The following is a 70,959-nucleotide window of genomic DNA, read 5'->3' as shown; positions in this document are numbered from 1 at the left end:
GAATCTTGAATCTTGAATTGAAGGGAAAATGGATGCTGCCAAGTACACCCAAATTCTTGAGGACAACCTGCGTCCCTCTGCTAGACAGCTGAAGATGGGCAGGTCATTCACCTTCCAACACGACAACGATCCTAAACATGCCGCCAAAAGAACAACGCAGTGGCTTCAGGATAGAAAGGTGAATGTCCTTGAGTGGCCAAGTCAGAGCCCTGACTTAAATCCGATACAAAATCTGCAGATGGACTTGAAGAGAGCAGTCCATCGCCGCTCACCACAGAATTTGACTGAACTCGAACAATTCTGCAAGGAAGAATAGGCAAATATCCTCCAATCTAGGTGTGCAAAGCTAGTAGAGACATATCCAAACAGATTGATGGCTGTCATTGCAGCAAAAGGTGGCTCTACAAAGTATTAAATCAGGGGACTGATGACTTTTCCAACCCTGTTATTCTTGTTTTATACATTTTCAGAACTGTCGCCTTTTTTTTCATTCGTTTGATGTTGTATGGCTAAATTTGTACATAAAGCTGGAAAAATGTGTTTTTTTTTTTAATGGGTTTTGATTTCAGGCTGTACGACAAATATAGTAACTATTTCAAAGGGGTATGATGACTTTCTGTAGGCACTGTACATATTCCCCCTATTTCAGGGAACCAGTAGTATTGGAAAATTGTCTTGACAGGTGTGTTCCTTCACATCATTTGTACAGGCATAAGAGTGATGTCAATGTCTAGTACTGATTCTAGCCTTTACTTTTTCCTTTGGTTTTGCTCTCAATCTCATTGGACGGCACTTCATAATACAGCAAGACAATGACCCCAAAAATACTGTCATAGCAACTCGGGAGTTTTTCAGGGCCAAAAAGTGGAAGGTTCTAGTGACCAAGTCAATCTCCAGATTTATATCCAATTGAACATGCATTTCACTTCCTGATAGGATTTTAGGCAAAAAGACAGGCCTGGCAGAGCATCACCAGTGAATATACCTAGCGTCTGGTGGGGGTCAATGGGTCGCAGACTTCAGGCAGTTATTGCATGCAAAGGATTGTCGACCAAATATTAAACATGAGTACTTCTTGGTCTTTTTTTCCCAATACTAGAAGATGGCGGGGGGTTAAAATGTGATTACCTTCCCACACATTGCAAAACGTTTGTTCTCAAAAGAATGGGACATTTGAAGATCACAAGATACAGATGAACATCATACATGGCCAGACATGGTTACTGTACAGTGGAAACTACTGGGATTTATTGAAGTATCTGGAGTAAAACCTGATCAAAGTTCAACTCTGATGGGTGAGTTGAGGAGGCCATTGACTCTGTGGCAAGTGCCAGAGTTGGATAATCCAGCTAGTCATGGTTGAATAAATTAATCATTTTCATCATCCAATCAAAGAAGTAGTGATATACTTATAAATGCCAGATGTTGAGAGACAAAAGAAAATGAGACCCTTTCAGTTGATATGGAGGTTTACATGCCATCACCTACCGATCTGTGGTTGGGGTGTCCAGTCACTGGAACTTGCGTGAGTGGATCTGTCATCATCCTCATTGACAGTTGGGGGTAGCGAACCCATTGGGGTGTAGCTCCTCAACCTGACCAAGACACTCTGGAATAAGAGGACAACGTTTAGATTAAATATTTTCAACTCATTGATGATAAGAACCCGATGATTGATCAGTATGTCAATCACTTTAGCTTGCTAAGGCAAATGGTAAAATCATATTTTTTTCACATGCAATAATGCCATTATTAATGGGGCTAACTAGCCGTGTTTCAAATTAGCCTGTCCTGTACTTGGCTGAAGCATATTTGATGGTGGTGGATAAAATTGTTCATGCCACTGTATCAGATGAACAAGAGTGAGCGCGTTCCAAACAGCTTAGACACGGTGCCAGGTTTTTGGTCTTGAGCTTGACTATAAAAAGTGTAGGTCGAGCAGGTTAGCGAGCAAATAAATTCGCCAGTCATTATCCATGCATGAAACAATCCAGCCAGACATGTAACGCTGGAATCCACCAAAAAACATGGCTAGGTAGTTAGCTAAGTTGGCTAGTAAAGTCCAGCAGCGTACCTGCAAGTTTCGCAGCTGGTCCACGTAAGAGCGCCTTGTCTAGTTTAACAAGACTTTCTTGAGGCTCCAAGACGAGCAACCCATTGTCTCCGCCTAGTAGTGCCTCTGCTTGGGCCTGTTCCATCGGCTCCGGCTCCACCTCCTCCTTCTCCGGCCGCGCAGAGATCGCTGCCGCCCGACTCTCTGGCCCGCACGCAACTTGCTCTGTCTGAACGATTTTAAGGCCACATTCTATGGCCATACTCATTTTCGCCTTTTTGGAAACAGGTTCTTCCATGTTCGAGGTGCTGGAACTTGCTCCAACAAGGACATTTTCCCCGTCTGCCATCTTCAGCTCAAAGCCGCTGTGGTGGTAGAAATTCTTCCGCGGTCGACAACTGGGTTATTTAAATGTCGCCTGTGATATGTGTTCTCTGAGCTCTAATAATCTCCATATAGCTCCAATAAGACTTCCGGCTTCAATGTTCTCCGTTTTCGCGACTTCAAAATAAAAGTGCGAGTTAAGACATGAATGGAAAGTGATGGGATCACAATCATGTTATTTCTGCTGAAATAAGGACATATTACCCAACAGAAAGTAGATACAATTTCGAAAAAGTAATTTTGATCTTTACATATTACTGCAATTACATGTAATTGTACACATGCCTATTGTATTTGTATAAACTTGACTGTACAGACATATTTTTCAACCATTTAAATTAAACTCTGGTACCACTCTACTTAGCAACACGTCTGGAATGCAGATCAGGTGAGTTTGAGTCTGAAGCTATGTCGAAACGGGGCCGGCTCTACGCAGGGGCAAGAGGGGGCAACGCCCCCTCAAACAAATGGCCTGCCCCCTCAAATCAAAAATGTAGAAGTGAAAAATCCGCCGAAAAAAGCACAAGTTAAATGCTTCCCCTCATCTCTCATCTCCGTGCAGCGTGTCTTCACACAGCCTGCAGTCAGCAGAGATCGCCCCTCTCCCCTGCCCCCTCAGCCCTCCGTAAACATCCAATCACTCTTAGTATGCAAATGAGCCAAGAGCAGCCTGACTGTGGTGTCAGGTTTCCAGACAGAGCGGTTAAGACTTTGAGGAAGCAGCTAAAACTCCACTAAACTCGTCGTAGCGACCCGTGAGATAACTAATAATTAACAACAACTAAAACAAAAGTTAATATAACATCCATATATATTTGTGCAGTCAACTGGGGAATAGTCTGCTGTTTTTTCCCCAGTGGGAGTGTTTCTCAAGTCACACAAGCACAGACTAGACACTGTCCGCTGCATGTAACAGACTGAGGACTAGAGATGGGTCGTTCGCGAACGAATGGCTCTTTTTGAACGGCTCTCTTTGGTGAACGTAGGGAACCGATTCTTTTTGGTGAACGATCCATTTGGTTTGGCTCTTTTCCCCCCCGTTAGCTAACATTATGTGACCAGACAGACAGTGGCGTTGTGAGCGCTGCGGTTGCTACAATAATGTTAAAATGCACAAGCACAACTCTTTAACAGGTTCAATGGTTGAGTGAACTAAGTAAAAAACAATAAAACGAGTGTTTTGTTACTCAGCTCGCCTCGTATGTGCCTACGTTTGAACCAGTCTCAACGCGTTAATTTGCTGATACACTCTATGGAAACTCAACGTCATACGACACTTCAGTCTTGAAACTGACAGCTGACAAGACATTATTTTCATATGTAAATCATATGCGAATATTCTGTAAAGAATAAAATAAAAAAGTACCAAATAATAGCGTATTTCTTGTGTTTTTTTTGTTTTTTTTTCACTGTCTATTCTATATCGTTCTATGCCGGCTGGATTAGCTATATAAAATGTTATATAATAACGGTGTAGAATTTATTTATTTGTGTAATGCTATTGTTTTGTAAGCACACTTAAATTTGTCATGATCTGTCACTTACATGAGCTGTGCAATTAGGCTAGTATTACATATATTGCAGTAGGCTATAATAAGTGCTAAACAAATTCCTGTAAAGCCAAATAAAGTATTACGTTCAAGTCCATGTCCGATGAACAAATCAGAACTAAGGGCCATGAGTGTCGAATTACACATAGGATACCCCTTTGGCGAGATTTGTCCATGAGTATCGAATTACAGGTTACCCCTAGATTTGAATTAAGTCACCTTAATTTGCATATTCTCCGAGATGCACGTGAAGCAAAGACGCTAAGAAGAAGATAACATGAGTGACAATAGAAAACGAAGTATCATTTGGACCTTTTTCACCTGTAAAGATGCATCAACTGCAGTATGCAATATGTGCAAGGGGAGCATTTCCATTAAAGCATTTCCATTTTTATATCACATTAGTATCATAGTTGAAGGATGAAGTGATCTAGTCGTATTTAATTAAACTGTGGGTAATTAATAACTAATATAACACATTAATCAATAAACATAGGCCTATACATTACACTAAATAAAACCATAGAAATGTCACGGACACCGTGGCAGCACTGTCGTATGCGTCCGACACTCACAGTACGTAAGTGGAAAATCAAACTGCATTTTTTTCGAAAAACCGGAACTATAAGTGAACGAAGAGCCAAATGAACGGCTCTTTTTAGTGAACGGAGCCAAAAGATCCGGCTCCTCGAAAAGACTCGGAATGCCCATCACTACTGAGGACAATGAGCTGTGTCTGCCAGACCCCTACGTGAAGCCCCGCCCCAGCCTCTGGCTCTGCACAGTTTTGTTTCAGACTGCTAAGGGATATAATTACTGCGGTTTTCTCAAAACTTACTCACTTTGCACTCCAGCTTCCAGCAGCTCACAAAGAGAGAGTTAATGCTGCGAGATGCATCCTTTTTTCAGAGCGTTCAAAACAAGTGTTGCTCCTGCATGTACTAAAAGCAGTAGCAGTGATACTGCTGCTAGTACCAGTGCATCAGAAGCAGCAGCTAGCATAAATCCACCTGTACCATCAGCAAGCACTGCTTCTCCTGTTCCTCCTCCCTCAACATGTGCTGCCCCAAAACCCCTTGCTCAGCTACCTAGTGACTTAAATGTCAATGCACCATCCCAGCCAATACTGGGTAGCTACCCAAAGCGTGCATTTGGTGCTACATTAAGATCATTCAATCCTGCCTGGTACCGCACACGACCATGGCTGGAGTACTCTGTTGTGCGAGACGCATGCTTCTGTTTCCCCTGTCGCAAATATGGCAGCACTGCTAATGAGAGGGATGTTGTTTTCACCCTAACTGGTTTTAACAACTGGAAAGCAGCACTTGAACGAGACAAGGGGCTACATAGGCATATGTCCAGCCACAACCATGTGCACTCTTCCACCACCTGGACTCAGCACAAAAGCAGAGAGGCTACAGGGGGGACTGTTGACTCCCTGTTGGTTGGTAAAACCCAACTTGAAAAAAATCATTATTATGTCAAGAGTGTGGGCAGTGCTGTTAAGTTTCTCTGTGTGAATGAGTTGGGGCTCCGTGGGACTGCAGAAACTTTGAGACATGATGCAGCTGGTGATGATGTTGCTTCAGGTCTTTTTCTGAAACTCATGGAGTATACACTAGAGAAGGATGAGAAGCTAGCAAGCATTGTTAAGGGTATCCCAAAGAATGCAAAATACACATCTAAGGATATCCAAAACGAAATGATTCAAACACTGGCAGACATGGTGCTTGGAGAGGTCAGGAAAAAATATGAAAATGCTGATTCTGCAGGGTTTTGCCTCAAAAGTGATGGGACCAGGGACAGGTGCAATGTGGAAAATGTGTCTGTGATGATTCGATTTGTCAGCAATTCCATGCCAGAGGAGCATCTTATTGGGTTGCTTGACTTGCATCAACTTGATGCAGAGTACATCACGTCTGAGATACTGACATACCTTTCTGATGCTGGCTACAGTGCTGACAACATACTTAGCCAGTGTTATGATGGAGCTTCTGTGATGAGTGGGATAAGAGGTGGTGTACAAGCTCTGCTCCAAAATAAGCTTTCTAGGTATATCCCATACATCCACTGCTACAACCACCAGCTGCACTTAGTGGTTGTGCATGCCATCCAGAGTGAACCATGTGCAAAGAGATTTTTCGACCTCTCAAGTTCACTGTACAAGTTTTTTCAGCACCACTATGTGTCTGAGAAATATAATGCACCTAACCTTAAAAGGCTGCTTGAAATCCGATGGACAAGCCACTATGAGGTGACATGGTGCATTGTTGACAATCAAGACCATATTCTCAGTATCCTATCTGAGATGACAGAGGATGATGGTGCTGCTGTTGACCTGTGCACCGAGGCATCAGGCCTGCTATGTCAAATTAAGAGGCATCACTTCTTTGAGACTGGAAAGTTTCTAGTGCGGGTGCTTGGTGTCTTGAAACCAGCAAATGCAATTCTACAGTCTCAGTCTGTGGATATGTGCAGTGCTTCTGAGGTTGTTGGTGCAGCACTGGAGTCCTTAAAAAGCATCCGTGAAGATGAGAATTGGGGAGAGTCATCTCAGTCAGCTGCTGGGGATGATTCACAGCCTCCAAAGAGAAGGAGGACAATGAGCAAACGCCTTGGTCAAAGTGTTGTGCTCTCAACTGTGGGCCATACAGACTCGGATGATCCTACCATTTCCCCCCCTCAGTCTCTGAAAAGATCTCTGCTCAACATCCTTGACAGGGCCATTTCAGAAATGGAGAATAGATTTTCTCAGAAGAACGTTGAGCTGATGAAAGCCATATCTAGTCTTGCACCCAAATCCAGCGCATTTCTAGATTCAACCCTGTTGCATCCTCTGGCTGTGCTGGCTGGCACTGTGGCAGATGATCTAAAAAATGAAATTCTTGTGGCAAAACAGATGTTGCTCAAGAAATGTCCAAATGAAACAGACCTATCCACTGTCTGTAAACACCTGCAGGAGTACAAGGAAGCCTTTCCCGAGTTACATAAATTGTATGTAACAGCCATGGTAATTGGTGTGTCTTCGGCATCGTGTGAGAGTTCCTTCTCCACATTGTCACGGGTCCTAACCCCCTATCGTCGCACCATGCTACACAAGCGAAAGAGAAATTTGGTGATCTTGGCCCATGAGAAGTCCATAACAAGTAACTTGGATATGGATGAATTTGTGAGAGTTTTTGCAAAGGGAAACAGGAGACTGGTGTTGTAGAGTAGAGTGGAGTTGTAGAGTGGAGTGGAGAGAAAAAATAGTGAGATGGAGAGAAAGGAGGAGATTTTAGTTATTAAGTTGCTAATAAATAAATAAAAACCCCAAAAAAGAAGAAAAAAAGAAAAAAGTTATGTGTGTTATATGTTCTGCTCTGTATCTGTTGTGTTGGACAAATTAGTTTGAGAACTTGTGATGCTTGATTATTTTATTTTTTTCATAAGACTACCTTTCAGTTTTGTAAATATTGATTATAGTGAAAAGTCTTTCCTTTAGGTTCAAATGTATTTGAGAATTAGACCATCCAGTTAAGATAAATGTTATGTTGTTGGTTGTTAAAATCTGGATGAAGGATATTTTATTTTACTTTTTATTTTTCAGTTTTCCCCCTGAGGGATTGCCACCTTATTGTGGTCAGGGGGTTTGTGTGCCTCAGTGACCCTAAGAGCTATACCAGCAGGAGCTTTAGTCTTCAGGTGGGACACCCAAGTTGGACAGGTCTTAGGGTAGAGGCCTGACAGAGTGCAATCCACTTCTCCAGGTTGAGGGCTGGACACACAGCTAACAGCCCATGCCGTGAAGAAAACACTGTTATAAAAAAAAAAGTGCTGGCACATGATGTGTACGCATAATGCCCCCTTCACATTTCTGACTGCCCCCTCATATGTGCATTCCTAGAACCGGCCCTGTGTCGAAAGAGATTTAATTTAAATTCCTGAAAAATATTTCTGTACAGTCCAAAATATGTGTACGATGCAGTGCAGATATAGTAGGGCACTTTGAGCTGTATGGCCGGAGTAAAGAGCCAGCAACATTTGCTCAGACATTGCTAGAGACTCAAACTCACCTGATCTGCATTCTAGAAGTGTTGCCAACTAGAATGGTACCAGAGATGACTTGAAACGATTGAAAAATATTTCTCAATGTTTACTTGCTACATTTGCAAAGGTGAACACCTACTGCAATTGTGCATATTTAGCAGACGCTTTTATCCAAAGTACATTTGTCGAAAGTAAATGAATCATCTATACATCAGTCATTATTATTTTAAAAAAAAAATGTTTGTAGGGGAACTGTACTGGGTGGTGAAGAGGTCTTTAGGAGGGACAATCAAGATGTAGCCCGAAGACATGGGTCTTCAGTCTACGGCGGAAAACAGGTAGTGACACTGCAGTCCTGACAGCAGTGGGACGCTCATTCCACCACCGGGGTGCCAAGACAGTGAAAAGCTGTGACCGAATAGCGCGACCGCTGCATCCTTGTAGAGGCGGCCAGCCGAGGTGGAAGAACGGAGTGATCAGCTGGAGTTTGGGGGCTGACCATTCCTTGCATATAGCGAGGGGCTGTTCCCTTTGCCGCCCTGGTAGGCGAGCACCAGGGTATTGAATCTGATGCGAGCTGCTACCGGGAGCCAGTGAAGAGTACGAAGGAGGGGGGTGACCTGGGAGAATTTGTGGAGATTGAATACCAGACGGGCAGCAGCATTCTGGATGAGCTGCAGAGGTCTGATGGCGGAGGCAGGGAGCCCGGCCAAGAGTGCGTTGCAGTAGTCAAGGCGGGAGATCACAAGTGTCTGGACCAAGAGTTGTGCTGCTTCTCTGGTGAGGAATGGACGTATCCTTCTGATGTTGTAGAGCAGTGGTATTCAATTAAAACTGCAAGAGGTCCAGTTACTAAAATTTCCTCCCAGCAAAGGTCCGGACCTCTAATTTGCGTCCATAGCCTACCTCTATTTCTATCAAATAACATCAACAACGTACATTTCCACATCATTTCAACAATATTTAATTGTCAATTTTCAAAATTAGATACTTTTAATATACAGACACATTGAACTTGTTTGGCACTTGGATGGATAACAAATGGATAACAAATAGCTGTCTTTACCATGAATAAAATGAGTCCCAGCATAATGAACTTGAGGCCTATATTTCAAGTACAAAAAACAAACAGGACCATATTTCTTCTGAAGAAAATAAACTTAAATAAAAAGTGTCTCTTTGTAACAAAGTCCGATGGTACACAGAGGCAGACGCAGTGGTGTGGTGAGGGAAAGGTCCCGTTTATTCATAAAAGTTCTCACAAATGTTCGTCTCTGGCTTTTCAGCCCTCTCAAACACTCGGCAACTTTCCAGTTGCCGTTTCTCTCCAATATCTCCTGCTCCGCCGTTCCCAGCTCACCTCTCCTACTGAAATGGCAGAAGCACACACATCTTAAACATTCGCCGGCGAGACTTAATTCGCAGCAGGTGTGCAACAAAAGTCTCGCCGACACAACCCCGGCCACGGTCCTGTAGCTCCCTCTACAGGCCGAACGCTGCATGTCCCCCCACATACCCCCACCGCCCGACACAGGCCGACGACCCGACGGCCGACGACCTACTCCCCCCCCCCTGCACGGGAGAGGAAGTCTGCCACGACCATCTGCGCCCCCGGTCTGTGCACGACGGAAAAGTTGAAGGGCTGCAACGCGAGGTACCACCGGGTGATCCTCGCGTTTACATCCTTCATGCGGTGGAGCCACTGGAGGGGGGCATGGTCGGAGTAGAGGGTGAAGGCGCGACCCAGCAGGTAGTAGCGGAGGGTGCCGACCGCCCACTTGATGGCCAGGCACTCCTTCTCCACGGTGCTGTACCGGCCCTCCCTCTCCGACAGCTTACGGCTCAGGTACAGCACCGGCCGGTCGGCCCCCTCCACGCGCTGGGTCAGCACTGCTCCCAGCCCTCTATCCGACGCGTCCGTCTGTAGGGAGAAAGGGAGGTTAAAATCAGGCGCATACAGGACCGTTTCTCCACAAAGAGCCCCCTTAAGGGCCTCGAACGACCCCTGGCACTGGCCCGACCATTGGACTGGATCCGGGGCACCCTTCCGGGTGAGGTCCGTCAAGGGACTGGCCAGCTCTGAAAACCCAGGTACGAACTGGCGGTAATATCCCGCCAGCCCCAGGAAGGCCCTCACCTCCTTCTTTGTCTTGGGCCGGGGAGAGGCGGCGATGGCCGCAGTCTTTTCAATCTGCGGTCGCACCTCCCCCCGTCCCAAGTGGTACCCCAGATACCGGATCTCCCTCCGCCCGATCACGCACTTTTTCGGGTTGGCCGTTAGCCCCGCCTGCCTCAGGGACCGCAGAACAGCAGCCACACTCCGCACATGCTGCGGCCAGGTGTCACTGTGGATGACAATGTCGTCTAGGTAGGCCGCAGCATAGGCGGCGTGCGGCCGCAGAATACGGTCCATGAGGCGCTGAAAAGTGGCTGGGGCTCCGAACAACCCGAAAGGGAGCACGGTGAACTGGAATAACCCGAGCGGAGTGGAGAATGCCGTTTTCTCCCGGGACACCGGCGAGAGTGGAATCTGCCAGTATCCCTTCGTGCAATCCAATGTCGTGAAGTACCTGGCCGTACCAAGCCGGTCCAAGAGCTCGTCGACCCGGGGCATCGGATATGCATCGAACTTGGAGACCGCATTAACCCGTCTATAATCCACACAGAACCGTATAGTCCCATCTGGCTTGTTGACAAGCACGATGGGGCTACACCAATCACTGCGGGACTCCTCGACCACACCCAGCTCCAGCATGGCTTCCAACTCCCGGCACACAACGTCTCGTTTGTGCACCGGCAACCAATAGGGACGCGTGCGCACCGTTAAACCCGGCTGCGTTTCTATATGGTGGTCGATGAGAGTAGTCCGACCGGGCAGGGGAGAGAACACGTCGGCGAACTTAAGCTGCAAATCTGCAACGTCCGCGGCCTGGCTAGCAGAGAGATGGTTATCAATATCGACCGGAGTGCTACCTTTCGATTTTGGGACTTCCGGACCGAACTCCTCTCTCTCTGGAACTATCGTAGCCAGAGCAACAGTGACCACGTCGTTCCATTTTTTTAGGAGATTGACGTGATACACCTGCAAGCTGTCCCCCCGGTCCGAGCGTATAACCTCATAATCCACGTCCCCCATGCGACGTGTGACCACAAACGGCCCTTGCCACTTCGCGAGTAATTTCGTGCTGGAGGTGGGTAACAGTACGAGCACCTTGTCTCCCGGTGTAAACTCTCGTAGGGTAGTCCCCCTGTCATACAGGCGTTTCTGACGCTCCTGGGCTTGCAGCAAATGCTCACGTGAGATAGCCCCTAGGGCGTGGAGCTTTGTGCGCAAGTCGAGGACGTACTGGATCTCACTCTTACTGTCGCTAGACCCTTCCTCCCAATTTTCTTTAAACAGGTCTAGGACACCCCGGGGCTTACGCCCGTAGAGTAATTCAAACGGGGAAAACCCGGTGGAAGCTTGGGGAACTTCCCGCACCGCAAACAACAGGGGATCTAGCCATTTATGCCAATTCCGACTATCCTCGTGGACAAACTTCCGGATCATTGACTTCAAGGTCCGATTGAACCGCTCACAAAGGCCGTCAGTGGCCGGGTGGTAAACACTGGTTCGAATCGCCTTGATGTTCAACAAGCCATACAGTTCCTTGAGGGTGCGTGACATAAAATTAGTGCCCTGATCGGTGAGAATCTCTTTCGGGATTCCCACGCGGGAGATGACTTGAAACAATGCTTGCGCTACACTCCTGGCAGAGATATTGCGCAGAGGTATTGCCTCGGGGTATCGGGTGGCGTAATCTATCAAGACCAACACAAATCGATAACCCTGTGTGCTCCGCTCAAATGGCCCGATAATATCCATCGCAATGCGGTCGAATGGGTTCTCGACCAATGGTAAGGGCCGCAAGGGGGCCCGTGGAATGGCCGGGGGATTTACTAACTGACATTCCCGACAGGATGCGCACCACCTACGCACCTCTGCCCGAATCCCCGGCCAATAAAATCGAGCCATTATACGGTGCAGTGTTTTGTCATACCCTAGATGGCCCGCCATGGGGTTGAAATGAGCCGCCTGGAAGACCATTTCGCGGCGGCTGCGGGGAACCAGCAACTGGGTTACTTCCTCCTGACTATGTGAGTCACGACTTACTCGATATAACCTGTCGCTGATAATCGCAAAATAGGGGTGGGCGCGCACCGTGTCTGGCCGTATCAAAGTACCATCAATTGCTATCACTTGGTCAAAGGCTGATCTGAGGGTCTCATCACGAGACTGCTCGAGGGGGAAGTCGCCTAGCAGCGGATAGTTCGGCGAGGAAGTCTCGGGGTGAGGCGCCCCCGCCGGCTCCGGCTCCCCGGCAGTGTCGCGAGGCGCCGCCTCGGCACAGAGCACATTACACGCCACACACCTCCCTAGCTGTTGTGCACGCATCCCGGTAGCCCTCTTTACCGCTTGAGGAAACCCTTCCCAATCTACACCTAGAATCAGGGGATGCGTGAGGCGTGGGCTAACCGCCGCCTGTACACTATGTTTTTTTCCCTCATAATGAATTTCGATAGCGACCACAGGATATTCGTGAATGTCCCCATGCACACACTTCATCAACACCTTCGACGCCTTCAACAATGCCCCCGGTCGAACCAGGCGCTCCTGGATCATGGATTGCATGCAGCCCGAATCCAAGAACGCCTGGTGCGTATCATGCTGTATCCTTACCGGAACACGATTCGCCGCTCCTGGATCGGGGGAGGGCCCGGTATGTCGCCGATGCGGACGACCTGCCCCACCTCCATCACCGGGCACTCGGCCTGCACATGGCCCGGCCGTCCGCATCGCCAACACACCCCCCCTGTCGCTCGGGGTGCTATCTGTGGGGCCAGGGCTGGCTCCGGATGGGTGCGCCCCTGCCATCTCGTCCTCGGGGCGGGCGCCGGCCTTTCCCCTTCCGGTCCCTTGGCTCCTCCCGGGCGCCAGCCCCCCGCCCCCTGGCGCGGGGCCGGGGTTGGTCGTCGCAGATCCCGCGGTGGGAGGGAGAGATGGTCCTCTGCTAATCCCACGGCGGCCGCGAGATCCTGGGGTCGGTGGTACTGGACCCAGGCGGCGGTTCGGGCCGGGAGCCCCGTGAGAAACTGTTCTAGAACTACCCGGTCCCCGACCTCCTCCGCCGAGCTGTTCCTTGGGTCCAGCCACCGCCACGGGCTGTCCCGCAGCCGCTGGGCGTAGGCGAAGGGCCGGCTCCCCTCCTCCATAGTCAGGGCCCGGAACCGGCGACGGTGCTCCTCCGGTGTGAGGCCCAGGCGGTTCCGAATTGCCCGGGCCAGGGAGGGGTAGTCCCGTTGGGCAGCCGCTGGTAGGCTGTGGGCCGCGAGCTGCGCCTCCCCTGACAGGAGGGGCAGCAGATGGTAGGCCCACTCTCCGTCCGGCCACCCCGAGATCCTCGCCGTCCCCTCAAACACCGCGAGGAACGCCTCCGGGTCGTCCAGGTCCCCCATTTTCTGGAGGTGGATCTTGGGGGGGCCTTGTGCCGACCCGGCCGCCGGCCCCGCCTTGATGGCCCCGGCGAGGTCCTGGAGGAGGGCACGGTCCTCAGCCCTCGCCGCCGTCATCTCTCCCACCGCGACCTGCTTGTTCTGCTGCAGGACAGCCTGCTGCTCCAAGATCAGGGTCATCCTCGCTATGGCCGTCGTCAGCGTCTCCATTTCTGTGTCCCAGGTTGGGCGCCAATGTAACAAAGTCTGTTGTACACAGAGGCAGACGCAGTATCTTTAGTGAGGGATTTTTAGTCCCGTTTATTATGACACAGTCTCTGGCTTTTCAGCTCTTAGTAGTGGACCCACAACTTTTCAGCCGTCGTATCTCCTCTCGCCCCTTTTCCGCTGTTCCCAGCCGACCTACTGAAAAAGCAGAGGCACCCACATCTTAAGCACTAGTCAATGAGGCTTTATTTGCAACAGGTGTGCAACGAAGCCTCGCCGACACAACCCTGGCCACGGTCCTGTAGCTCCCTCTACAGGCCGAACGCTGCATGTCCCCCCACAAGAGCTCTCTTTCCTAGTGAGAGAAATGTGCCAGAGACTGCCCTGCCAGTAGTTTGACTGGAATGGAGTTAGTGCCATTCACATGCACATGTGCAGGTGCTCATTGGTGAGCCTGGAACGGTACTTGTTTTTAATGATGTTCATAGTCAAGAAAGCTGATTCACAGCTGTAAGTCGATCCAAACATGGTCAAGGTGTGTAGTGCTACTTTGGTTAGACCAGGGAAAACAGTCTCAGACACAGTCTGAAGCCAGAAAGCAGCAGGGTCAGTTTCTTCAAAATGCTGTTTTAGCACAACATTTGCTTGCAGATCAGTGAGCTCTAGCTGTAGAGATCCAGCATGCGCCCACTTGTAGGTCTGTGTCACCTCCTTAGAAAATTCTCTGATTTCTCTGATGTGGAATGGATTCTGGATTAGCAGGAGGAGTTTCTAATCAGCTTGTCTATGAAGACAACATATGGAGAAACGTCTTGCTCACCCCGAATCGGCTCCTGCACTTTTGGGAAGTGTGCACACTCTCCTTGAATATCAGCTTTGAAAATGTCCAGCTTCCTCTGGAAAGAGCGGACAGCTGTCATCAAATCAGAAACTGAAGTTTTCTGACCCTGCATCTTTAAATTGAGCTCATTAAGTTGTGCTGTGATGTCAACTAAAAAAGCAACCATATCCATCTTGTGCTCATCTTGCAAAAATATTGAGAACTCTGTTGCTTTCTGACTCTTGAGCTGCTGTAAGTAATCTGCTATTTCGTTTCGAATGGACCAGAAGCGTCCCAATGCATTCCCTTTGCTCAGCCATCGTACATTATTGTACAGTAGTAGGTCATTTGCATTTGCCCCAACTTCTTTCAGAAATTCTCTCAGCAGACAGTGCTGATGGGATGAGGATGCCCTAAGAAAGTTGATGAGTTTCATCATTGTATTCATTTCTTCAGCAATCTCTTCAGACAGACTGGCACACAGAACAGTCTGATGGATGATACAGTGGTAAGCTATGAGATCAGGGTTGTCTTGTTTCATCCGTGCCACAGCCCCCTTCTCTCTTCCTACTATGGCAGGGGCGCCATCTGTGGTGACTGAGACCACTTGTTTCAGATCAATCTTCCTCTTTTTCAGCATCTCCTTTATCGCCTCATATATGTCCTCTCCTCTTGTGTGTGTCTCAAGTGGTGTCACACACAGCAAGTCCTCACACATCTCTTCCTTCTCTTTTTGAAAAAATCGCACATACACCAAAAGCTGGGCATTATCTGTTACATCTGTAGACTCATCAATGGCTAAAGATATGCATACTGCACTCTGAATAGCTGCATCAAGCTGTGCCAGTGCATCATCTGCTAATATTTCAGATTTTCTGGTTGTGGTTGTAGCTGACATTGGGATTTGCTTTATTTTCTCACACATTTCATCTTTTTGTTTAACGTTATCCTCAAGTAACGTTTCGGCAACGGCGTTCAAACACTCCTTCACAACTGTCGCGTCACTAAATGTTTTTTTATGTTGCCCCAAAATCATTCATTTGCACGTTGCTGGGCTGTAAATGAAGTTGTTAGTTCGGTGATTTTGTGTGCCCTCACCTCGGACTGCTGAGGATACATCTCCTCAAATGAGCATATGAGACACATGTGAGACACATGTGAGACACATGGGTTTGGAACTGGCTGTAGGAAGAATGAACATATATTTCTCCGTCCATTCATCCTTAAAAGATCGGTTTTCTGTATCTACTTTTCTTACTTTCGAGCAAGCCATCCTGTCGTCTCCTTCACTACCACATCTCAGTCTACCACACAGTGTTGCCAACTCCTCAGTAAGGAAAGTAGCTATTGGCTGTCCTAAAAGTCGCTAGAAGTCGCTAAATGACGTCATCGCCTAATTTGCATAATATCTCATTTGCATGTAATTGTAATGGACGTCGTGGGAGAGACAAAAAGTGAGTAAAAAACACCCTAAATATGTTTAGAACTACAAATGAACTTTCTTCTGTTGATTCTTGGTTTTCATTTTGCCATTGAAATCACTTCTCAAAATAACTTCATGACTTTAATGCTTTGTCTAGACCCACATTACATAAAACAATTTTGTCCTGTATTGTTAAATGTTAGAATATCAAATTTAATCAAAATACTGTTATGTGGGGTGGAATTGCTAGCTCTACGTCCAACCCTCCTCCTTTATCCGGGCTTGGGACCGGCAAAGTGACCCAAAAGAGACACTAAGCTGCAGAGAGTGACACACACAGCGAATAAGAACCAGATCTTTGAGGCCATACTCCTCCTTCAGCACTTTATGGACCCCATTGTTAATCCCCGTCATAACGGAGGCATTGTCAGTCCCTATCCCCAGGAGTTTCTCTTTTTTAAGACAACACTTCTCCAGGAAAGCGACAACAGCTCGGGCTATAGAAATGGCATCTCCTCCCTCCAACTCAACAAGCCCCAGAAATGTTGAGACAATTGTGTGTTTGGTGTCACTAAAGTACCTTATCACAACCCCCAGGTACTTAGAAACACTTATATCTGTGGACTCATCGAGGAGGAGGCTGAAACTCTGGTCACCCACATCTGCGACCAACTTTTTTAGAAAGTATGGTGCTAGAACACCATTAATCATTTCCGTGCACTTTGTCCTATGCATTTTGAAGTGAGTAGCAGCAGTGGAGTCTGAGAAAGCAGCTTTACATGCTTCCCCAATGTGATCACATGCTAGCATGGAACAGTGTTCAGCAATAGCTAATGCCATGGTGGCTTCAGCCTTTTTTGCAGAGTCAATTTTTTTTACTCATTAATGGCAGCTTGCTTTGGGTGGAACTGTTATAAGGCTTTGCCTTTTGAATATGTTTTTGAGTTGTCATGTGTTTTTTTATATCACAAAGTTTGGCGTAGAAATCAGCCTTACAATACATGCAGTATGCCCGTGTATCATCTCCAATAAACGGCTTCAACCAGCCTTTGAATTCAGGGTTTGATCCCCACTCCTTTCTGTACTTTTGAGCGTACAGTTTAGACATGATGAGCTAGCTAGCTAGATGTTTAAGCTTATGTCACAGAGAGGCACACACGCAGTGGACGAGGTGAGTAAGTGACTGAGGCTGTGTGAGTCAAATGCAGTAATTTATTTTAGTGTGACAGTGAAGAAACATTTACATTTATATCCCGCTCTGTAAGCCAGGGCGGGATCAGCGGCGTCTTTGCGCACGCGCGATTCATTTGCAGTGTGGACGCGGAGTGGTGTTGGTCTCCTCTCTGCTCTGACTGCAGCTGGGACTGCTGCGCGAGGCTACTATGAGACTGACCGCCTGTGAGTGCTTTGGGACGGGGGAGGGGCTCACGGCAACACCCGCTGCACGTTGAGGACAGTAACTGCAGAGCGATACGTGCTTTCACGTCAGTCTCCAAAACACCAGAAAAGTCTCCAATAACACCAGAGAAAGTCGCTAGATTTGTCGCTAGTCGCTTTTGACAAAAAAAGTCGCTAAGAGGATTTGGAAAGTCGCCAAGTTGGCAACACTGCTACCACATCTCTTTTCCCGTGCGATCGGAAAACAATCCATTTGATTGGCTCATTTGAGGGACGCTATTGCCGTAATGACTGTATTAGCTGTGCCTGCGGTCTGTAGCTTGCGACCATCGGAAAAAACATACAATACATTTTTTTTATTGTAATTTATTTATCAGAAATTCGTCACGGGTCCGGACAGAACCGTCACTGGGTCCGGATCCGGCCCGCGGTCCGCCATTTGGTGATGCCCGACGAGCACCTTCTTATGTATTGGGTGAATACATTCGGCTGACAAAAAAAAAACTGCCAAAGCACCTTCCATTCTTCTGGGTTTTGCTTTTCTATATCTACAAATGCTTTATCAAAGGGGCATTATTTCACCAAAAGGGCAATTTTACAATGACATTGTCACAACTTGGGAAAGCAGGCAGTGGTTATGAACGACCTGTGCGTAATTGTAATTATCATTCCATCCAGCCTATTGTGCTCAACCACTGCAATCAGGTGCCAAAATGTCACGTCTGTAGGCTATTACTTATTCACTGCAATCAGGCAAGTAGGAAGGGGGGCTGCGGGGGTGTTCATTATTATTATTATTATTATTATTATTAATAATAATAATAATAATAATAATTAATAATACTTAATGTGTGTGGCAATATGTGGAAATCTATGGGTGTCGTCTTGGCTTATGTTTACATTGTGACTGCTGTTGGATTCTACGCTTTTCACACTTAACTAACTTTTCTCGCACTAACCACTGTTATCCTGTCAAAAAACTATTTTTGTTCCCCCCCAGACACTACACATACACACACACACACAAACAGTTTTTTAATTTACAAAATATATAAGTTATGATTATATCCCAAATGTCACCCGAATTGCGGTGGTGGAGGGGGGGGGGGAGACACTACACGTCTCAATGTTATAGAGTTATGCTCGCCTTGGACTCACAGGCAAGCAATGATAATGATATAATATTGAATCTGGTTGACCGGACATAATACTTTCGTAATACTTGGCTCGGTGACAGCACGGCTTGCCCTTGAGTGAAGCTTGTGGAAAAGCTAGCTTTGCATTTGGCCAATTAAAGTGTTGTGGGCGAGCCCCACATTGGAAGCTCGTACCGCCCTTCACCAGCATAGGAAATACGAAAACAGAATTAAGTCTATTTTCTTATCTTTCTATTGTTGTTATTTTATTTTGCAAAACTGAACAAAACAAAGAAAAACAAGCCATTCTTCGTTTTTGGGGTGCAGATTGAAAACATGAAAATTACCATTGTTTTTTTTACTCTTTTTTTCCACAACTGATATTTGATTCCCCAACAGGCAGAAATTGGAAAATGAGCCAATTCTCGTTTTCTAACTCCACAAACGAAAAACGAGATTTGAGTGGATTTCCGTTTTGAACACGCAAATCGGATGGCCGCGAGGTACACGGACCTTCAACCTATTTATGTTGTTTTGTCCAGTTCTTCTTTTAATTTGATCGATACAGACTTGTCGATCTCGCTAGCTTGATATACTTATTCTGGTTGCTTTTGCAATTGTCTAGTCAACGTTCGCTAGATCCGAAGAAGTTGTTGCTCAGCGGAACAACAGGCTAGTTCTTGCCTGTCCCGGAAAATCTAGGTACACCCTAGAGTTTTGGTTGATGAAAGAGGCATACATAGAATTGATTTATTACCGATAACTGGTTATCTGTCATTGTGTCCCTCGGACAAATGGACGGTGAAGACGAGGATTGTTTCACTAGGAACCATTCTGGTAAGAACTGCTAGATTCTGCTTACTAAACAAACTGTTAGCTAGGCTACTGTTACAGCAATTAGTAGGACTATATTATGGAGTTAGATAGCTGCCCAAAAGGTTGAACAAATGTAAATATTGCAAATAATTCTACACACAACATGAAGCGCAAACTTTAAATCAGCACTCTAAACCGGCATAGGCGACATTCGCGGGTACGGTTACCCAGACACCACACACACGGTTTTTGAATTGACAAAATATATAAGTAATGAGAATATGCTGTACATGCAAAGGAAAAACTCAATGGCTTGGACTACATGAGGCCTTTTCACACTGGCTTAGCCTATGGCTAACGCAGATAGCAAGCATAGGTCGTGCCAACGCATGCGTCGGAGTTGGCAAGACGATGGCAAACGCGGGCCAGCGCGCCGTTGGCGTGCCAGCGAATTTGACGTGGGCACAGGTTGGCATGACGATACCTTGCCAACCAATTCTGTTGGCTTGACGCTGGCTTATACCAATTGCCAACGTCTGAATTTTAATAGGCTACAGCAATTAGTGATCAGACAATACAATAAAAAAGTCATTTTAGGGTAGGTTTATTTACCTTGAACGCATTCACACATTGCACTCGAACATTGCCTCTCGTAAAACCTTCCAACGAGCCCCCCAGCAAACATCAACGTTTCTCTGCGTTTGAGGAGGGGGGGGGGGGGGGGTCGGTTTGAGCACTGCGCAGATTCGCAAATCTTGATCACATAATTGATAGTCGTTTTCTATCAACAGATTGTTTGTAGATCTTTGATTGTGCGCAGCGCCATGCTCAGACCGGTCCCCTCGAACGCGGAGTTTCAAGCACATTATTAGCAGCCCTCTTCAATGTATGTTTTACCGCTACAAAGATGACTGATCCCCGTCGAATTGCTAGATCTGCAGCCCGTGAGTTAAATAATCTATTATGCATTTTGTCAGCAGAAACTGATATCGTTTTACTCCTTTTGTAATTTGCTATACTTTGTTATAGTGCAGACTTTCAAAAATGATGGATACAACATGTATCTAGAAAGCTTCGAGACTGCTGTCAAAATCTACTATACCAACGCCAGCCTTTTTAATACCAGTGAGGTGACCAACATTGAACGTTTTACAGTTTCCCAAATGCATTCACTTCATTAAAGTTTAACAAACATTACAAAACAATGCAAAATAGCAATTCTACAGAGCACATGAATGAGCATATCTCAATTGTAAGCAGCATGAGCATTTGTCAGAAGTCTGTCTTCACAAATAAAACAAACAAACAAAAAATAGCTCAGTTCAATAATTCCACCTGCTTGCAATTGATCACATCAAGACAATTGAAAAATGCCTGTGCTGATGAACCTGCCTGATCTTGGTTCTTCTTTCAGCTCCTCATAGGTTTCTGCAGGTAAAAGTTGGCGAAGTGTAAAGTGATTGTAATGATGTCTGATATAGAAACCTACATGGATTGTTGTAGTCATTCTTTGCATCAGTCCCACAAAATATCTGATCCCACGGTCTTCTTAGACTGAGTCAGACATTTTTCACAGTTTAGGAGTTCTGTCATTCAAACTAAACCATTCGTAGAGTAAACATTTTAGTGTGAGTTGAGTGAGAACCCTGGTTTTTGTGCATCTCTCACCTCTGCATGATGGGTCATGGTGCTGAATTCCACTTCCCCCCACCTGTACTGGTTCCTTCCTGGCGTCAGCCTAATCACAACGACAGAGCACCACAGCCAATGAGAGAAGAGACAGAGAGAGTACATGTAAGAGGGCACAGGGATGAGAAAAAAAATAATGGCTGAAAATTGAAGAATTGGGTTGACTGACCTGGTCTAAATTATTATTATTATTATTTATTTTTTTAAATCAAATACTGTAATTCCTTGACTGTCCTCCTTCAATTGGGCACAGTGCTCAGCCACTGCTCCCCCTCTCTCTAACTACACCAAAACAAGCAAGAAGACAATGTTGATCTGCAAGAGGTCTCAAATCTGAACTGGCCAGCCCATCCATCTGGCTAGAAAGCTGTGTTTAGTGAGCTCGCTTGTAGCTACCTACATTCAATTTGACGGTGTGTATCTATAGCTAACTACAAGGTTACTGTGACAGCTTACAGTTAACAAGTTGGTTAGCAAGCTGGTTAAGAAGTGAGAATTTAACAAATTTAAAACATAAGATATTTACCTGCTTACCATCTTCTACATAGATTAGCTAGCCTACTAGCTAGCATATCTGGTTATTCTGTTGCCATCCAACAATGGTTTCTCAATGCTGCAGTCATTACCAAATTACACAGAAGTGTAGCATATAAACTGTTTTTACCGGATAATCTTTCCATCGTTTTTATTTGTCATTACTCTCAGGTTGGGTTTTTAGGAAGTGGATGGATGCCGGAGATGTTAACTAACTAACGGTCATAATAGAATGCAGTCACTGACTGCGCACGAGGTGTGCCCCTCTGAAATTCACTTCTGCTCCAGAACTCCTCCGGCACAATAAATCTACGGAATAATATTATAAGGGACTAAAATATAAACTAAAGTTTTTTTTCTGTGGAACTGTATGTTTCATACAGAGATATCAACCAAATAATATACATTGCCAACGTTGGCAAGACTCATGCTTGCTACCTGGGAAGAGCTCCCTTAATCCCTACCACCGACTTTAGCCCAGGGCCAGCTGGTTCTGCTCTGGAGCAGGGTTAGCCCTGACCTTTCGGGGTTAGCCCCATAAATCTCCCAAACTCTGTGCCGAAACTAGCCAGTGTGAAACGGGGTCAGGGTTAACTACAATGGGATGCTATCATCCAATCAGCTGGACCGTTACCAATAATTTGTTGTAATGTTTAGCTGCCAGCGAACAGTTCACTAGTTGTTACAAGGAAGCTTAAATATCCAATACATTTTATGTCTCCTTGTCCCTCATTTCGCTCAGTATATGTTTCCTTTTGTCTATAATTTGGTTTCGGTCCAGACGGTGTGCTAACATCGTTGCATGTTGCTATGGTTATTTCAGTTAACCCCGGGCTTCGGTGCACAAGTGTGAATCGTTAAACCCAGGGTTAACAAATGCGTGTGAGAATCGAGGGTAAGATGGCTCTGGGCTTGTGAAACCAATTTGAAAAAAGAAACATTGAATTAAAGTTCAGAATCTCTGCTTTAACCTCATCATAATTGTTTGATTTCTAATCCAAAGTGTTGGAGCATAGAGCTAAAAGAAGACAATGCTTCCTCTTTCCAATACTTATGGAGGGCACTGTATATACAGTGCATTCGCGAAGTATTCAGACCCCTTCAGTATTTTATTTTTCAATAAATTAGCAAACATTTCTAAAAACCAGTTTTGGCTTTGTCATTATGGGGTATTGTGATTGATGAGGCAAACGATTCATTTAATCCATTTTAGATTAAAGGCTGTAACTTAACAAAATGTGGAAAAAGTTAAGGGGCCTGAATACTTTCCGAATGCACTGTATGTTCAGCACGAAAATGTACTCCTGCTTATCAAAATAACAACACCCCTGGCATTAGATGTGAAACATGGAAAAAAATAAAATAAAGTATGGCCCTGCCACTGACACCCTAGTTTGTTATGCTCTGCATCAGTTCGATGGGATTCCTGCAGTAGGGCTATCGCCAATTTTTTGTTTTCTTAAATACAAGTACCTTTAGTACCTTTTTGTGTTGAATTAGAATTAATGAATTAGTTGAGGCCATTAACATTCCATGTTCGCTAACTACAGTGCCCTCCCTAAGTATTGGAAAGATTTCGCCGCCTGGGGGAGCTGAGTGGTGTAGCATACTAATGCGCTTACCACGTAATCGCAAGGTTCCTGGTTCGATTCCGACCCTCGACCTGTCTTGCATGTCATCCCTCCTCTCTCTCCCATCCTCCCTGTCAATCTCTACTGTCTCTCCCAATTAAGCAGAAATGCCCTAAAAACATATTTTAAAAAGAAAGAAAGATTTCACCGCCTTTTGAGCTCTATACTCCAACAGTTTTGGTTTTAAATCAAACAATTACTATGAGGTTAAAATAGAGATTCTCAGCTTTACTTCGATGTTGATTTTCTTTTTAATTTGGTTTCACCATTTAGAAAGTACACCATTTTTTAAACCTACTCTCCCTATTTCAGGGCTCCAAGAGTCTTGGAAAAATTCAGCTAATGTCCAAATAAAGCACTCATTTAGTATTTGGTCGACAATCCTTTGAATGCAATAACTACCTGAAGTTTGCGACCCATTGACCCCACCAGATGCTGGGTATCTTCTCTGGTGATGCTCTGCCAGGCCTGTACTGCAGCCATCTTCAGTTGTTTGTTTTGAGGTCTTTTTGCCTTAAGTGTTCCCTCTTCAGCAAATGAAATGCATGTTCAATTGGATTTAAATCTGGCGATTGACTTGGCCACTCTAGAGTTGTTCAGGGCCAAAAAGTGGAAAGTTCTAGTTGCTATGCCAGTATGTTTGCGTTCTTTGTCTTGCTGTATGATGAAGTGACGTCCAATGAGATTGGAAGCATTTGCTTGTACTTCAGCAGACAAGATGTTTCTGTACACTTTGTCGTGGAATTTAAATAATGGTATTTTGAAATAACATACCGTTAACCAGAGCTGTTGATTCATTCAAAGACTTTATTCACAGAGAATACAAAGCCGTTCAAATTTGCAAAGTTGACCCCGAGTTTTCGTCTGTCACCTGTCTTTATAGACTTTTACACAGGTCAACGCCTTCTATTCAACGTACCTCTGTTCCTGTCTACTTACACCAATAACATTCAAGAATTACATTTAGTCACCCAGGGAGCTACTCCCACCTGACCTGGCGCCGGTCAGTCTGTTGAAAGATTGATTGGCCCAGGCTGTTTACAAAAGCTATCAGTTCTGGCTGTTTACAACTGTGTTTATTACTCATTTATATTGTCTCTTGATCACTATATCCTGTTTCTGCAGCTTTGATCCATTGTATTCATACCCTCTAGTCAACCCTCACTTGAACCTCACCCCTCCTTTATTGCATTCTCCAAATATTCTAAGACCATCTGTTGTCCTTTTATCTCTTCTCTGGGTGTGGGGTTGCTAACCCTGATATTGTCTTTAAATTTACCATAACTTCAGAATTCATTCTGCTACTGCTGTCAGCACGAACCGTAGCCTGTGGTTGCTGGTGAGTGGTGCGGCCGTTCGATTTCAATGGGCTCTTCATCTTGAATGCCAAGGATTTTTGGCAACCATTAATGTAGGAAAGCGATGCTGTCCTTCCCCTCCACTCCCTCAGGGAAGCCGACCAGCCGCAGATTCTTGCACCTCAAAAGATCCTCAAGGTCGTCGATTTTCTCTGTCAGTTCGGTGATTTTTGCTTATCGTCAGCCACGTCTTTGGGCAGATCAGCGATAACAGTCTCATATTCAGTATGTTTTGTCTCCAGATGTTTCATCCTGATGCCCATAGCTTGGTGGTTGGTTATGTGTTGATCAACAGGGTTGGTTCTGCTAATACGAATGTCGATCATGTCTTGGATTCTTATGAATCCTTTGTCCATCTCTGAGAGAAACCACAGTGACGAGTCAAGATTTGAACATGGCGTCTCACCCCAACATAGCGGTTTGGATTGCTGTTTGGGTTTCTCGTCTTTTGCAGGCCCTTTGTTCTTTTTTTTAAGGCATTTCCCTTCAATAATGCATTCAATCAATAACTTTTGTCTGTTTTTTGCAGCTTTTAAAAGTAATTTAACAAGCTAAATATTCAAAGTCTACCTCCTATGCCGCTTTATTTACCAGAACTGAGGCCGAAATACTGTATATGGACATAACTGGCAAAGGTTTGTGCGTTGAAAAACGATACACAAACCTGTCAAGGGAGACAAAGAAAGAGTTGAAGGTGTAAATGTTAATCCGTAATTGTAACAGAGGGGTTGTAGTTACAGAAATTGGATTACAGTTTTTACGTTTACAGTGCTGATTTTACATTTGCGGTGTGAAATTACAATGTGGAATTATCTACGATCTTAACATTTGTTTAGCAGTTATCTAACTCCATACTATATCCTCTTTGGTTACACAGTCCATTCAATGCAGTTCAACAGTTGTGAATTATTCCAGAAATACACAGAATATACAATAACTGTCATCAATACAGTTATTGATAGCATTATTTCCATGATGCATTGTCATAACAATTCAAAAGAACAAAATTGTGAGAACAAAATTACCATGAATGAATGTTTGTGAATATTTTGTATAGCAAATGTGTTGGTTATGGTCTTTGTACCCAGTGCACTTACTGTGTTCATAAGGTATCTTGTGCCCGTGATCAGATAATGGTGGTGGTACCCCAGTTCAGGATGAACATGTTTCTGGATCTGACAGAGAAGAAGAGATGAGGAGTGAGCAGCACCATTCTGAGGTGAATTAATCTTCTCTCAAGAAGCAATTCACATTATTGCCTCCCGATATTCACTGTAAATTAGGTTCTGTTTCAGATTAATGTTAAGGTGACTTTAGATTAAAAAGGAAAGTTGATCCACAGTTAAAGCAACATTTCATTTTGTTACACAGGATGAGGGTAGTGAGGGCAAGGGAGCTATTCACAGCATGGAGATGAACGGCTTGGCCAGCGGGTGTGACAATGAGGGAAACAGAGAGGTGGCGGATAGTGAGTCTGAGGGGGAGTCCCCTGCACACAACAGTGACTCAGAGCCAAAGGCCCTTAGGCCTGCAGACAGCAGCAACAAGGAGTCACCAGTCAAGCGCAGAGGCACCTCAGACATCGAGGAAGCAGGGAGCGACTCTGAGAATGGGGACCAGCCCCCATCCCAGAGCCGACAGTCAAATGCAGGCAGTGACTCTGACACAGAAGTGCCCAAACACAAGAGACAGATTGAGTCTGTCTGTGAAGAGGCTGAGAAATGTGAGGAGGGCAAAAGCAAGTGGAAGGCAGTAATACACTCGGACAGTGAGCATGAGGAGGATGGTCGTGCAAAGGCTGCAGGCTATGACCAGGAACCGGAGGAGAATCGCACACAACGGGCATTGGAGGACAGTGAGGAGGATGATGATGATAAGCCAGGTACCATCTACCATATAGAGACATGTAAGGGATCTGAAATTTGTCTGTAGTGTCTTTGTTGGTACTCTGGAGTTGTATCCATCCATTATTTTTTCACTCAAGTCACTTTCACATTCTGCAAATAAAAATAATTTCATTTCAGTAAAGAGGAAGAAGGCCATCCTTTCAGACAGTGAAGATGAGGTGAATGCAGACAAGCCAGGTAAGATGGCAGTTCTGTTGTAGCACACCATGGTGATCTGACTGAAGATAAGAATGCTTTGATACTAAGGATGACAATGGTGTCCTCTTTCTCAGCAGTGAAGAGGAGCCATGCCATGTCAGATGATGCGAACTCTGACAGCAATGCTGGCTCTGAGGCACCTGACAAAAGAATGGCTGCCAAACTGAAGGAGCTGGGTTCAGACAGTGAAGATGAGGAGGATAGACCGAAAGATGAAGGAGAGAAAAAGGATGAGAGAACACTTTTTGGCAGTGATAGTGAGTCAGACAATGAGGAAGAGTAAGTTTGACTGCCCTTCCTCTCTCTTGCTTATTTCTCTTTGATATTTCTTTGGGATATTGTGTCTTTAATGATGCCTTTGTTGATCTGTAAAAGTCATATGAGACTCATTAGTCTCTATTGCATAGAAAAATGATTGCAGACATCTTCGGTGAATCTGGCGATGAGGAGGAGGAAGAGTTTACGGTGAGTGTGGCTTGTTTTATCCAATTCTCCTCTTGCTCTCCCTGCTTCCGCTCTCAGAGCATAATATGATTTTAATCCCCAGTCCTTTGCGCTAGATATAAAATGGGATCAAAATGGGACTGGGTGTGTTGTGACTCTTGACCCTAGTGGCTGACAGTGTTATTTCTGTTTCAATAGGGTTTCAATCAGGATGATCTGGAAGGTGAAAAGAATCAATCTCAGGCCTCAGCAAAGAAAGCAGTGGATGATGACTCAGACTCTGATGAGGGTGTGGACAGGAGTGGCAAAGAGTGAGTATCTCTAATATCTTTGAGTATAACAAAAAAAAAAAAAACTCCCCTAAATTACTCTCCGTTTCCCCAGTACCAGCTTCATGTCAGACTTTGATGTGATGCTGGCTCGTAAGAAGGCCCAGAGTGGAAAGCGCCGAAAGAACCGGGATGGTGGAACATTCATCAGTGATGCTGATGATGTGGTCAGTGCCATGATTACCAAGATGACAGAGGCTGCAGAGGTTAGTCATTGAATGGCTTTTCATTGTGTGCGCACACACGCCTGTGCCATACTAACTGTGTATGATTTTTTTTTACAGGAGGACAGAACACTTAATAGCCAGAAGAAACCAGCCCTCAAAAAGCTGACCCTCCTCCCTACAGTAGTCATGCACCTGAAAAAGTAAGGCCATTTCCTCAATAAATCCATCTCCTTTTTTTTTCTTCCTAATCCTAACTGATGGCCTTTGTTTGCGGCGGTATGGCTTGGTGTATGAAATGGACTGATCACTGACTACCAGAGTATTGAAATGTCACATTTGCATGTAAAGTATGTGGTCTGATGTCATCTTATGTCTGTGTTCAGGCAGGATCTCAAGGAGACGTTCATTGACAGTGGTGTGATGTCGGCCATTAAGGAGTGGATTGGCCCCCTGCCAGACAAGAGTCTCCCTGCTCTCAAAATCAGAGAGGAACTCCTCAGGATTCTACAGGAAGTAAGTGCTGGAGGCCATGAGGGTCAGAATAGGGAATCATGCTGCTATACACCTGTACACCTTCTCATGGTGGAGGTGGTGTAATGGTGTGGGGAATGTTTTCTTGGCACACTTTGGGCCTGTTAAACCAATCAATCATCGCTTGAATGCCACAGCCTATTTGAGTATTGTTGCTGACCATGTGCATCCCTTCATGGCCACAATTTACCCATCTTCTAATGGCTACTACCAGCATGATAATGCACCATGTCACAAAGCAAAAGTCGTCTCAAACTGGTTTCATGAACATGACAATGAGTTCAGTGTTCTTCAGTGGCCTTCCCAGTCACCGGATCTGAATCCAATAAAACACCTTTGGGATGTGGGAGAACGGGAGATTCACAGCTTGAAAGTGCACCTGAAAAATCTGCAGGAATTGTGTGATGTCATCATGGACCAGAATCTCAAAGGAATGTTTCCAACATCTTGTGGAATCAATGAATCAGAATCAGAATTATTTTATTTGGCCAAGTATATTTGCACATACAGGTAATTGACTTGGTGAGGTTGGTGCATGGGACATAAAAAACAATAGCAAATATTGACAAAAAATTGACAAAATAGCGAGGCTAAGTGACAATGAGGCTAGAGGCTGTGAAATGGGTATGGGGTATGTGCACTATGAATTAGAATAATTATAAATTACACTGTCAGTGCATTTTGTGTGTGTGACAGGGTGGGGTGGGGGGGGTGGAAGTCCCAGAGTCAGTGAGAGGCAGGGAGCTTGTTTGTGAGCCCCACTGCCATGGGAAAGAAACTGTTCAGGTGGCGCAAGGTTTTGGTCTTGATTGACCGGAACCTTTTGCCGGAAGTCTATGGAAGAGGTGGTGACCAGGATGGGAAGGATCAGCTATGATCTTTCCTGCTCTCTTACTGGTCCTGGAGTGGAACAGGTCCAGGAGAGATGGCATGTTGCAGCCGATGACCTTCTCGGCTGACCGAATGGTCCGCTGCAGTCTGCCTTTGTCCTTGGCAGTGGAGGCAGCGAACCAGATGGTGATCGATGAGCTGAGGATGGATTCAATGATGGCCGTGAAGAATTCGACCATCACTTTCTGCGGCATGTTGAATTTCTTCAGCTGCCGCAGGAAGAACATCCTCTGCTGGGCCTTCTTGATGGTGGAGGTGATGTTCTCCGTCCACCTGAGGTCCTGTGAAATGATTGTCCCCAGGAATCTGAATGACTCCACAGTGTTAACTGTTAAGGGGGGCGGTTGGGGCTGGGCTTCTCCTGAAGTCTACTAGCATCTCTACAGTTTTTAGGGCGTTCAGCTTGAAGTTGTTCTGGCTGCACCAGGAAGCCAGGCTGTCAACTTCCTCTCTGTAGGTGGACTCATCCCCATTGGAGATTAATCCAATGAGGGTTGTGTCATCCGCAAACTTCAGGAGTTTGACAGAAGGGTGGCTAGAGGTGTAGAGGGAGAAGAGTAGAGGAGAGAGCACACAGCCTTGTGGGGCTCCAGTGCTGATGGTCCGGGGCTCCGATACAAGCTTGCCCAGCCGCATGTGCTGCTTCCTGTCTGTCAGGAAGTCAGTGATCCACCTGCGGGGGGAGGGGGGGGCTGTCTTGGGTCCATTGTTTAGGGGGGGGGGGGGGTGTCTGTGTCCAGGCTGGGAAGAAGAGATGTGATAGCTATGGAGGGGGGTTGATTGTGTGGGTCAGTCATTGTCTGTCGAATCTACAGTAGAAGTCATTCAGGTTGTTTGCAAGTCTGAGGTCATCCATAGAGTGGGGGGATTTAATTTTGCAGTCTGTGATCACTCGAAGGCCTTTCCAGACTGACGAGGAGTCGTTGGCTGCAAATTGTTGTTCCAGCTTCGAGTACTGTCGTCTGGCCTCCTTTATCTCCTTGTCTAACATGTACTTAGCCAGTCTAAACCTTTCCTTGTCTCCACTCCTGAAAGTCCTCTCCTCCTCCAAACGAAGCTGTTTGAGTCTTGCTGTGAACCAGGGCTTGTCATTGTTGTAACTCACCCAGATGTTGGAATACTGCTGATGGTGCTGTAACAATGATCCAAAATCTTCTCCTCCCTGGTCGGGCATTTGATTAGCTGTTTATATTTAGGGAGTTTGTGAGTTAAGTTGCCCTTGTTAAAGTCCCCAAGGACAATAACTGGGGAATACGTGTTCTCTCTTTCTCTCCACTCCTAATATTTGGTCGGCAAGTTGGCGTTAAGCCACTTTCACATCAGCTTGCGGAGGGATGTAAACGCCAGCCAATATAAAAGAAGTGAATTCACGTGGAGAGTAAAACGGTCTGCAGGTGGTGATAAATGATTCCAGGTCAGGAGAGCAAGTTTGCAAAATCACTTTCACGTCGTTGCACCAGTGTTGATTTATATAGAAACAGATCCCTCCATCTTTCGTTTTGCGTGAAAGTATCGGGTTGCGATCCGCACGTAACAGCTGGAAGCCGGGCAGCTGTACAGCGGAGTCCGGTGTAGATTCAATCAGCCACGATTCCGTGAAACACAGAACAGAAGAGAGAGAAAAGTCTCTATTTGTCCTGATAAGAAGACGCAATTCGTCCATTTTGTTGCATAGTGAGCGGACATTTGAGAGGAGTATTCCCAGTAGAGGTAAGCGTAATCCTCTCCGTCTCCGCCTCTCTGCTTGGCCAAAGGCCAAAGCACCTTTGACCAGAATGTCCAGTAAATCCACAGATGAGGCGAGAAAGTTGGGACATAAATCAGATGGTGTTGAGTCCCTGATGTTAAGTATCTCGTCCCTCGTGAAAATAATCTGAGTGGAATCATAATTAACGAAATTAAAGACTAAAAACAAACAAGTGTGCAAATAGAAATGCAATATACACCCGCCAAACACTTTATTAGGAACAAGATGGCGCCTCCTACTTTATTAGGAACAAGATGGCGCCTCCTACGGCTGCCACGTGGCAGCCGTAGAAGGCGCCATCTTGATGTGCCACGAACAATTGAGGCTGTTTTGAGAGCAAAGGGAGGCCCTACCCAGTATTAGTATAGTGTTCCTAATAAAGTGTTTGGTGGGTGTATATTGCATTTCTATTTGCAACATTCTGAACCTCACTGAATACACCCCTGGTCTCATGCTAGGCCTGTTTTCCTCTCCCAGCTTCCCAGTGTGAGTCAGGAGACCCTCAAGCACAGTGGGATTGGCAGAGCGGTAATGTTCCTTTATAAACATCCCAAAGAGTCACGCCCCAACAAGGACGTTGCCCTCAAACTCATCAGTAAGTGCCTGTTCATACAAAAGCATACACAGCTTGCATCCAGTGCTGAGCATTTGTTCTAAATGGGTTACCTGACACACATTTGAGCCAATCATTAAAAGGATATTTATAATTGAATTCATAGAGCCAAGGTGTGCTGCAGCTTGAAAAATGACATTATATTCATTAAAAACGCTATGCTTTTTGTGCAAACCTACTTTTGTTTTCTAATATTACCACATAGGAATATGGAAACTGCTTTGGCCACAAATAAGTTTAACTTACCTTTACCGTTTTGCGATCAACAGCATTTAAAAAACATTTTTTTTAATTCAGTATAAACTATGACTAACTATGATGAAACTGACTAACCCAACCTCCAAAGGGGCGGGGCGGCAGGTGGCCTAGAGGTTAGAGAGGCCGGCCACAATCGGGAGGTTCGATGGCTGGTTCGATCCCCACCCTAGGAGGGAGCTGGATCTGAGCTGGTAACTGGAAGGTTACTGGCGTCATATCTAAGGCTCCTACCACTGCCGTTGTGCCCTTGAGCAAGGCACTTCACCCCTAACTTCTCCAGCAGCGCTGAATATGGCTGCCCTGTGCCCAGAGCTCTGTTCTCCCTTGGGGGTGTGGTGTGTGCAGTGTGTGTGTGTGTTGTCTCGGGAGGGGTGTGCACGTGTCAAATTCCTACAATTGATGAGAATTGATTGCATGGCCAAATAAAGAGTCGTCTTCTTCTTCTGCCATGATTTCTCTGTAGATGAGTGGTCACGGCCCATCTTCGGCTTGACGTCCAACTACAAGGGCATGACCAGAGAAGAGAGACAACAGAGAGACCTCGACCAGCGGATGCCTCAACGCAGACGCCTCAGGCACGCTCGAACATGCTTGTTATTCATATTTGCCTCACACTATCGACATGATTATGGTTTGCTTATTCCCCTTTTTAATTCCCCTCCTTTTCAGGCTGTTCCATTTGTTCTTCCTACCCCCGATTCATCCAATATTAATTTCTCAGACTCCACCTTTTACTGTGTCAATCTGCTCCTCTTTATCAAACCTCTCTCTATGACATCTGTCCACTCTACCTGCCCTAAAGTCAGCCACAGAAAGTGGAGAGGAACCGGATGTCTTCTCCCCACCCCTCAGGTTCAGTGTGATTGCATGATTGCACTGCCAGATCTGCTTCCTGAATCACTTGGGCCTCAATGAGTGCATGCAGGTTCTCACTCTTAGTAATGTTTGCTCAGGGATGCATTCTTAGAGGCAAGTCAGTTGAGTCTTGCTTGACAGACCTACTGTATCTGCATCAATTTTACTGAAGTTTGAGACTTTACGGTGTCCTTCATGCTCTTTCCCTGTCATTGAGTGTCAACGCATTCCCTGTCAACACGAACAAGAAGAGGAGATCTGCTCCTCAATCAGCAGAGTGGCTGACCCTTTGGCCTTGACCATTTAATCATACCCTCTGTCTTTCCAACACGGTCTTGTTGCGTAACGCAAAAACGAAAGTACAAAGGCCACCATAACGTGCACGTTACTATCAATGAATGGACACATTTAAGTCTGACGTCACCAAATTCACTTCAATAGTTGTAGCTTATGTCGCTACTCCGCTAACGAAATGCGTACATCTTCGTCACCATTTTGTCTGTCCGTCCACTGAACGTGCTCAGTATTTGCTCTCGTCTAGAACAACGCAAGAAGAACGCGTGAGCAAAAGGCGACCCCTGGGCAGCCACGTGGAATCGACTTAACCATTGGACCATTGGAATTACATTGGCAATTGTAGTCCTGCCCAAAAAGACAAGTGAAAATTACAATGGTACCACGAGTGGCCACTAGGTTTTGCGGCGTGCCCTCTAGACGGCCGATTGATCCCCTGGTTACTATAGCGTGAAATCTGCACGCTTCCACTAAGGACTACGTAAATATATTTTAAAAAAAAACACTACGTTAGCAACGCAACTACATGGCAGTTAGGCAGTATTAGGCATTCACTACTAGTGGTTACGGCATGGGTAAATTGTCAGGGGAAGGCATTAGAAAAGTCACTGGGTTTTAAGTCTTGGTTTTAAGACTTCCCCCACCCTACCTCCTAGCAAAGCAGTTTTCCTTTTGTAGCTTCCTGAGAGTTGTCATTGCCTGATACCTGCATGCACACAGGTTTAGCCGGTACCTACTATCACGTGCAGGTGCCCGTATCCTATAATTGACTGGCGTGTGTTTCATACCTTCTCCTAATTCCATCTCTCTCGGCATGGGAATGAGACTGTAAGCATGTGTTTTGTTTTAATTATACACACAAATCCTCCCGTCGATGGAATTGTATGTTGTATTATTTGGTTTCAGTGTGGATTGTGAGGTATTTCAAGTTACATGGTTATAGTAATATCTTAGGACCTTGAATACTCTAACCCCAAAGAAGGAAGGGTCATTAACTGTGTGTGGGTGGGTGTAGCTATTGTGTCACTGACAGTGACTAGTTTGTGATGGTGCCTCTTGGACAATGCATCTAATCTCTCTCTTCTATCTATCTATCTATCTATCCATCTATCTACAGCTCAGGGGGACAGACTCCTCGTAGAGACCTGGAGAAAGTACTGACAGGAGAGGAAAAGTGAGTACCAGAGGGGTGTGTGTGTGCGCGCGTGTGTGCACCCCCCTGTGTAGGGGGGAGAGTTAGGGTCTGAGCTGCTGTTTATGGGTGTATCTGCCTCTGTTGACGACCCTTGTGTTGCCCCAAAGAACACTCCGTCCAGGTGATCCAGGTTTCTGTGCCCGGGCCAGGGTGCCTATGCCATCCAACAAGGACTACGTTGTGCGGCCCAAATGGAATGTGGAAGTTGAGTCGAACAGGGTGAGTCCAACTAGGGAGCAGAATTCCTCATGTGGTTTATGGTTTCTTTACTTGTTTAGAGTAGAGGCCTTTCTCTCAGACCTGAAACCCTGGATTCTGGATATACCAATGATGAGCTTGGTCTGTAGTGTTTGGTGGGACATGGTCACCTCTATCAGGAAGGAAGGTTAGGAGCTGAGATATAATTGGTTCCTGTAGGGGGGCTTTAAGAAAGGACTGAGTCGATTGGAGAAGCACAAGTGTCGCTTTGCAGACTAGAGGAAACAGCAGCGTCTCCAGGGAGCTGTGAATATCAGCGTGAAGGGAAATTGTATGCCCCTGTAGTACCTCCTGTTTCCACAAAGGGGCAGTAAGTGCCACCTGCATGTCCCTGGGTGAAATGTGTGGAGAGCAACCTGCCACCACTTAAGTGAAAAGGACATGCCAACTTAAACCGAGCCTCTCTCTACTAACTAACTGGCTCACTCAATTAGGTAGCTTTTTGTGAGACAAAGGCACTCCACTCAGCTTTTTAGCTTTGAACCGTGAACATCCCTGACCATAACATATTACACTAGCATGTCAGTTGCTTGAGCCTTTGTATCTGACTGCCATGCTGAACTTCTTATTTGTGTGAATGTAATGTACATTATAAATCGAACATGTTAAGGGTAATGTTTGTGAACAAGCACTTCTCTCCTCCCTAATCTAAGATTGTCTTTCCCACTCTCTCAGGGTCCGTTCAGGAAGGGCATGTCACGGGTGGACAAACAGATGCGTCGCTTTGCTGACATCAAGCGTCTGACGAAGACGGGCCATGCAGTGAAGATAAGCGTACAAGGCAATCATATGCCACTTTGATTTTTTTACTTCTAGTTTTTTCCCCCCTTTTTTAATATGTTGCCCCTCCCTTCCCGTTTAAGCCCATCCTGGATGTATGATATTGGTGTGGCTTCACAGGCTGGCCGGTCCTGATTTACCTTCTTGTCCATTTTATTTTTCTTATTTATCTTCCTGAATGTCTTCATTGTGCTGGTTAAGATGTTACTTTTGTAATAAAGAGGGTTTCATCATCTTGTATTTTTTCTCTTGGCGTCTTTGAGTGTCTAATAATAGATACAGTGCATTCAGAAAGTATTTAGACCCCTTAACTTTTTCCACATTTTGTTATGTTACAGCCTTATTCTAAAATGGATTCAATTATTTTTTTTTGTCATCAATCTACACACAATACCCCATAATGACAAAGCCAAAACAGGTTTTTAGAAATGTTTGCTAATTTATTGAAAATAAAAAACTGATATTACATTTACATAAGTATATTCAGACCCTTTGCTATGACACTCAAAATTGAGCTCGGGTGCATCCTGTTCCCATTGATCATCCTTGAGATGTTTCTACGACTTGATTGGAGTTCATCTGTGGTAAATTCAATTGATTGGACATGATTGGGAATGGCACACACCTGTCTATATAAGGTCCCACAGTTGACAGTGCATGTCAGAACAAAAACCAGGCCATGAGGTTGAAGGAATTGTTCGTAGACCTCTGAGACAGGATTGTGTCGAGGCGCAGTGTTGTGATGAGGGAATGGTTGTTTATTCAGACTCGTTTATTCAGTTTCTGGTCGACTTTTCAGTCTTTGGCTTTCCAGCCTTCCTCCTGAAAGCAGAGGCACACACATCTTAAACCATTCGCTAACGAGGCTTCATTCGCAACAGGTGTGCGACAAAGCCTCGCTTCCGCACCTTGGCCACGGTCCTGTAGCACCCTCTACAGGCCGAACGCTGCATGTCCCCCCACATACCCCCACCGCCCGACACAGGCCGGGGACCCGACGGCCGACAACCTACTCCCCCCCCCCCTGCACGGGAGAGGAAGTCTGCCACGACCATCTGCGCCCCCGGTCTGTGCCCGACCGAAAAGTTGAAGGGCTGCAACGCGAGATACCACTGGGTGATCCTCGCGTTCACATCCTTCATGCGGTGGAGCCACTGGAGGGGAGCATGGTTGGAGTAGAGGGTGAAAGGGCGACCCAGCAGGTAGTAGCGGAGGGCGCTGACCGCCCACTTGATGGCCAGGCACTCCTTCTCCACCGTGCTGTACCGGCCCTCCCTCTCCGACAGTTTGCGGCTCAGGTACAGCACCGGCCGGTCAGCCCCCTCCACCTGCTGGGTCAGCACTGCTCCCAGGCCTCTATCCGACGCGTCCGTCTGTAGGGAGAAAGGGAATTTAAAATCAGGCGCATACAGGACCGTTTCTCCACAAAGAGCTCCCTTAAGGGCCTCGAACGACCCCTGGCACTGGCCCGACCATTGGACCGGATCCGGGGCACCCTTCCGGGTGAGGTCCGTCAAGGGACTGGCCAGCTCTGAAAACCCTGGCACGAACTGCCGGTAATAGCCAGCCAGCCCCAGGAAGGCCCTCACCTCCTTCTTCGTCTTGGGTCGAGGAGAGGCGGCGATGGCCGCAGTCTTTTCAATCTGCGGCCGCACCTCCCCCTGACCCAAGTGGTACCCCAGATACCGGATCTCCCTCCGCCCGATCACGCACTTTTTCGGGTTGGCCGTCAGCCCCGCCTGCCTCAGGGACCGCAGAACAGCAGCCACACTCCGCACATGCTGCGCCCAGGTGTCACTGTGAATGACAGTCATCTAGGTAGGCCGCAGCATAGGCAGAGTGCGGCCGCAGAACACGGTCCATGAGGCGCTGAAAAGTGGCTGGGGCTCCGAACAACCTGAAAGGGAGCACTGTGAACTGGAACAACCCGAGCGGAGTGGAGAATGCCGTTTTCTCCCGGGACACCGGCGAGAGTGGAATCTGCCAGTATCCCTTCGTGCAATCCAATGTCGTGAAGTACTTGGCCGTACCAAGCCGGTCCAAGAGCTCGTCAACCCGGGGCATCGGATAAGCATCGAACTTGGAGACCGCATTAACCCGTCTATAATCCACACAGAACCGTATAGCCCCATCTGGCTTGTTGACAAGCACGATGGGGCTACACCAATCACTGCGGGACTCCTCGACCACACCCAGCTCCAGCATGGCTTCCAACTCCCTGCACACAATGTCTCGTTTCTGACGCTCCTGGGCTTGACGCTTCCTCCCAAACTTTCTTTAAGAAGGTCTAGGACACCCCGGGGCTTACGCCCGTAGAGTAATTCAAACGGGGAAAACCCGGTGGAAGCTTGGGGAACTTCCCGTACCGCAAACAACAGGGGATCTAGCCATTTATGCCAATTCCGACTATCCTCGTGTACAAACTTCCGGATCATTGACTTCAAGGTCCGATTGAACCGCTCACAAAGGCCATCAGTGGCCGGGTGGTAAACACTGGTTCGAATCGCCTTGATGTTCAACAAGCCATACAATTCCTTGAGGGTGCGTGACATAAAATTAGTGCCCTGATCGGTGAGAATCTCTTTCGGGATTCCCACGCGGGAGATTACTTGAAACAATGCCTGCGCTACACTCTTGGCAGAGATATTGCGCAGCGGTATTGCCTCGGGGTATCAGGTGGCGTAATCTATCAAGACCAACACAAATCGATATCCCTGTGTACTCCGGTCAAATGGCCCGATAATATCCATCGCAATGCGGTCGAATGGGTTCTCGTCCAATGGTAAGGGCCGCAAGGGGGCCCGTGGAATGGCCGGGGGATTTACCAACTGACATTCACGACAAGAAGCGCACCACCTACGCACCTCTGCCCGAATCCCCGGCCAATAAAATCGAGCCATTATACGGTTCAGTGTTTTATCATACCCTAAATGGCCCGCCATGGGGTTGAAATGAGCCGCCTGGAAGACCATTTCGCGGCGGCTGCGGGGAACCAACAACTGGGTTACTTCCTCCAAAATAGGGGTGGGCGCGCACTGTGTCTGGCCGTATCAAAGTACCATCAATTGCTATCACTTGGTCAAAGGATGATCTTAGGGTCTCGTCACGAGACTGCTCGAGGGGGAAGTCGCCTAGCAGCGGATAGTTCGGCGGGGAAATCTCGGGGTGAGGCGCCCCCGCCGGCTCCGGCTCCCCGGCAGTGTCGCGAGGCGCTGCCTCAGCACAGAGCACATTACACGCCTCACACCTCCCTAGCTGTCGTGCACGCATCCCGGTAGCCCTCTTTACCGCTTGAGGAAACCCCTCCCAATCTACACCTAGAATCAGGGGATGCGTGAGGCGTGGGCTAACCGCCGCCTGTACACTATGTTTTTTCCCCTCAAAATGAATTTCGATAGCGACCACCGGATATTCGTGAACGTCCCCATGCACACACCTCACCCACACCCTCGACGCCTTCAACAATGCCCCCGGCCGAACCAGGCGCTCCTGGATCATGGACTGCATGCAGCCCGAATCCAAGAACGCCTGGTGCGTATCATGCTGTATCCTTACCGGAACACGATACGCCGCTTCTGGTCCGGGGGGAGGGCCCGGTATGTCGCCGATGCGGACGACCTGCCCCACCTCCATCGCCGGGCACTCGGTCCGCACATGGCCCGGCCGTCCGCACCGCCAACACACCCCCCCTGTCGCTCGGGGTGCTACCTGTGGGGCCAGGGTTGGCTCTGGATGGGTGCGCCCCTGCCACCTCGTCCTCGGGGCGGGCGCCGGCCTTTCCCCTTCCGGTCCCTCGGCTCCTCTCTCGGCTCCTCCTCCTCCGAATTGCCCGGGCCAGGGACGGGTAATCTCGTTGGGCGGCCGCTGGTAAACTGTGGGCCGCGAGCTGCGCCTCCCCTGACAGGAGGGGCAGCAGATGGTAGGCCCACTCTCCGTCCGGCCACCCCGAGATCCTTGCCGTCCCCTCGAACACCGCGAGGAATGCCTCCGGGTCGTCCAGGTCCCCCATCTTCTGTAGCTGGACCTTGGGGGGACCTTGTGCTGACCCGGTCCCCGGCGCCGGCCTGATGGCCCTGGTGAGGTCCTGGAGGAGGGCACGGTCCTCAGCCCTCGCCGCTGTCATCTCTCCCACCGCAGCCTGCTGGGTCTGTTGCAGGATGGTCTGTTGTTCGAGGATCAGCGATATCCTCGAGACTGCCGCTGCTAGCGTCTCCATTCTGTGTCCCAAGTTGGGCGCCAATGTTGCAATGTCCGTTCGTACACAGAGGCAGACGCAGTATAGCGGTGAGGGAATGTTCCCGTTTATTCATAAAGTTTCGTAACACCTAGAGTCCGTTGGCTTTCCAGCCTTCTTAAACACCACTCGGCGATTTCGCAGTCGCGCCTTTCTTTCCCCTCTCGCCGGTCCCAGCTCCCCTACTGAAATGGCAGAAGCACACACATGTTAAGCACTCGCCAACGAGACTTCATTTGCAACAGGTGTGCAACGAAGCCTCGCCGACACAACCCCGGCCACGGTCCTGTAGCTCCCTCTACAGGCCGAACGCTGCATGTCCCCCCACAGTATCTTTTAATTATCTGTCTGCTCAGGGATTTTCATCTTAGTGCTTTGTTGATGGTCCAATCAGAACTCCGGTTCTTCATGCTATGAAAAAGGCATCCAATAGCGTGCCCCAAACCAGAAGGAAGAAGTAAACAATGTTCAGCGTGGGAGTATGGAATGCGTGTCCCCTTGCCATTCTGTTTGGCACATGATAAATCTGTTTTTGGGTGCTCTTGAATTATGAAATGTCATTGTCACGGTTTAAGTGGCTTTGTGCAAGCCTGTTTATATTGTCAAACATTGTAATGATCGGAGAAATTGGCTAGCAGAGAACCTCAAATCAAATCTAATTTTATTTGTCACTTATCGCATACAGTTGTAATAGAAAAGGCCTGGGGGTAGAAACTGTTCCGGAGCCTGTTGGTCCGGGACTGGATGCTCCGATACCTTTTGCCAGAAGGCAGCAGAAAGAACAGGGCATGGCTGGGGTGCCTGATGATCTTCCCAGCCTTCCTCTTGCACCTCTCAGAGTAGCGGTCCTGAATGGCTGGTAGCTTGTGTCGAAAAATATGGACTTCCCTCGACCTGCAACACCACCTGGTTCCGGACAGGTCTGTGTGGAGTAATGACGTTCTGAAATGTAATCGAATGTAACCATTAAAATATGTGGTTTTGGGCGGGTCTGTGTGGTGAAATGATGTTCTGAAGTAAAATCAAGTGTTACCAATAGGATATACTAAATAATTAATGATGTAAACATCAAAATATAACTATTTAAATGTAACTAATGAAAGGATATCAGATATACCTAACAGAATGATTCATGTTGAAATGTGTTTAACATGTTTAATGATTGAAGTTGAAAACTAATGGAATGATTTGATGTTGAATGAAATCAAGTTTTGTTTTATGATTAAAAGTTGAACTGTAATCAAGTTTGGCAGGGAGCGAGAGAAAGAGGAACCTGACAAGGCTAAGATAGGGTTGCTAAGCAGAAGAAGTGGCAGTCAGTCTACTGGCAACTTTTATGAGGTACATGTGTGCATCCTGCAGAAGAATGTGTGCATCCTGCAGAAGGTACTTTCCCGAATACAGAAGGTACTTTCCAGAGGAAGGTGTGCACAAGTATGGTGTGAAGAAGGAGACAGAAGACCTGACAGGTTAAAGGAAGCTCCAGGAGGAGTCCAGGTCCGGAGGATAGTTATAAAATGGGATGACAAGAGCATCTCAGTGGGCATTTCCATAAGACCCCAAAGAGGACAAATCCCTAAAAGGCCAGGAGGTCTTAGCCAATTGGGGTATCCACGACCAAAGTTCTGTCCAGGGAGAATTTAGACTAGGAAGCCCCCAGCCTGGAGGCTGTTGGTATCAGACTAGGCTCCCTCTTAGCTACCTTGAGTCTTAGCACTTGGCATCGCCCGTAGCTGTTAGTAGTTGGGACTTTGGTAAGAGGCTGCCTGGAGACTTAGCCCTCGCTCTATCAGTAGTTGGCATTGCCCATAACTGTTAGTGGTTGGGACTTTGTTGAAAGGCTTGCTGGAGGTTGAGTGACCGCTTCACTTGGAAGGGGAGGCGAGAGTCGTCGAAGTCCCTCGGCTGATAGAGGAACAGAGAGTATACAGTGGTTTCAAAAGCCGATGCTGGATGGGTCCTCTCTAAATTTAGAATAAGTCGGACAGAGTAGGGACAGACAGGGTAAGGTTGTATTTCTCTTATTACATTTATTTCATTTATTTCTTTTGTTCTCATTTCTATATTGGATTGCCAAGCTGTAACACTTTTAAGCTTGAATAAAGTACAAATCTGCATTTAAAGAAAAATAAGTATTTTAGTTCTTGTTAGAAGTTTAGATAGAATTGAAATAGTCACCTAAGTTGTGTTATCCTCCTTGTTGATGGTAAAAAGTTAGATATTACATCATAGGATCCAAATGTTCTAGCCTCCTTTTTAAATATCCCCTTTGGATTAATTGACCTCATCGATAAATTAAATTCCTGCGACCACACCAACTGCCACTCATAAGAATAGAGCCGTCGTTAACTACTGGGGCTTTCATAGGGTTGTGGGTCACTTACGGAACCCAGCTTCTCGAAGCACTTCATGATGATCGGGTGAGTGCAATGGGGCGGTAGCCGTTGAGGCAGGTTACCTTGTTCTTCTTGGGGACTGGGATGATTGTGGTCGCTTTGAAACAGGTGGGTATTACAGACTGGGACAGGGATAGATTGAATATGTCCGTGAAGACAGCTGACAGCTGGTTGGTGCATACTCTGAGGACATGGCCAGGGGACCGGCAGTTTAGCGGGTGTTGACGCGCTTAAAAGCCTTCCTCACGTCGGCCGTATGTTGTCCTCGCGATCAGCAAGAGCATGATGGAGGGCACAGTGTTGCTGCCGTCGAACCGAGCATAGAAGTTCTTAAGCTCGTCCGGTAGCGTAGCAGTGTTCCCCAAGCTGTCAGCTTTCTGTCTGTAGTCTGTAATAGTCTGTTGTCCGCACCACATACCACACACATCAGCCTGTGCTAACGCCTGTGGCTAGTTTCTGAATTATGTGTGTCACGCCTGAGGTTGCTGTCTGGTGACTCTGGCGCCCTCCTCTGGCGGTACGGGGCCAGTGCCCTCCTAATCTACCAGTATTGGTTTCACCTGTGTGTTCTGTCCCCTGTTTGTTATTTATAGCCTGTGTGTTTCCCCATGTCCTTGTCAGAGATTCTCCCTGTCTGTCCGTGAGTACCCTGTCTGCCCCGCATGTTCTAGTTATTCCACTTATTAAGTGTGTACTTTTGTTAATAGGAGCTGGTTTTCGTCACCTTTGTTTTACCCTTTTTTCCCAGTGTTTGTTTGTATGCCGTTCCCCAGTTTTATGATTAAAACCCCCCTTTGAATTATACTTCACGCTGTCGTCTGAGTATCTCTCCGCACTTGGGTCCACTGCACTATCACCCCCTAACATATGTGCATAATCTTGACTGTTTAGAGGAATGTTCAACTTCACCTGTTTATTTGTGTGCGTCTCTCATCTGTCTTGATTTACTAAACTTTACTTAAACCACACAATGTGCATGCCACTTAAATCATTTGGGTTTTCCCAACCTATTCAATCCATGGTGTTCAGAGTTTGACCACCAGTTTTTTTCTTACCACTACATTCCTGGATGGGATTATATGTCTATTCCAACAGTTTATCCTTTCAAGTACAGTAGCAGTTTATGATAAGAATCAGCCATGCACCTCAAATTTATCAATTATTGCATTATTCAGTCAGGAGTTGATACAAGACAAGTTGATACATAACAAGATGCATCATTCTAAAAATACTGAGGAACATGTGGGTGAAGTGCTACCACAGGCTAAGAGGCTGGGTTGATTAACTGGTACAGATAAATTAGATCTTCACAAGGAGAACATTTATGGCTTGTATCTATCAGGAAAAAAAGGGTGAAATGACTGCAGGTTTGTGGTAGGGTTGTTTCCCCTCAGGGGCAGGTCTAACCCGAGTATATCTCACAACTGTCTGTATGTGGAGTCCTGAGACTCCCCTATTGTGGCTGCTGAGGGGATTGATTCCGATGGCACAATGTCGTCCTACTAGGTCTTAATGTTATTCCATTCCCGATTGCAATTCCTCATTGTGAATTTGAAAGAAATTTGTATTAATTGCGATTAGAATATTATTTAAAAGTAGTATGGAAGTAGAGGAGTGGTTCAGGTTAACAATGAGGTATTGCAATCAGGAATCAAATAAGACCACCCATGGGATGACTTTGTGCCATAGGAGTCACATCAGGGGAAGCCAGGTGAGAGGGTAGAGAATTGTATTAACCAAATGAAAGCAATATGGCATAGCATTGTGAAGAACTGAAGAATTGAGAAAGGACCAGACGGGTTGAGAATAAAGACATACATTTATTCCCCAGTACAACTTCAGACGATTATGGATATGATACAGTGGACTCTACACAAGTGGTCACATGACCAACTAACAGAAGTTAACATTACGTTATATCTGACTCCAAAATATATTTTATGGTTAATAATGATTTTTTCATCCCTGTGTGACAGACACTCGATCATATCGGATCCTAGATTCCATTATGAATACCCAAAACGCTATTTTACGCGAGGTGTTTACGCTCAAGCCAATACCTGAAGCCGATGACTCGATTCTACGTGTTGTTAACGATGCATGTGAACATTAGACATTAATTGGATAACCTGGTCACGATTATGTCGTGCTGTTTTAACACAACCTTTATCTAGCCCACAACATCACATTAAGGCACATAGGAAGAATGAGAATAGAGCATCAACAAGTTAACCAATCTAACAGTTTCAAAGTAACATATAACTGCAGTAAATAAATGGTAGTTTAACCCTCTAGAGGGTTTAACCCATAGTGTTGTCTCATTACACTGTGGTACAGGTGCAAGAACAGACAGAAGACATCAGTGATGAAACTGCACCTAAGGTTCTAGTTCTACATGTACTAAGAATAGCTACATTATTTTTCACATTGATTGAATATTGAAGATGCATATTGCCATAGCTTCTGCAGATTTCAACCCACCTAGCCAGGTACTACTAGCAGGTTTCGTCAACTCGCTGCATCAATCCTACCTTCAAGCCTGAGAGATATTGTGCAGCTTGCATCAATGATATCATGTCGTGTAATTAAAACGATTCAGAATAATCAAAACACTGTACGTACCTGGTGGCATTACACTTGTTCATGATGGTAATTCTGCCACTGACGTTGAGTGAAGGTTTTTTATACCTCTCTGCGCTGTGTCTGTTTACTTCCTTGTCTCTCAGTTGGGAAGAACGTGATTAACAGACTCAAGATCACGAGATGGTAACACGAGTTTTGGATTGGTTTACGATTTAGTAATCCTCCCCCCCGTCTCCCGGTAAAAAAGACCCCGTACAAGGCCCCGGTTTCTAGCCGACCTCCAAGGGATAAAAAACTCTTAGTCTGAAGGTCACCTACCTAACAAGACACTAAAAGTGATATTTTAGGCTAGAGTCGATTAGATTCACTCCGCTGTTAACTGTCTCCGTCCTACAGTCTCCCCTGCTTCCTCTCTCCACACTATGCAAACATAAATAACCCACTAAAGACTTGCATAACATAAAAAGCCCCTATAGTTAACGACAGCTCTAATCTTAACGAGTGCAAGTTGTAGTGGTCGCGGATATGTTATTTATCGGTAAGTATACTTTTACCCAAAGGAGATAATAGACATTCTACCAGATGGTAGATATATCTGGGGCTACAATAACCATTCAGATCCTATAATGCGCTATAAGTCTAATATATTATGTAGCAGGAGGGTATAAATTCTTAGGTGACTAAATAAAAATTAAATTTAATTAAACTGTTGCTTTAATTGCAGGTTAGATCTTTATTTAGGCTTAAAGCGTTACAGCATAGCAAAACATTTCAAAAATGGATTACAGATGTTAAATGTTAAAAATGTAAAAAGTAGAAAAGAATAAAATCCTACCACTTTCCCTACTCTGTCTGATCTTACTTGAATATGAATTTGGAGAGGACCCAGTGGCGTCCTGTCGAACGGAACCAGCTCCTCTATCAGCCACGGCAGGGGTTGGCAAACGTGCCCTCAGCCGAGAGACACGGCTCTCGCTTCCCCTTCCAAGTGAAGCAAGGATTTCTTCCCCGAGCATAAAAATGAAAAAAGTGTAAAAAAGGTCTTAGTCACAACCACAGCCTCAAACAACTAAGGGCAATGCCTAGTGCTGAGAGAGGAACAGTGGCTGAGATTTCAGAGTATGGTCGGGGGTGCTCCTTCCTTAACAGCAACCAAGCTGCAAGACCTTGCGTCAGGAATTGATCAGAGTGAGCTCCGGCACTGGACAACCTCGCGGGCTGGACTGTAAGAGTTCCAGTACTAACCCGGTCTCAGGTATCAACACGCTCCCTCCTGGTGCTGGTCTTCAGGTTGTAACGCTCCTCAGCGGGGACTGACCGATGTAGCACTCCGGAGAGCTCCTTATATACTCTATTCTGACCCAACTCCTCCTATGGTCTCCTCTGGACGTATCAGCATCCAATGCGGTCATGGTGGTTTCCAGTTTAGCACTGGCATTCTAGGTACTTTCCATGTGGGGTTCTCCCTTGGACTGGTCCGAGTTCGACTGAGGACACCGTGCTCTGGGTAAGATCACTTGAGGACTCTCTGCAGGCCCCACAGGAAACGGTTGCTAAGCTACGTGGCTCAGCTAAGTTGATTTTAAGGAAGTGCTCTGTCCCTCAACTTAGTGTTAAAACATAAAACAACAAAACAGTAAAATAATCAAACAAATCAATAAATCTAAAACAGTAAATCCATCTATACTTCATATTGTTACTCTTAATCATTCTTATCATTTCAATACTTGATCAGAGATACAGTATTACATCTTTTTGTGGATGTGCTTCGCCTACTTCACTCCGTAGGCCTTACACAACATTTTCCTTTTATGCAGTAATAAAACTCTGTATCATCAAAAATAAACTTCAGTAATATAGTAACATACATCAGTAATCATCCCTGAGTAAGATTACACAATCAATCATTGGTATTCTTGTATACTTAGTAATTTCATTGGTTACATGTCGTCATTAGAATGAGGCCTATGCAGATATGCTGACGTGGGGTCATACACTCAAACACTGGTTCCTCTGAAATGGTTATGCGGTTACATATATTTGAATCAACTTATCATTCAGGGATCTAGGGGTGTCGAGTTGATGATCAGCTCCATCACCTCCTCTTCCAGTATTGGCATCTCCAGCTGTGGTAGGGACATCTCATCGATGAGGTCAAGGAAGTCGACCCCGTCGGGCATCTCCACAGCCATTGGCAGACTGCTCAGTAGCATTGCTCCTGTTTCTGGAGTAAGGGTCGGCATTCGAACATCCTGTTGCACAGGTGCAGGGTATAGGTCGAAGATAGAATTTGACCGAGGAACATCCGCAGCCGCGGTGTTTGGTAGGATTAGGTCAGCTGTAGCCACAGCTCGGGATGTTGGCTCTGGTATGGTTACCTCTGGTATGGTGTTCAGGTCGGGGAAAGGCTGTATCGGTGACACCCCCCCCCCCTTTTTATTAACAGGAGAGAAACTTGTACAGGGGGGTAGTGGGGGTGAAGAGGTCTTTAGGAGGGACCGTTAAGATGTAGCCTGAAGAGATGGGTCTTCAATCTACGGTGGAAGATTGGTAGTGACTCTACAGTCATGACAGCAGTGGGAAGCTCATTCCACCAGCGGGGCGCCAGGACAGTGAAAAGCTGTGACCGAGTAGTGCGGCTGCTGCATCCACGTAGAGGCGGCGGTGCCAGGTGGCCAGTTGAGGTGGAAGAGTGATCGGGCAGGGGTTTGGGGGCTGACCATTGCTTGCAAGTGGGGAGGGGCTGTTCCCTTTGCCGCCCGGTAGGCGAGCACCAGGGTCTTGAATCTGACGCGAGCTGCTACCGGGAGCCAGTGAAGGGTGCGGAGGAGGGGAGTGACGTGAGAATTTGGGGAGATTGAACACCAGACGGGCGGCAGCGTTCTGGATGAGCTGCAGAGGCCTGATGGTGGAGGCGGGGAGACCGGCCAAGAGTGCGTTGCAGTAGTCAAGGCGAGAGATCACAAGTGTTTGGACCAAAAGTTGTGCTGCTTCTCTGGTGAGGAATGGACGTATCCTTCTGATGTTATAGAAGAAGAATCTACAAGAGCGTGCTGTCGCTGTGATGTTCGTGGCTGTATGGGAGGAGGTCACAGTAGAGTTCTCTACTATGATGGAGAAGTCTTGGAGAGGGCAGGCTTTCCCTGGGAGGAAGAGCAGCTCAGTCTTGTTAAGGTTGAGCTTGAGGTGGTGGGCTGACATCCAAGCGGAAATGTCTGCAAGACACGCAGAGACACGTGTTGCCACCTGTGAGTCAGAAGGGGGGAAAGAGAGAAAGAGTTGAGTGTCATCTGCGTATCTGTGGTAGGAGAAACCATGTGAGGAAATTACAGAGCCAAGAGATTTGGTATGGAGGGAGAACAGTAAGGGCCCAAGGACAGAGCCCTCGGGGACCCCAGTGGTGAGGGCTCGTGGAGAGGACAGCGATCCTCTTCACGTCACCTGGTAAGAGCGATCGGCCAGGTAGGATGCAAACCAGGAGAGTGCAGAGCCAGAGATGCCCAATTCTGAGAGGGTGGAGAGAAGGATTGGATGGTTTACTGTGTCGAATGCAGGGGACAGGTCCAGAAGAATGAGAACAGAGGAGAGGGAGGAAGCACGAGCAAAGTGGAGGGGCCTCCGTGACAGCAAGGAGAGCAGTTTCAGTAGAGTGCCCAGCCTTAAAGCCGGATTGGTGAGGGTCAAGGAGGTTGTTCTGAAGGAGGTAGTGAGACAGTTGGTTAGAGACAGCACGTTCAAGGGTTTTAGATAAGAAGGAGAGAAGGGATACAGGTCTGTAGTTATGGACAGCAGACTGGTCAAGAGTTGGTTTCTTGAGAAGAGGCTTGACTCTGGCTGTCTTGAAGGCAGCTGGGACAGATCCTGTGGATAGAGAGGAATTGATTAAGTTGGTAAGGAACGGAAGGAGGTCTTTAGAGATGGATTGGAGAAAGGGGGAGGGGATAGGATCGAGGGGGCAGGTGGTTGCCCACTTGGATGTGACCAGTTTTAGAACATCATCAGGAGAGAGGGGGGAAAAATCTGATGAACCAGGGACTGGGTGTCGCGCAGTGGGTTTGGGAGGAGAGGTAGCAGTGTTGGTGAGAGGTAGAGGGAAAGAGGTGCTAGTGTCATCAACCTTCTTTTCAAAGTTGGTGACAAAGTCATCCGCAGACAGGGAGGAGGGGGAGGAGGTGGGTTGAGGAGTGAGGAGAATGTGGAGAACAGTTTCCTTGGGTCAGAGGCAGAGGATTGAATTTTGGAATGGTAGTAAGAAGCTTTAGCAGCTGGTGCAGATGAGGTGTAGTTGAGGAGGAGAGAGAGATAAGGGTCTAGGTCATCAGGGAGGCCAGTTTTTCTCCATTTCCTCTCAGCTGCCTGGAGCCCTATTCTACAAGCTTGCAGGGTTTCAGACAGCCAGGGAGCGCGTGGAGAGGATTGTGCCGCCCTTGATAATAAACACTTTGAATCTTGAATCTTGAATCTTGAGGTCTGTGGACAGAGAGAGTCGAAGGATGAGGAAAGAGTGGACAGGAGGGTGGAGGAGGCTGCATCAGTGGATAGAAGGGAGAAGGATTCAACAGAGGGTAGGGCGGATAAGACAGAGGAAGAGAGCGGTGAATGAGAGGGTACGCAGGTTGCGACGGGAGGATACAGTGTGGGTAGAGACTGACTGGGAGGGGGAGGATTTGAGAGGGAGGGAGAAGGATACAAAATGATGATCAGAAACTGGAAGAGGGGTAACAGTAAGGTTGGAGGTATGGGAGGATCTGGTGAAGACAAGGTTGAGCTGATTGCCCACCTTATGAGTCGGAGGAGAGTGGGACAGGGTAAGGCCGAAGGAGGAGAGAAGGTCAAGTGCTCCAGACGAGTGAAGCTTCTCCAACTGGATGTTGAAGTCACCCAGTCGTGTGAGTGGTGTGCCGTCCTCAGGGAAGAAGCTGAGAAGGACATCCATCTCATCTAAGAAGTGGCCAAGCTGACCTGGTGGATGATAGATAACAACAATGTGAAGTTTGACAGGGGAGGTGACAGAAACAGCATGGAATTCGAAGGTGGATATGGACAGGTGTGACAGGGGAAGGACATTATGTGACTACTTTGGCGAGATGAGGAGTCCTGTTCCTCCCCCTCGACCAGAGAGTCTAGGGGAATGAGAAAAGGAGTAGGCATCAGAGAGGGCTGTGTAGCTGTGTTATCCAGTGTAATCCATGTCTCTGTGAGAGCAAGGAAGTGGAGGGACATGAAGCAGGCATAGGCTGAGATAGCCTCTGCTTTCCGGATCACTGACTGGCAGTTCCAAAGTCTTCCCGCGACAGTGAGGTTGTGGTCAGTTGAGCATGGTGGGTAGATTAGATTGGAAGGGTTGCGAGTGGGGGTGTAGCGTCGATGTGTCATCCTGATAGATGAAACAACAGGAATGGGGAGGAAGCACATTGTGATATTTGCCGGTATAGAGAAAGAGGGTTTGTGGGCAATACAAGATGTAGGTAGCACTCAATACACTCAGAGTAGTGAAAAAACAAACAAATAGAATAAAAATACTTAGTAGTTTGGCCTTCCTCTCAGGCCTTCCTCGATGGAGTCCGCAGATTGACTCCGTCTTTGTGTTAAGCGTCTTTGTGTCAGGAGGCTCTGTGATTGTCACGATATACACTCACCGGCCACTTTATTAGGTACACCTGTACACCTTCTCATGGCAGAAGTGGTGTAATGGTGTGCAGAATGTTTTCTTGGCACACTTTGGGCCCGTTAATACCAATCAATCATCACTTGAATGTCACAGCTTATTTGAGTATTGTTGCTGACCATGTGCATCCCTTCATGGCCACAATTTACCCATCTTCTAATGGCTACTTCCAGCATGATAATGCACCATGTCGCAAAGCAAAAGTTGTCTCAAACTGCTTTTATGAACATGACAATGATTCAGTGTTCTTCAGTGGCCTTCCCAGTCAACGGATCTGAATCCAATCGAACACCTTTGGGATGTGGTAGAACGGGAGATTCACAGCTTGAAAGTGCACCTGAAAAATCTGCAGGAATTGTGTGATACAATCATGTTTTTTTTAGATTAGATTAGATTCAACTTTATTGTCATTGTGCAGAGTACAAGTACAGAGACAACGAAATGCAGTTAGCGTCTAACCAGAAGTGCAAAATTGCAGAAAGTGCAATGAACAGTATTTACAGGTAGTGCAATATATGATCAGTAGTAGTGCAGTATAATATAGCAGTGCAGTATAGCAGTATATGAGTAACAGTAGCATTATAGCAGAATAAATAGTTACAGTATGAACAGTGTAGCAGCATATGAGCTGCATGGGTAATGCAGTCTAGCAGTATATATGTATTAACAGTAGCATGAGGTAGATAGCAGAATAAATATAAATATGGAATGCTGTATAAACAGTATAAACAGGTATGTGCAGTAGTATTAAAGAAAATATAAGGATATGTGCATTATGTGCAGTATGAACAGTATGGACAGGTATGTACAGAAGAGCAGTGGTATGAGTAAGAGCAGGGGAGGGGAGTAATAGTGCAATAGTGCAATTGTCCGGGGGGGGGTTGGGGGGGGTGGGGGTTGCAGGGGTGGTAGGTTGTCAGGTCGGTGCAGTGTTCAAGTTCAGTAGGGTGACAGCCGCAGGGAAGAAGCTGCCTCTGAACCTACTGGTTCGGGTGCGGAGAGACCTGTAGCGCCTCCCGGAGGGGAGTGGGGTGAAAAGTCTATGGTTGGGGTGAGAAATGTCCTTGACGATGCTGCGTGCCTTACGCAAGCATCGTTTGCCCTGGACAGCCTCGATGGAGGGGAGTGAGGAACCGGTGATGCGTTGGGCAGTTTTCACCACCCTCTGCAGTGCTTTCCGGTCCGATGCCGAGCAGTTGCCATACCATACTGTGACACATGTCATCATGGACCAGAATCTCAAAGGAATTTTTCCATCTAGTCAACTAGTACTCTGGTTATAGGCTTCGACAACATCATCCTGCTTTTTGGAGCATAACCATCGCCACATGAGAGGGCTATTGGTCCTAACCACATGCCCTGCCAGGGTAACATCAACGTACTCCCCCTGAAGTATATCGGCATAGTTTGGTCCCCAGCGCAGTAGGCCCACTTGCGCACATCGCCCACCTGTCGATGGTATACGTTCAGGACAATGGGGAAGGGACCTAGTGAACTCCTTCCAGGACGAGCCCCATACATCCGGGGCCATTGATTTTCTTTTCCATAGTACTCTCTTGGCCGCTTTCTAAGGTGCCTACGGATGCTGTTTCTCTCCCACATCACTGGGCTCCTCTCCTCTGTCCAATAACTGCAGTAGTAGCTAAGGGTGCTACACCATTGTTGGAAAATAAGCTCACTATAAGTGCCTCTTCTATTCGAATTCACAACATATTCTCTATCGGGAGATCGACACAGTTCTCTCCTGAGGTCCTCCCAACTACTGAGGGGCATGGGGACTAGTTTTTTATCCCCAGCTTTCTCCTTTCTATTCTTATTTCTATGGGGATGATTTGACCAACGAACCAGACTCGACGCTGATGCCATTCTACTTTCTCCTGAAGAAGCGAGTCAAACCCCTTCCTCGCTGAGGGGGCTTGGGCTGGTTTGTTTTTTTCTCAGCTTCTGAGCTCTCCTCTGGAGGCTTTGGTATTTCCAGCTTCACCTCCGCTATCTCCGCCCCCAGGGAGTATACACCCTCAAATGGCACCGTCACGAATCTCACTATTATCTCTACATCCAGTGTCTCCACCGGTCTATTGGGGGTAGGTGCCCTGGACACATGTGCCCCAGAAAATTGCATCTGTTTATCACAATGCCAGTCCTCTGGTGTGACCCTTCTGGTTGCTCTTTTCTCCTTAATAATCGCTCCTGCATGCCCCAGGCATCTAGGCTGGTTACATTATACAGTAGATTATTACTCCGTCTCCCTTTCTCTCAAGGGATATTTTGCTCTACCTGCATTACTGGGATCCCCTGATCCATGAACACCTCCTCGATCAGCTTTCCCCACGTAATCAACTCCCAGGGACCTTTCCATCCTCCTCTTAGATGATCAGGCAATTCCCCCAGTTTCCCCAGAGGTTGTTGGCTCTCTGTATACCCGAATGGTCAGCGGTATCTGGCTAGTGGATATAGGAGGGTGAAGGACCATTTCCGACCCCAGGCTATATGGCCAGCCTCCATCCACCGCCACCTTCCATTTTGGAGTTGGTCCCACTGACCTCCCTTCTGCCAGCGCCCTGAGTAAAGACCTTTAGAAATTGAGATGGAGCGGACGGCTCATCCTCCTCTCTCTCTCATGGGGCTCTCACCCTCTGTGGTGATGGCAGCAGGTCATCTACCTCCTCAGGTGGTACTCGTAGGGACAATAGTGGGTCAATGAATTTCCTCACCTGCCACCCTTCTGCCCGAGCCACCTCTGTCAGCCTTCCGGCTTTCACTTTGCTCATACAATGGGAGCATAGAATTAATTTCTCACCATCCCATCGACACCAGCAATTCTCTCGTCCAATTCCTCCCGATTTTCCCAGCTCCTCAATATCGCACTGGGTTATGAACATCAGCCTGGCCAGATCCCTGTACCGGCAGATTCCAATACTTTTACAGTTTTTTTCCGCATCTCATCCAACTCTTTGGACCTCACCCCAACCCTCATGGGTTTATCCTTCCCACACCCTTGCCACTCAATGCAAAGGGGTTTTGGATTAAGGCACACCACACACTCATTCACGATTTTTTTCCAATCCAACAGCTCCTCATCCTTGGATAGAAACCCATCTTTAGCATGTTTTAAGAGCTCTTCATGCCCAGAGCTCCCCCACTCCTCTCCTTGTAACGACCAGCCCCTTTACCGTGGCCACACAGACCCAGGCTGGTAGATTCTGTGCATTCGTGGCCATTTTATGGATCCTGTTTTTTCCTAGCTAAGAATTGGTTTCAACTGCTCTACTTCTTGGACTTTTTTCTCAGCAACACTGTGTTGCTATCGAGGACTTTGACTTCTGTCAGATTTTTCGTACTTAGGCTTCACCGCTGTGTCTGTCGGATAGATCCTCGCTCGTATCCAGACCCTCTGTCCCACCTCAAATGGGACTTTCAACTTAGGCTCCGGCTTATGTACCAAGATGCCCCGCCCAATCCCCTCTGACCGAAAGGGCCATTGGTTCAACTCCTCAGCCGGGAAGGGCCTGCTAGCTCGACACCTGCCATTCAAAGCTTCACCCAGCTCTAGAGCCTTTGTGCTCCATTCCTTTGAATTGGCATTTTTCGCTATCCATCCTTTGACCAGACCTATTGTCCTCTCCATCACTCCATTCGCCTGTGGTGTGTAGGGAGGGGAATAGACCCTTATCGCAGCCCTCTGTTGGCACCAGGTGTCCACCTGTGCGTTTCGAAAGTGTGACTCGTTGTCCGTCCTCAGTTCTTTAGGCACTCCCAAAATACCACAGGTCTGCTCCAGCATGGTTACGACACTGTTGCCGTTAGATTTACGCACTGCTTTCACGACTACATACCCTGACATAGAGTCCACAATTACCAATAGGTATTTCTCTCCCTTCTTCCCATTCACCCCCATGGGCCCTGCCACGTCCATGCAGATAGACCCCCCAGGGAATGATACTTTTGATGGTCTGTCCATCCACCCACTGCCCTTGCCGGCCTGCGTTGTACTGACCACATACATCACAGTTTTTGAGAGCACAATTGCAGAGCCCCAGGATGCTCTGTAGCCCACGAGAAAGATATTGGTCCACTGTGGGAATGAATCGCTAGGCTGGTATCTATAATATGTACAGTGTATATATATAACACACACACACACACACATTAGTGAAACAAAGTTGCACTTCTCTTTCTTATCTCGGAGCACTGTTTCAAAGTTCATTAGCACATGGGTAGTTTCCTTTTTCCCAGTGTTTATATTTTTATGATGACGCCTGTTCGTGCATTTTCTATGGTATTTTCTGTTTCTATGGTTACTGTGGGGGGACATGCAGCGTTCGGCCTGTAGAGGGAGCTACAGGACCATGGCCGGGGTTTACGAAAGCGAGGCTTCGTTGCGCACCTGTTGCGAATGAAGCCTCGTTAACGAAATGATTTAAGATGTGTGTGCCTCTGCTTTGGAGGAGGACGGCTGGAAAGCGGGGACTGGAAAGTCCTGACAGACAATTATAAAATAAACGGGATTTTCCCACACCAGCAACCTTGAGTCCGCCTCTGTGTCACGGAACCTGTTACAGTTACGCTACCTGGCCTACCAGCCTGGCAGAGCATCACCAGAGAAGATACCCAGCATCTGGTGCAGTCAATGGGTCGCAGATTTCAGGCAGTTATTGCATGCAAAGGATTGTTGACCAAATACAAAACATGAGTGCTTAATTTGTACATAATGAATCTGTCCCAAAACATTTGGTGCCATGAAATGTGGGTCTATGTGTTGTAATTTCTGAATGGTGAAACCAATATGTACACAAATACCATCAAATAAAAGCTGAGAATCTCTACTTTACTGTTTGATTTAAAATCCAAACTTTTGGAGTGTAGAGCCAAAAGAAGAAAAAATGTTGACTAAAATAATTTAGTACGCTATAATATAATGATGCATTTTTTTCCGACATTAACCTGCACAACAGTGATCCTCACCTGTATGTGTTATCATTGTTCCCACAGTAACATCATTATCATTATTACTCTTCATCACTGATTCTTCTCTCTACAGTAACCTCCATGGCAGCATCCTGTTTCTTGCGCAGGCTGGCGTGGACTGTATGTGTGGGGGTATGGATGGTGGTTGCCCTTCTCGGCGCCCCCAGCTTCCACTTTGCCTTGACTGGAACGCAACGCAATGCAACCGCACGGTCTGCTACGACCTGAGCACACCAAAGCATTCAAAAGACTACTACCATTACTCAATGCCCTTGACCTGCCTCGGCTTCCTGCTGCCTTTTATGGGCGTGGTGGCATGTTATTGTCGGATGGACCGCCTCCTGTGTCGACCAGTGTTGTACATGGATGTTTCCATAGCAGCGGGGGAGAAGCGTGACAAAGCGGTGAGGATGATAATCGTGGTGGTGACGGTGTTTGTTGTGACCTTCCTGCCATTCAGCATCACCACGACCATGTACCTGCTGGTTAGCACACTGCCAGGTTCACCGTGCGAGACTCATCCCATCATCTACAAGAGCATGAGGCCCTTCACAAGCGTGAACAGTGTTTTAGATCCTATCCTGTTCTACTTCACCCAGCTGCGGTTTCCGTAGGAGCACTAGAAAGCTTATGCTCAAAGTCACTTGGGGTCAAGGGAACCAATGTGTGAGTGGAACATCTAGAACTGTGAACACTTAGAATTCTCCTTTTCAACCTGAAGTCCCTCATTTTGAAGGTAAACTCAGAATCCTTATCTCCCATGACCCTAAGCAGAGCCACCACTACCAGGGTTTTCCACTATAAGACCCTCATTTGAAGGATGGACATGAATTAGGAGTTGGTAAGGGTGGCTTAAAAAATCCACCATGGCAGTAAGCCATGTAAGAACAGCTAATGTGTTTGCTACTGTTTGTATGCTTGATGTTTGTGTGCTTGTGCTGGCTAGTGGCTAGTGGCAGTTTATGTGCCAAGCAGATTGTTACTGATTGTTCTTAATGCCCAGCTGCAGATTGTTATGGAAAATACATTGATAGAACTGTTTTCAGGTTATATACTTTCATATGACTGATACAACTTGTGTAAATACTGTGATTACATCTTCTGTTGCCACACCTCTAAAGTTCTATAGCCATTGTTCTGAGAAGCACTGTATAATTTACGATATGAACAGCGGTGGTTTCGGAGGGAGTGGTGAGGGAGAGCAGTAATGGGGGGACGTATCTTGCTGATAGGTGTGAAATGTTGAACGCCGATTGATCAATGACAAAGTCTCCCCATTGTTCTTGCTCTCTCGCCCCCTCCCTGCGTAAGCACAGGCCCATCAGGTGATAGCCTTGGCGGCGCCTACCATTATGTTTAATCTGTATAAAAGACAACCCTGATAATCGCCTCTTCAGACTTGTGCTGAACAGACCCCCGGATTCACAATGGGCTGCTGTTACGCTCTTGTCTCTTGTTTGCAAGCAATAAATACTGGACTCAGATATTGTGGCTACTCAGGACTTGTTTCTTGATTCTTACCTCCGAAGAGCTGAAGTACAGAGTGGTAAATCCTAGACTTCCACCACAAGATGCCCTACATTGCATTGAGTGTTACAATTAACACAGAAGTATGGATTTCTCTCCTCTGTGATGAGTGTACACAAAGCGAGTGAGTGAGTATGCTTCTTAAGAGATTTAAAATGTTTATTTGTCACTCCGGTTATACAAGTACAATCGTGTGAGATACTTTCGCTGGGGGTACATAGTCAATATAAAAGACAAATAAAATATAATAGCAAAACATAAGAGGCAATAAAATTTCAAATTATATACATTTAAGGCAAGAAAAATATACATTCAGCAGAATATTGCACAGGGATTGGATTGCATTTTGTGTGTGTGTGTGTCTGTCTATGTGTGTTTCTATCTGTGCCGTTGCTGATGATTGGGGTGTGCGTGCCCCCCCCCCCTTCCTGTAATCCACAATGACCTCCTTGGTCTTGGAGACGTTCAGGGAGAGGTGGTTGTCCTTGCACCACTGTTCCAGTACGGTCACCTCTTCCCCGTAGGCCGTCTCGTCGCCGTGGGAGATCAGCTCCAAAACGACTGTGTCATCCTCAAACTTCACAATGACGTTTGAAACCTGTGTGGCCACGCAGTCGTGGGTGTAGGTGGCATACAGGAGGGGGCTGAGGACACAGCCCTGTGGCGCTTCCATGCTGAGGGTCAGCGGTGAGGCGGTCCGTCAGAAAGTCAAGTATCCAGTCACACAGTGCTGTGTTCAGGCCCAGATCCTTGAGCTTACTGACAAGTCTGGAGGGCACTATGGTGTTGAACGCTGAGCTGTAGTCCATGAACAGCACCCTCATATAAGTGTCCTTCCTTTCCAGGTGGGAGAGGGCAGTGTGTAGGACATGGGCGATGGCGTCCTCTGTGGCTCTGTTTGAGTGGTATGCAAATTGTAGGGGGTCAAGGGTGGGGGTTAGACAAGGGATTTGACCAGTCCCTCAAAGCATTTGCTGGCTATGGGGGTGAGTGCTGTGGGGCGCCAGTCGTTGAGACTGGCCACTTTTTTCTGTTTGGGAATGGGGATGATGGTTGTGGATTTAAAGCATGTGGGGAAAGTCCAGAGGGAGAGGGACAGGTTGAATATCTCAGTGAATACCCCTGCCAGCTGGTGGGCGCAGACCAGGGAATCCGTCCGGACTGGCCGCCTTGCGTGGGTTTATCCGCTTGAACAACTGACGAACATCAGCCTCAGTGATGGAGAGGGGGCCTGCAGCGGTGGGAGGAGGGGGGGGTTAGCGGTGGCGGGGGGGGGTGGGAGGGGGGCAGTGTGGGGGGCAGTGGTGGTGGGGGAGGGGGAGACTAGGGGCATGACTAGGGGTCTAGCAGAGGGGTCAAATCTGGCATAGAAGGTATTTAGGTCATCTGGGAGGGTGGGTGCTGTGTCTATGCTTTGCTGTTTATTTCCTTTGAAGTCTGTAATAGTTTGGAGACCTTGCCATAGGTGCCTTGGGTTGTTAGAGTCCAAGCCTGACTCCATCTGTTGTCTGTATTCCCTCTATGCCTGTTTGATTGCTGTTCTCAGTGTGCAGCGTGTGTGCTTGTATTCTTCTGGTAAGCCGAAGATGAAGGCTGCTGTCCGTGCGTGTAGAGCTGCACGGACGTCACTGTTAATCCATGGTTTTTGATTGGACATGATTTTTCCTCCGTGCATTTCCTGATAAAGCTGGTGACTGTGTCTGTGTAGTCATTTATGCTGTCGTTTGCTGTCATGAACATCTCCCAGTCCACGTGGTCAAAGCAATCTTGGAGGATGGCATCCGATTGGTCTGACCAGTGGTGTACGGTCCTATAGGCTGGGGGTTCCCTTTTCAGCCTTTGCCGAAAGGCGGGGAGGAGGAGGATGGAGGAGTGGTCTGATTTTCCGAATTGTGGGCGAGGGAGAGCTTTGTAGCTGTGGTGGAAGGGGGTGTAGCAATGATCCAGGACGTGTTCTCCTTGCATGGGAAATAAGATGTGTTGGTGCCTGGTTAAAGTCCCCTGCAACAATGAGTGCGGTCTCCGGATGCGCAGTTTCCTGCACATTGGTCGCTCTGTGTAGCTCTCCGAGCGCTTTGTCGGTGTCAGCCTGGGGGGGAATGTAAACACCGCCAATGGTAACTGATGTGAATTCCCGAGGTAGCCAAGAGTCCCAGTGTTTTTCTGGTTACACCAGACCTGGTTAACCATAATACATACTCCTCTGCCCCTAAATATATATATAAAAAAGCCTCTCGTCTCTATCCGCGCAATGAACGTAGAAGCCCAGGGGCTCGATGGTTTGGTTTGGTCCGGTACCTCTGCCGACAGCCAGCTCTCTGTGATGCAGATCACATTGCAGTTCTTAATGCCCAGCTGGAAAGAGATCAGCGCTCGGAGCTCGCTCATCTTGTTGTCCAGAGACTGCACATTTGCCAGTAACATTGTGGGCAGTGGGGGACGGTGTGCCCGCCGCCTTAGTCTTACCAGTACCCCGGCTCGTCTGCCTCTCTTCCTCCACTGATTCTTCCTCAGTTCGGGAAATTGTGAGAGGCGATCTGGGGTGAGGAGTTCTTGACTGTGGTGAATACTCACTTTTCTGATTTTCCGTTTCTCTGCTGTAGGCGATTCTGTTGTTTCCGCCGTTGTTGTTGTTGTTGCTGCTAATGTCCATTTATACAGCGCCATCCATTGTCTGCTTTGTTGTTGAACGCAGACTAGGAGGGCTGTGTTTATTAAGGTCTTTTACTAAGATTCCATAGGTTAATTAGCTATCTAACGTAGCTAAAACACTAACTAACCTAAAACCTAAAAACTGGCCCTAAAAACACCTACAGTCATGGCCAAAAATATTGGCACCCCTGCACTTCTTTCAGATAATGCACCACTTCTCCCAGAAAATTGTTGCAATTACAAATGCTTTGGTATTCATAATATATATGCCGCTTTTATCCAAAGCGACTTACATTGCAGTGAGTGCATACATTTCAGTATATATGGTCCCAGCAGGAATCGAACCCACAACCTTAGCGTTATGCTCCATGCTCTACCAACTGAGCCAGGGCTGGGGAACAATAGTCTGTTAAGGGGGGGAAGAAGGGGAAAGGAGAAAAAGAGGGAAAAGAAAGAGAAAGAGAGAAATTGAGGCTTCTTTTCCATTATCTACTAGTTTATTTGTCAGTATGTATTCTAAACAATTAAAGAAAAATAAAAAATGTCGCCTTTTCCGTTTTTGAATGGGGGGAAGAGTGGATCCGAAGGTCACCGGTTCGAATCCCACCAGTGCCTGAAATAAAAACAGGCAAAGTCTCCCAAAGTGTTGTTTTGTGTAAATTCAAGATCCCTTGAGCCAATATCTTGCTTCTTGTGACATAACAAACAGAAGTTTATATACACTTGCTGTTGTTTTAATGACTGTGCTATGGGCCTACAGGTCTGTTACTCTATTCAAATTGTGTGCGTGTGTAACTTTGTTTATGCATCTGAAATGATCAGTTATAAAATTATCAGACCTCTGTTTCTCTTGTAGAACTCAGATAAAAAGATTTATATTTGAAATAAAAAAATATACACTTGCTGTTGTTTTAATGATGTTTAATGACTGTGCTGTGGGCCTACAGGTCTGTTACTCTATTCAAGTTGCGTGTGTAACTTTGTTTATGCATCTAAAATGATCAGACCTCTGTTTCTTTCTCTTGTGGACTGCATCACTCGCGATTAGCAGTGTGTCTAATTGATTGAATAAAACTCAGATAAATTCTTTATATTTGAAATGGAACATTTTTTATTGAAATAAACACAAAAAACCTGTGAGCTGACTCCTACACACTGGCCAGCACACCCTGGCCTTCCACAGATGGTAGGGCATCCACGCCAGGAGCCTGTAGGTGAAAAAGTGCTCTGGTGTTGGGGCCTGGTTATAAATGAGCATTGGTATTGGTGGCTCGTACCAGAGCTTCAAGTTTGGCCGCAGCCTCTCGTTCTCCCACAGAGTGGAGGCAATCATCGCTGGTCTTGCTGTGGAATGGTCTTCTTCATCTCTGCCAGCAGCCAGAATGAATCGGGGGCCTGACCGAGAAAGGCAGGGGCAGCAGGACAATAGAGAGGACCAGGAGGGGCAGCAGAACAATAGAGAGGACCAGGAGGGGCAGCAGGACAATAGAGAGGACCAGGAGGGGCAACAGGACCAAGGAGAGGACCAGGAGGGGCAGCAGGACCAAGGAGAGGACTAGGAGGGGCAGCAGGACCAAGGAGAGGACCAGGAGGGGCAGCAGGACCAGTAGTAGGGAAAACACCCACATTGGACTCATCCTTAAACAAAAAAAAAAGAAGCCAAACTCAGTGAATTACACATGCAATAATCATATCATAGTTATTTAACACACACACACACACACAGAAACAGACACAAACGGACACACAAACACAGGTAAAAAGGAGAGCACTTACAGAGGCACTTGCAGGGCTGGCAGTAGCCTGAGAGGTAGAGGTGGTCCTCACAGACGCCGTAGCAGAAGGGGATGGAGGCAGAGAGAAAGGGGAGATGGTCCTAATATAGATGGAGGCAGGGCTGTAGGGGGACATGGGTAGTACAGGGGAAGGGGTCCTCATAGAGGCCGTATCAGGTCTGGACAGGGACTTGGTTACAGGGGAAGGGGTCCTCATGGAGACCGTAGCAGGGCTGGAAAAAGACTTGGGGACAGGGGAAGGGGTCCTCATGGAGGCCGTAGCAGGGCTGGAGGGGGACTTGGGTACAGAGGAGGGGGTCCTCATGGAGGCCGTAGCACTGCTGGCAGTACCAGCAGAGGTAGTAGCAGGGCTGGACAGAGACTGTGAGGGAGAGGAAAGGTAGAGTACACCAGGAGAGTATATTGTGATTGTTAGGTTGATTGATATTGTGATTGTGCATATATCTATGTGATTGTAGGCATAAGCCACATCAGTCACACTCGAGTTACACTAATAACACAGAGATATTAAGACGAACAAATCCATGTCATACCTCAACAGGCTTCCTAGCCACAAGGTTTGGTTTGGCTGCAGCACCAGAAGCCCCTCCAAACCGGGGTTGATAAAACTGAAGAGAAGAATGGCAAGTGAAATTGGTCAGAATAAAATGATGACAAAACAGTGCTTCGATAAAATAGATGGATAAAGTTTGGCAAAATGTTATGGAAATATTTAGCATTGACACAGTCAATGTAGGCCGCAGAGGACTCTGCCAGGCTTGGCAGGGACTGAGGCTGTGGTCTCTGCAGGGGCCGTGGCATGAGGTGGAGCTGGACCCTGGACCGTGGCAGCAGCAGTCACTGAGGCAGATGTGGGTGCCGGTGGAACACTGGCTGGCTGCTGAAGACATACAGATACAACAAGTATCAATACTACTGATAATGGGATCCTTTTTCAGCATGACAAACAGTCACATCTGATGTCCCTTCATTACCTTCTGGGAGTGAAATCCACAGACACAACTCTGGCCCACCAAACAGCGATGTCTGGCCGCGTGTCTGCACTGGGCATTTCTCAATCTGTAACCAAATGGTATGCTCAATGTCATGGCATATACAACCTAGCCTATATCTGTTTAATCTGTTGGTGTATTTCACAGACAAACTTTACCTTCTGGTAGAGAGCATACCACCTCTTCTGACTGGGGGCTGGTCTGTCCCCTACATCAGAGGGCCAAACCCCAGTGGTGACAGAGGTCTTGAGGCGAGACAGCCACTCACTGTCCTGTCCCCCATGGCCCTGTGCTTCTTGGTCGCCATCTGAGGCCAACAAGAGGAAGAATGTCAATCTAACTGTCAAAGTCTGTCATGGGATTAGGAGCAATATATCTAACTGTGAAAGTCTGTCATGGGACTAGTAGCAATATTTTATAATCAATGAAATCTGTCTACCTGTCATCAATCATAAGCCTTTATCACCATACACTTAATTGTCAATAAAAATGGTTATGAATCAAATCAATCTACCGAGAATGGATCACTCTCTGCACTTAAGGGTATAATGACACGACACAGCCGACAGTTTCAACATTTCGCCAGCAAACAAGTGACAAGCACATATTTCATCATCGGAGATCTTATCTTAGTGATTCAACTAATATAAGGAAGTTATTCAAGTTGGTTTTAGTGACTTGACACAGATTTTCAGCGATCGTACAGTTAGCTTACTTTAGGTAGCACTCGAACTCGCTCGTATCCAACTCTCGTTAACAGTGAACTTATAGTGTGTTGTTATAAACTGATTAAACAACAGAGTAAAAATTCAGCATAACATTTCTATTGATCAAATCAATATATCATTCAATCAAGTTTCCAGCGAAACTAGAACTAGCGTCTGTCTCTCGTCAACAAACAACGAGAGCTGCAAGTGTGTTGCTATGAACTGATGAGACAAGAAAGTATTAATTTATATGAACAATTCCATTGATCAAATCAATATATCAAGCAAGGTTACCGGTGTGATCTGAGCAGTGTGACGAAAGCCCACAGTTAGCCAAACGTCACCCGCCCACAAAATGGCGCACTAATGGAATGGAGCGCTGCGATTGGCTCTGCTCATGGACAGTAATGGCGCACTAATGGAATGGAGCGCCGCGATTGGCTCTGCTAATGGAGCTAATGGAAAATTTAACAGCCTTACGTGCTCTGTTTATTTCACATGTTTATTTTGTTTGTTTGCATTAGAATAACACAAAAAAAGCAGAGAAAAAAAGCTAAATCTGATATCATTCTGTCACGCCTGAGGTTGCTGTCTGGTGACTCTGGCGCCCTCCTCTGGCGGTACGGGGCCAGTGGCCTCCCAATCTACCCAGATTCGTTTCACCTGTGTGTTCTGTCCCCTGTTTGGTATACAGTCATGAGAAAAAGTTAGGACACCCCCCAAAATATTAAGTTATTCTCTTAAAAATATGGACATATCAATATGTTATCTTCTTTCTAACAATGTCTATAGATAAAGGGAATGTAATTGAACAAAAAACTATGAAAATGTAACTTTGTAATCATTTATTTAACGAAAAATTAACAATAATGCCAATTCCTACTGAGGAAAAAGTTAGGACACCCTATGCCCTAATAGCTAGTATTGCCCCCCTTGGCTGAAATAACCTCAATTAGACGTTTCTTATAACTGTCTACAGGTCTCTGACATCAATTGGGAGAAGGTTTTTCCCACTCCTCCTTGCAGAATTCTTTCAGCTGTGTGATGTTCGAGGGGTGTCTTGCATGCACAGCCAGTTTCAAATCAATCCACAGCATCTCAATAAGATTAAGATCCGGGCTTTGACTTGACCATTCCAGAACTCTCAATTTATTTTTCTTGAGCCATTCTGTGGGGGGACATGCAGCGTTCGGCCTGTAGAGGGAGCTACAGGACCGTGGCCGGGGTTGTGTCGGCGAGACTTTTGTTGCACACCTGCTGCGAATTAAGTCTCGCCGGCGAATGTTTAAGATGGGTGTGCTTCTGCCATTTCAGTAGGTGAGCTGGGAACGGCGACACGAGAGACAGTAGAGAGAACGTCGACTGGAAAGTCGCGGAGCCTGGAAAGGCTGGAAAGCGGGGACGGGAAAGTCCCAACGAACATTACCCTGAACTTTATGAATAAACGGGAACCATCCCTTAACGATATACTGCGTCTGCCTCTGTGTAAGAACGGACATTGTTACATTGGCGCCCAACCTGGGACACAGAAAAGGCTAGATGGACGCGCTAACAGCGGCAATTGCAAGGATAACGCTCGTTCTCGAGCAACAGACGGCCCTGCAACAGACCCAGCAGGCGACCCTAGAGGAGCTGACGGCGGCGAGGCTCGCGGACAGGGCCGGCAGGCCGGCGCCGGGGACCGGAGCGGCACCAGGTCCCCCCAAGGTCCAGCTGCAGAAGATGGGGGACCTGGACGACCCAGAGGCGTTCCTCGCGGTGTTCGAGGGGACGGCGAGGATCTCGGGGTGGCCGGACCGAGAGTGGGCCTACCATCTGCTGCCCCTCTTGTCAGGGGAGGCGCAGCTCGCGGCCCACAGTTTGCCGGCGGCCGCCCAACGGGATTACCAGTCCCTGGCCCGGGCGATTCGGGACCGACTGGGCCTGACACCGGAGGAACACCGGCGCCGGTTCCGGGCCATGGCCATGGAGGAGGGGTGCCGGCCCTTCGCCTTCGCCCAGCGGCTGGGGGACAGCGCATGGCGGTGGCTGGACCCCGAGAACAACTCGGCGGTGGAGGTCGGGAACCGGGTGGTAATGGAGCAGTTCCTCGCGGGGCTCCCGGCCCGCACCGCCGCCTGGGTCCAGTACCACCGCCCCCAGGACCTAAAGACCGCCGTGGGTCTGACCGAGGACCATCTCTCCCTCCCACCGCGGGGGCCACAACGACCGACCCCGGCCCCGCGGCAAGGGGGGGGGGGCCAACGCCCAGGAGGAGCCGGGGGAGCAGAAGGAGGGAGGCCGGCGCCCGCCCCGAGAACGAGATGGCAGGAGCGCGCCGATCCGGAACCAACCCCGGCCCCACAGAGAGCACCTCGAGCGACAGGGGGGGTGTGTTGGCGGTGCGGACGGCCGGGCCACGTGCAGGCTGAGTGTCGGGCGATGGACGTGGGGCAGGTCGTCCGCATCGGCGACATACCGGGCCCTCCCCCCGGACCAGGAGCGGCGTATCGTATTCCGGTAAGGATACAACGTGATACGCACCAGGCGTTCTTGGATTCGGGCTGTATGCAGTCCATGATCCAGGAGCGCCTGGTTCGGCCGGGGGCACTGTTGAAGGCATCGAGGGTGCGGGTGAGGTGTGTGCATGGGGACATTCACGAATATCCGCTGGTCGCTATCGAAATTCATTTTGAGGGGAAAAACCATAGTGTACAGGCGGCGGTTAGCCCACGCCTCACGCATCCCCTGATTCTAGGTGTGGATTGGGAGGGGTTTCCTCAAGCGGTAAAGAGGGCTACCGGGATGCGTGCACGACAGCTAGGGAGGTGTGTGGCGTGTAATGTGCTCTGTGCCGAGGCGGCGCCTCGCGACACTGCCGGGGAGCCGGAGCCGGCGGGGGCGCCTCACCCCGAGACTTCCTCGCCGAACTATCCGCTGCTAGGCGACTTCCCCCTCGAGCAGTCTCGTGATGAGACCCTCAGATCAGCCTTTGACCAAGTGATAGCAATTGATGGTACTTTGATCCGGCCAGACACAGTGCGCGCCCACCCCTATTTTGCGATTATCAGCGACAGGTTATATCGAGTAAGTCGTGACTCACATAGTCAGGAGGAAGTAACCCAGTTGCTGGTTCCCCGCAGCCGCCGCGAAATGGTCTTCCAGGCGGCTCATTTCAACCCCATGGCGGGCCATCTAGGGTATGACAAAACACTGCACCGTATAATGGCTCGATTTTATTGGCCGGGGATTCGGGCAGAGGTGCGTAGGTGGTGCGCGTCCTGTCGGGAATGTCAGTTAGTAAATCCCCCGGCCATTCCACGGGCCCCCTTGCAGCCCTTACCATTGGTCGAGAACCCGTTCGACCGCATTGCGATGGATATTATCGGGCCATTTGAGCGGAGCACACAGGGTTATCGATTTGTGTTGGTCTTGATAGATTACGCCACCCGATACCCCGAGGCAATACCTCTGCGCAATATCTCTGCCAGGAGTGTAGCGCAAGCATTGTTTCAAGTCATCTCCCGCGTGGGAATCCCGAAAGAGATTCTCACCGATCAGGGCACTAATTTTATGTCACGCACCCTCAAGGAACTGTATGGCTTGTTGAACATCAAGGCGATTCGAACCAGTGTTTACCACCCGGCCACTGACGGCCTTTGTGAGCGGTTCAATCGGACCTTGAAGTCAATGATCCGGAAGTTTGTCCACGAGGATAGTCGGAATTGGCATAAATGGCTAGATCCCCTGTTGTTTGCGGTGCGGGAAGTTCCCCAAGCTTCCACCGGGTTTTCCCCGTTTGAATTACTCTACGGCCGTAAGCCCCGGGGTGTCCTAGACCTGTTTAAAGAAAATTGGGAGGAAGGGTCTAGCGACAGTAAGAGTGAGATCCAGTACGTCCTCGACTTGCGCACAAAGCTCCACGCCCTAGGGGCTATGTCACGTGAGCATTTGCTGCAAGCCCAGGAGCGTCAGAAACGCCTGTATGACAGGGGGACTACCCTACGAGAGTTTACACCGGGAGACAAGGTGCTCGTACTGTTACCCACCTCCAGCACGAAATTACTCGCGAAGTGGCAAGGGCCGGTTGTGGTCACACGTCGCATGGGGGACGTGGATTATGAGGTTATACGCTCGGACCGGGGGGATAGCTTGCAGGTGTATCACGTCAATCTCCTAAAAAAATGGAACGACGTGGTCACTGTTGCTCTGGCTACGATTGTTCCAGAGAGAGAGGAGTTCGGGCCGGAAGTCCCAAAATCGAAAGGTAGCACTCCGGTCGATATTGATAACCATCTCTCTGCTAGCCAGGCCGCGGACGTTGCAGATTTGCAGCTTAAGTTCGCCGACGTGTTCTCTCCCCTGCCCGGTCGGACTACGCTCATCGACCACCATATAGAAACGCAGCCGGGTTTAACGGTGCGCACGCGTCCCTATAGGTTGCCGGTGCACAAACGAGACGTTGTGTGCCGGGAGTTGGAAGCCATGCTGGAGCTGGGTGTGGTCGAGGAGTCCCGCAGTGATTGGTGTAGCCCCATCGTGCTTGTCAACAAGCCAGATGGGACTATACGGTTCTGTGTGGATTATAGACGGGTTAATGCGGTCTCCAAGTTCGATGCATATCCGATGCCCCGGGTCGACGAGCTCTTGGACCGGCTTGGTACGGCCAGGTACTTCACGACATTGGATTGCACGAAGGGATACTGGCAGATTCCACTCTCGCCGGTGTCCCGGGAGAAAACGGCATTCTCCACTCCGCTCGGGTTATTCCAGTTCACCGTGCTCCCTTTCGGGTTGTTCGGAGCCCCAGCCACTTTTCAGCGCCTCATGGACCGTATTCTGCGGCCGCACGCCGCCTATGCTGCGGCCTACCTAGATGACATTGTCATCCACAGTGACACCTGGCCGCAGCATGTGCGGAGTGTGGCTGCTGTTCTGCGGTCCCTGAGGCAGGCGGGGCTAACGGCCAACCCGAAAAAGTGCGTGATCGGGCGGAGGGAGATCCGGTATCTGGGGTACCACTTGGGACGGGGGGAGGTGCGACCGCAGATTGAAAAGACTGCGGCCATCGCCGCCTCTCCCCGGCCCAAGACAAAGAAGGAGGTGAGGGCCTTCCTGGGGCTGGCGGGATATTACCGCCAGTTCGTACCGGGGTTTTCAGAGCTGGCCAGTCCCTTGACGGACCTCACCCGGAAGGGTGCCCCGGATCCGGTCCAATGGTCGGGCCAGTGCCAGGGGTCGTTCGAGGCCCTTAAGGGGGCTCTTTGTGGAGAAACGGTCCTGTATGCGCCTGATTTTAACCTCCCTTTCTCCCTACAGACGGACGCGTCGGATAGAGGGCTGGGAGCAGTGCTGACCCAGTGCGTGGAGGGGGCCGACCGGCCGGTGCTGTACCTGAGCCGCAAGCTGTCGGAGAGGGAGGGCCGGTACAGCACCGTGGAGAAGGAGTGCCTGGCCATCAAGTGGGCGGTCGGCACCCTCCGCTACTACCTGCTGGGTCGCGCCTTCACCCTCTACTCCGACCATGCCCCCCTCCAGTGGCTCCACCGCATGAAGGATGTAAACGCGAGGATCACCCGGTGGTACCTCGCGTTGCAGCCCTTCAACTTTTCCGTCGTGCACAGACCGGGGGCGCAGATGGTCGTGGCAGACTTCCTCTCCCGTGCAGGGGGGGGGGAGTAGGTCGTCGGCCGTCGGGTCCCCGGCCTGTGTCGGGCGGTGGGGGTATGTGGGGGGACATGCAGCGTTCGGCCTGTAGAGGGAGCTACAGGACCGTGGCCGGGGGTTGTGTCGGCGAGACTTTTGTTGCACACCTGCTGCGAATTAAGTCTCGCCGGCGAATGTTTAAGATGGGTGTGCTTCTGCCATTTCAGTAGGTGAGCTGGGAACGGCGACACGAGAGACAGTAGAGAGAACGTCGACTGGAAAGTCGCGGAGCCTGGAAAGGCTGGAAAGCGGGGACGGGAAAGTCCCAACGAACATTACCCTGAACTTTATGAATAAACGGGAACCATCCCTTAACGATATACTGCGTCTGCCTCTGTGTAAGAACGGACATTGTTACACATTCCTTGGTAGATTTACTGGAATGTTTTGGGTCATTGTCATGTTGCATGGTCCACATCTGCTTCAGCTTCAACTTTCGAACAGATGGTCTCACATTTTCCTCAAGCACCCTCTGATACAATACAAAATTCATAGTGGATTCTATGATGGTGAGCTGACCAGGCCCTGCTGCAGAAAAGCAGCCCCAAACCATGACATTTCCACCCCCATGCTTCACAGTTGGTATGAGGTTCTTATTCTCAAATGCTGTCTTGGTTTTGCGCCAAACATGTCTACTCTTACTGTGCCCAAATAGTTCAACTTTGGATTAATCTGTCCAAAGCACATTGTTCCAGAAGTTCTGGTCTTTCTCTAGGTGTTCTCTGGCAAACTTTAGTCTTGCCCTGATGTTTTTTTTTGACAGCAGGGGTTTCCTCCTTGCACACCTCCCATGTAATGCAAACTTGTTCAGTCTCTTTCTTATGGTGGATGCATGTACTTTGACATCAATTGTGGCAAGAGATACCTGTAGGTCTCGTGATGACATTCTGGGATTGTTGGAGACTTCTTTAAGCATCTTTCGGTCAGCTCTTAGGCTGAACTTGCTTGGGCGGCCTGACCTGGCCATGTTGGTGGTGGTTTTAAATGTTCTCCACTTGTAAATTATTTTCCGGACAGTGGAATGGCCAATTTCGAATAGTTTGGAGATCTTTTTATATCCCTTCCCAGACTCATATGCATCTACAATTTTTCTTCTGAAGGCCTCAGAGAGCTCTTTTGATCTCGCCATGGTGATGCAACTCACTTCAACAATCAAGAGCAAACCAAACTAAATATCTGAGGTTTAAATAGGACAGGCTCCTCCAAAATCCTCTGTAACGCTGTTCTAATCATTTGCACCTGATGTGGTGCTCTTTATTATAATTTTAGGCATTTTAAGTGGAACTAAATGTGGGGGTGTCCTAACTTTTTCCTCACAAGAAGATTGCATTTCTATTAATTACATTTTACCAATCATTTTTTAAATAATTTGTTTCAGTTGTATTTGTTTAGTTATATTACCTCAATTTTTCAATATTGTTCAAATGAATATCAAATGTCCATATGTTTGAATATGTTGAAGAAGACAAAGGTTTTCATAGGGTGCCCTAATTCTTTCTCATGACTGTATATAGCCTGTGTGTTCCCCATGTCCTTGTCAGAGATTCTCCCCGTCTGTTTACCCTGTCTGCCAGTCAGTCCGTGTTACCATTTTTCTTAGTTCTTCGTTATGCCACTTGTGAAGTGAGTACCTGTGTTTATTGGAGCTTGGTTTTCTCCACTTTTATTTTAGCCTTTTCTCCCAGTGTTTGTTTGTGCATCCTGCCCCGATCATTCTTAATTAAAAAGAAACGTTTGTGTATTTACGACTTTCGTCTGAGTATTTCTCCGCACTTGGGTCCACCGCATCTGCATGTGGACCCAAAAATGGACTGTACAAAATTATTGGCACCTTTTCAAAATTGTAAAAAATAATTGTATTTCAAGCATGTGATGCTCCTTTAATTTGTATTTAAACTCACCTGTGGCAAGTAGCAGGTGCTGGCAATATAGAAATCACACATGCAACCACTTTAAATGAAGAAAAGTTGACTCAACCTTTGTGTTGTGTGTCTGTGTGTACCACACTGAGCATGGAGAAAAGAAAGAAGAGCAAAGAATTGTCTGAGGATTTGAGAACCAAAATTGTGGAAAAGCATGGACAATCTCAAGTCTACAAATCCATCTCCAGAGATCTTTGTGTTCCTGTGTCCACTGTGCGCAACGTCATCAAGAAGTTCACAGCCCATGGCATTGTTGCTAACCTTCCTGGACGTGGACGGAAGAAAGACATTTATGAAAGATTGCAACGAAGGATTGTTCGAACGGTGAATAAAGAACCTCGATCAACTTCCAAACAAATTCAAGCTGACCTGCAGACACAGGGTACAACAGTGTCAGCTCGCACTATCCGTCACCATCTGAATGAAATGGGACGCTATGGTAGGACCCAGGAGGACCCCACTGCTGACACAGAGACATAAAAAAGCCAGACTGGAGTTTGCTAAAACTTACCTGAGGAAGCCAAAATCCTTCTGGGAGAACGTCCTGTGGACAGATGAGACCAAAATAGAGCTTTTTGGTAAAGCACATCATTGTACCGTTTACAGAAAACTAAATGAGGCCTTCAAAGAAAAGAACACGGTCCCTACGGTCAAACATGGTGGAGGTTCACAGATGTTTTGGGGTTGCTTTGCTGCTTCTGGCACCGGATGCCTTGACTGTGTGCATGGCAATATGAAATCTGAAGACTACCAAATAATTTTGGAGCGCAATGTAGGGCCCAGTGTCAGAAAGCTGGGTCTCCGTCAGAGGTCATGGGTCTTCCAGCAGGACAATGACCCA

General features: G+C 47.5%; 2 protein-coding genes, 2 long non-coding RNA genes and 1 pseudogene across 8 annotated transcripts in view; 2 read left to right on the top strand and 3 right to left on the bottom strand.

Moving 5' to 3' along the window:
- The window catches only part of LOC310823832, a 20,235-nt gene extending 17,770 nt beyond the window's left edge, over positions 1-2,465 (bottom strand). Inside the window, exons 1-2 of the long non-coding RNA XR_014554974.1 lie at positions 2,075-2,465; positions 1,489-1,609 (exon numbers count right to left, since the gene is read on the bottom strand). This is a non-coding gene — a long non-coding RNA (uncharacterized lncRNA). The remainder of the gene's footprint in view (positions 1-1,488; positions 1,610-2,074) is intronic.
- Positions 2,466-18,982: 16,517 nt separating this feature from the next.
- LOC310824314 (protein IWS1 homolog) lies at positions 18,983-35,226 on the top strand. Of its 4 annotated transcripts, XM_083697196.1 has the most exons (15): positions 18,983-19,330; positions 25,652-25,740; positions 25,893-26,427; positions 26,546-26,605; positions 26,701-26,905; positions 27,034-27,091; positions 27,269-27,381; positions 27,455-27,605; positions 27,684-27,766; positions 27,950-28,079; positions 31,213-31,330; positions 32,070-32,181; positions 33,873-33,929; positions 34,058-34,169; positions 34,884-35,226. In XM_083697196.1, exons 1-15 carry the CDS (start codon positions 19,288-19,290, stop codon positions 35,007-35,009), a joined length of 1,992 nt encoding a protein of 663 aa, XP_083553322.1. In that variant the 5' UTR covers positions 18,983-19,287; the 3' UTR covers positions 35,010-35,226. The 4 variants fall into 4 exon arrangements, with proteins under 4 accessions (XP_083553322.1, XP_083553321.1, XP_083553320.1 ...); XM_083697195.1 differs by lacking the exons at positions 33,873-33,929; positions 34,058-34,169; positions 34,884-35,226 and having other exon boundaries at positions 25,893-26,403; positions 32,070-32,555; XM_083697194.1 differs by lacking the exons at positions 33,873-33,929; positions 34,058-34,169; positions 34,884-35,226 and having other exon boundaries at positions 32,070-32,555.
- On the bottom strand, positions 20,601-25,717 carry LOC310824315. The gene is made up of 3 exons (XR_014555023.1): positions 25,619-25,717; positions 20,978-21,047; positions 20,601-20,737 (listed from the first exon to the last, which is right to left on the bottom strand). It is a non-coding gene; the product is annotated as an uncharacterized lncRNA (long non-coding RNA).
- A 1,051-nt stretch (positions 35,227-36,277) lies between the features above and the next one.
- Positions 36,278-39,377, bottom strand: LOC310824312 (uncharacterized protein). Its single transcript, XM_083697193.1, has 2 exons — positions 38,544-39,377; positions 36,278-36,361 (listed from the first exon to the last, which is right to left on the bottom strand). Exons 1-2 carry the CDS (start codon positions 39,202-39,204, stop codon positions 36,345-36,347), a joined length of 678 nt encoding a protein of 225 aa, XP_083553319.1. The 5' UTR covers positions 39,205-39,377; the 3' UTR covers positions 36,278-36,344.
- A 15,541-nt stretch (positions 39,378-54,918) lies between these two features.
- Positions 54,919-55,536, top strand: LOC310824036 (P2Y purinoceptor 3-like; annotated as a pseudogene). Its single transcript has one exon. The product of its transcript is annotated as a P2Y purinoceptor 3-like (transcript).
- Positions 55,537-70,959: the final 15,423 nt, after the last annotated feature.

The sequence above is a fragment of the Argentina silus genome (genome assembly GCF_951799395.1).
Source record: "Argentina silus genome assembly, chromosome: Y".
NCBI lineage: Eukaryota > Metazoa > Chordata > Actinopteri > Argentiniformes > Argentinidae > Argentina > Argentina silus.
The sequence above is the reverse complement of the archived record's forward strand: the minus strand, read 5'-3'. Positions and strand labels throughout refer to the sequence as shown.

Bases quoted from the DNA above. Each gene is read 5' to 3' on its own strand.
- LOC310824314 (XM_083697194.1), top strand. From the start codon at position 19,288: ATGGACGGTGAAGACGAGGATTGTTTCACTAGGAACCATTCTG. The intron at 26,428-26,545 runs GTAAGGGATCTG...ATTTCATTTCAG, and splicing joins CATCTACCATATAGAGACAT to TAAAGAGGAAGAAGGCCATC. The intron at 27,767-27,949 runs GTAAGGCCATTT...GTCTGTGTTCAG, and splicing joins GTAGTCATGCACCTGAAAAA to GCAGGATCTCAAGGAGACGT.
- LOC310824312 (XM_083697193.1), bottom strand. From the start codon at position 39,204: ATGGAGACGCTAGCAGCGGCAGTCTCGAGGATATCGCTGATCCTCGAA.